The sequence below is a fragment of the Elaeis guineensis genome, chromosome 7 (genome assembly GCF_000442705.2).
Source record: "Elaeis guineensis isolate ETL-2024a chromosome 7, EG11, whole genome shotgun sequence".
Classification (NCBI taxonomy): Eukaryota; Viridiplantae; Streptophyta; class Magnoliopsida; order Arecales; family Arecaceae; genus Elaeis; species Elaeis guineensis.
The window spans coordinates 88,336,985-88,408,531 of NC_025999.2; the positions used below are offsets into that span (position 1 = coordinate 88,336,985).

Sequence of the window (71,547 nt, forward strand, 5' to 3'; positions counted from 1 at the left end):
AAGTCAATGTTTCGCCGGTCTCAATCTCTACCATCTAATCATCCTAAACATGGTTCATAAACGCATACATTTAAATAACCTTCATGTACCTTGCAAAGTATCTAATTTAATCCATTTTTAACTCATTCAATTCCCTTTCTCCTCAGAATTTACAAGTGTGTGAAGAAAAATATTAGGAAAGAATTTGAATTCATTTTATTTTTGTGCCTGAATTTTTTGTGGGCATGAAGAAAAATATGAGGAAGGAATATTTTTTTTTTACATGACTAATTAAAAGATAAAATTATTATGAAGAGTATGTGGAGAAAAATATCAGTAACCCATTTTTTTTTTTTAATTCAAAAGTTTAGAAAATTATGAGTGATCTAGGATTTTCTTTTTTCATGGAATTTAATTTTTTTTGTGAGTTATACATTTTTCCTTTCATATGTGTTGCGGCCTGTTTTTGATTGACGCCGGAAGACAAGGAAATAAGGTATTGGAGCAACCTGCAAAAAAATTTGAACCGAAAGATTATGCTTCGATGAGGATCTTCTGACACTCAAGTCAGAATGCGCAAACAGAAAAGCAAAATTTTAGCTCTCTGAGATGGATTACTTATCTGGATCTTCGAAGTTTGAATATTTATAGAGGAGACGACTGTGTAACCATTCTTAGAAGACAGGCTGGCCGAATCTGGTGTGGTTATTTGATTGTGATTCTCAAGATCAAATACTTACACCTGAAAGATTCTCCGAATCAGACGGTTACACCTAGATAGTATTGACAGCTATGGCCAGTTGGCGCCTGCCTTTTGAATCTCAGCTTGATCAATCTACTTTCGAAGAAAGATCAGAGAGTGTAGCATGTCGACTAGGAGTTGGGACTGATAGTTTTTCGATTAAAGCTTGGTTAGATGGATTGATCCGGAAGACTAACCAACTCGCAGTTGTTATGCTAACCAGAGATTGTTCCAATATACAAGCTGTGTAGGGATCGAATGCGACTGGAGATCGATCAAAAAATTCTTTGACCAAGGTCGGATCAAACCTTTTCCATCCATAATTGGATAAAGAACTATCTGACTAGGGATCGAATCAAAGACTGACCGATCATGGATCAGACCAGGCACACGCCGACTAAGGATCGGACGAGTCATAATCAATCATGTGACTGCACTGCTTAAGATGTGCAATCCAACTAGCTCTTTTAGATTAGAAGTTAGATCAAGAACATGCTGATGAGAGGTCAGACAGAATAGCCTCCGATCAGAGGTCGGGACAGATATTTGTGAATCAGGGGTCGGGCAAACCACAACAATTAGATCGCTTGAGAGGTGCCAATATGGACCCAAGGGGTCATAATGGGCTTGAATCTTCACATCATCGGTCTATTCCAAATTACCCCCAATAGATACCCCCTACTTCTTAGTCCGAGCTCTGGTCCGGCTATGGGAGTATTTATCTTGACATTCTGAATGACCAAAAATGTAAAGAGCTCTTTTAAAACCAAATATCCGCGTGCGATTTTTCAGATGAAAAAATTATTAAACTAATGATGAAATTTTTAAAATTTGCACAGACGCCACTCTTCTCTGCTGAGACACATTAAATGTGGCTTGTTTCAATATAAGTCGATCAAAAATTTTTAACACCTCAAGACCGATTAAAGGTCGAGTTTCAATATAAACCGATCAAAGACTTTTAATAACTCAAGATCGATCAAAGATCGAGTTCAAATATAAACCGATCAAAAGCTTTTAATATCTTAAGGCCGATCAAAAGTAAAGTTTAAATATAAGCCGATCAAAAGATTTTAACATCTCAAGACCGATCAAAAATCGAGTTTCAATATAAACCGATCAAAAATTTTTAATATCTCCAGACCGATCAAAGATCGAGTTCAAATATAATCCGATCAAAGGCTTTTAACATCTCAAGATCGATCAAAGATCGAGTTTCAATATAAGTTGATCAAAGGCTTTTAATATTTCAAGGTCAATCAAAGGTCGAGTTTCAATATAAGCCAATCAAAGACTTTTAATATCTCCAGGCCGATCAAAAGTCAAGTTCAAATATAAACCGATCAAAGATTTTTAACATCTCAAAATCGATCAAAGATCGAGCTTAAATATATGCCGATCAAAGACTTTTAATATCTCAAAACTGATCAAAGATCGAGTTTAAATATAAGCCGATCAAAGACTTTTGATATCTCAAGAGCGATCAAAGATCGAGTTTAAATATAAACCGATCAAAGACTTTTAATATCTCAAGATTGATCAAAGACTGAGTTTTAATATAAGCCGATCAAAGACTTTTAATATCTTTAGGCCAATCAAAGATCGAGTTTAAATATAAGTCGATCAAAGATTTTTAATATTTCAAGACCGATCAAAGGTCGAGTTTCAATATAAACCAATCAAAGGCTATTAATATCTCCAGATCGATCAAAAATCGAGTTCAAATATAAGCCGATCAAAGATCTTTAATATCTTCAGGTCAATCAAAGACCTTTAACATCTTAAGGCCGATCAAAGGTCGAGTTTCATATTCGCCTTTGACTTATCTAGTCACCAGTTTCATATTTGGCTCTCACATCCTTCGCAAGTCTGAGTCCGACAATTAAAGCCTCATACTCTACTTCGTTGTTGATGACTGAAAATTCAAACCGCAGAACGTACTCCGTCACATTACCTTCCATTCGGGTTAAGATGATCCCAGCTCTTGATCTCGATGAATTGAAAAATCCATCCACATGAAGAATCCATTGATCTTCAGGGTCAGGTTTCATATTTATTTATTTCTCTAGCACTATTAAGCTACTCTCTGCAACCACCGAACCCTCCTCATCAGGGATGGTGCACTCAAAGATGAAGTCCACCAAGACCTGAACTTTAATTGAAGGTCTTGGGCTAAACTTAATGTCGAACTCGAAGAGCTGTAAGGCCCATTTTGCAACCCGTCCCGACATATCCGGACGGTGGAGGATTGCTTTGATTGGCTGATCCGTAAGCAACACTATTGTATGAGTTTGAAAATAAGACTGAAGCTTTTTCGCTGTGACAACTAGATTGAATATTAATTTTATTAACTCGGTACCTGATCTCTGCATCCTGAAGGACCTTACTTGAGTAATACACTGATTTTTGGATTCATCTTTCTTTTCGGATGAGAACCGAACTAATTGCTGCTGAAGATTCGGCAAGATAGAGTAGTAATTTTTTTTTCAAGTTGGAATTTTGTAAACAAGGATGCCGAGCTAAGGTACTACTTTAACTCTTCAAATATTTTATGACACTCAATCGTCATTGGAAGTCCCTCGACTGCTTGAGAATTTGGAAGAAAGGCAAACATCTCTCAGCTGATCTGGAGACGAAATGATTGAGTGAGACGATCCTTTTGATGAGACGCTAACTTTCTTTACATTTTTTGGTGGGGACATCTCCAGAATCATCTTAATCTTCTCCAGATTCGCCTCAATTCCTCGTCGGGAGATCATAAATCCAAAAAAATTTTCAGAGCTAACTTTGAAGGCATATTTTGTGGGATTCAACCACATCTGAAATCGACACAGGGTGCTGAAGATTTCTTGGAGATCGGCTATGTGATCTGGGGTGGCTCGATTTTTTACCAACATATCATCCACATAAACCTCTATGTTGTGATCAATTTGATCTTTGAATACCTTATTCACTAGTCGCTGGTATGTTATCCCAACATTCTTGAGCCCAAAGGACATTATCCTGTAACAATAGAGCCCAGAGTCAGTAATAAAGATCGTTTTCTCCTCGTCCTTAGGTGCTCTCCGGATTTGGTTATAACCAAAGAAGACATTCATGAAGGTGAGGAGCTCATACCTAGAAGTGGCATCCACCAATTGATCTATCCGAGGAAGAGGATAGCTGTCATTAGGACAGGCTTTATTCAGATCAGTGAAGTCGATGCACATGTGCCATTTTTCGTTCGTCTTTTTGACTAGCACCATATTAGCGAGCCAGTTAGGATACATTGCTTCTCAAATGAAGCCGACCTTGACCAACTTGTCCACTTCCTCAGCAATTACTTTCTGGTGCTCTGAGACAAAGCTTCTCTTCTTCTGCTTTATAGGACGGAAGGTCAGATTCACTCCTAAGTGATGGGTCATCACCTCCGAATCTATGCCAGATATATCCACTGCTATCCAAGCGAATAGATCTGTATTTTTCTGCAAAAGAGCAGTTAGCCGATCTTTAGTTATCGGATCCATGGATGACCTAATTTTCACAGTTTGATAGAGATTTTTTTCCTCAAAGGGACCTCCGCTAGATCTTCGGACGGTCGAGCATGCTCCACAATTAGATCATCATGGACGTTCAAACCTATTGGAAATTCAGGTTGGGACGTTGTCAGTTGTTCCTCCATCCGTAGCTTAGCAGTAAATATTATCGGGCCATGACTTGATTACCTCGGACCTATCTCACTCCAGCTTCCATCAGAAACTTCATCATCAAGTGGTAGCTCAACACCACTGCCATTCAGCGCCCCTAGACTTGGTCGGCCAAGTATTGCATTATAGGTTGACAGTAAGTTAAGCACAAAAAAATCAACATGGATGGTCACTTGCCTGGATTTGGTTCCCACCATAAGAGACAGTCTGATAGTTCCCTCCAAAATAATCTAACTCCTGGAGAAATCTTGGATCGGAGTATTGAATTTATTTAACTGTTCTGGAACAAAGTCTATTGCAGTGAAAACAGTAAAGTATAAAACATCAACAGAACTTTCATTATCGATGAAAATACGGTGTACATTATAGTCAGCGATATTAGTAGTAATAACCATCGTATTGTTGTTCGATGGAGATCATTGGCTCCTCGAGCCTAGAACTCTTCACCGCATGTGGCTCTATCGATCCAAACGACCCTTCAGTTATCATATGAGTTTCACCCTACAGAGGTTGATCTTCTACTATTGCCTGCCCCTTCACCTGCAGTTGCGTTGGTGCCAATTGAGATTAAGGCTGAGGGGGTTGGCGCTGTCACTGTTGAAGTGCAGGATGTCTCCGCTGCTGCTATTCGGCCCTTGGAGGATATCGGCACTGAGGATCTTATCGTCGGATGAACCGATACAACCTCTCTTCTCGGATCAAATGCTCAATTTTCTCTTTGAGCTGGTAACAATCTTCGATATCGTGACCGTGGTCACGATGATAAAGGCAATACTTGTCTGGATCATGATGCCCTAGGCTTGTCTGCATCTTTGGAGGTAGAGGCAGCTCAGGTTGCACCTCCATCAAAATCTCTCTCCTAGAAGTATTCAAAGGAGTAAGATCGTCGAATCACCTAGAAGGTGAATGATTCTTTCTTGGCGAAATATTTCTTCTCCTCGGTGGGGATCTTGAACGATGGTGATTTTCACCATTTCACTTGGACGAGCGAGCCCTGCTCTGCTCTTGATTCTCCACAGTTGGGGTTATTTGGGCGGTTTCTTCCACCAGAGAATCTTTCAATTGGGCATATTTCTCTGCTTGAGCTAATATTTTCAAAAAATCTCAAAGAAAGATCTCTAACAATAATTTTTTGAAGTCATCCATCAACAATCCACCCTTCAGGGTGGATATTGTGATCGAGTGATCTAGATCGCGGACTTCCAACATAGCTCTGTTGAATCAAGCTACATAAGATCGAATGGACTCACCCTCTTTCTGTTTGATAGTTTGGAGATAGTCCGAGTACTTTTGTTGTCATCGATTGATGATGAAATGAAAAGTAAAGGTTTGGCTCAGCTATCAAAAAGAGTGAATAGAAGCCAACTTCAGACTGAAATATCAATGTCGGGCTGTCTCCTTCAAAATGGAGGAAAAGGCTCAGCACAGGATAACATCGGAGACTTTCTGAAGGAGCATGACTTCTCGAAAGCTATTGATATGATCGACGAGGTCTGTGGTCCCATCATAGCTCTCCAGCTGAGGAACCTTAAAGTTTGGTGGGATAGGTTTCTGAAGGATGCTCACCACAAAAGATGGTTCAAAATCGAACCCATTGGATGGTGCTAATGGGTTGTTACAGATCTATTGGATCTTTTGATCCATTTCTTGAAGTCTTCACTCAACTTTTACATTTCGGTTGGTATGTGCTTCAGAGCACGGAGGAGATCGTTGATCGAGGGTTGAATTATGCCCTAACTGAGGACTCGAAAACCACCGTCTCCTTGATTCTTGGATTTGATCCACCGTCAGTCACTGGCGTGGAGTGATTTGGATTTGATTCACTGGCTGTGGTACTGGTGGAGGCTGGATTGCTGCCTGAACGACAGCCATGAGTTGTTGCACCTACTGAAAAAGCAGGTTGAATTACTCCATAGTCACCACCGTGAGTTACTATACTGGCGTAGGAACTTTCTCTATCACTGGATGTGTAGGAGCAGAGTGATTTATTTCATTCTACACCTGTCAGAAGGTGGAGGTGTTGGTTCGCTAGAAGGAAGTCCTGTGTGGAGTCGTCTTTGAGAGTTTCTAACTTGTCTACTCCTTTTTATAGGACCTGAGATTCAACCCTTTCTCTATCTGTTGTGGCTTATTTTTGATTGACGTTGAAAGACAAGAAAATAAGGCACTGGAGCAATCTGCAAAAAAATTTGGGCTGGTGGATTGTGCTCCGGTGAGTACCCTCCGATGCTCAAATCAGAATGCACAAATAGAGAAGTAGAGTTTTAATTCTCTGAGATAGATTACTTATCTTGATCCTCGGAGTTTAAGTATTTATAGAGGAGACGGCTGTATAACCATTCTTAGAAGACAGGTTGGCCGAATCTGTTATGGTTATTTGATTGTGATTCTCAAAATCAGGCGGTTATACTTGAAAAATTCTCTGAATTAGATGATTACACCCAGATAGTATTGACAGCTATGGCTAGTTGGTGCCTGTCTTTTGAATCTGAACCTGATCAATCTACTTCTGAGGAGAGATCAGAGAGTATGACGTGCCGACTAGGAGTTAGGACTGATAGTTTTTCAACCAAAGCTCGATTAGATGGATTGATCCGAAAGATTAACCGACTCGTAGTTATTATGCTGAGCAGAGATTATTCTAATATGCAAGCCGTGTAGGGATCCGATGTGACTGAAGATTGACCAGCAAACTCTCTGACCAAGGGTCGGACCAAACTTTTTCCATCCAAGATTCGGATAAAGAACTATCCGATTAGAGGTTGAATCAAAAATTGACCGACCATGGGTCGGAGCAGGCACATGCCGACTAAGGATCGGACGAGTCATAATCAATCATGCGACTGCACTGCTTAAGATATGCAATCTGACTAGCTTTTTTAGATCAGAAGTCAGATCAAGAACATACTGATAAGAGGTCGGACAGAATAGCCTCCGATCAGGAGTCGGAACAGATATTTGCCGACCAGGGGTCGAACAAACCACAATAATTAGACCACTTGAGAGGTGCTGATATAGATCCGATAGATCATAATAGGCTGAAATCTTCACATCATCAGGCCATTCCAAATTATCCCTAACAATATGGATAAAAATATCATAAAGAATTTTATCATTAAGAGCCATAGGAGGAAAGTATTAGCGACCTATGATTTTTCTTTTTGTAGAATTTTTTTTTTTTTGTGAGTGATAATTTTTGCTTTGGCATGGAGAAAAATAGTAGGGAGGAATTTTATTATGAAGAATTCAAGAGAAAAATATTAGCAACCTAGAATTTTTTTTTTTGATGGAATTTGAAATTTTTAAAAAATATTAGCGACTTAAGATTTTCTATTTTTATGATATTCAAAATTTTTTGCATAACTTAGGGTCTTCCTTTTCTTGTGCATGAGAAGGAAAATATTAAGGACTTCAACTTCATTTCTTTTATGTGATTTTTTTTTTTTTTATAGACATGGAGAAAAATACTAAAAAAGGACTTCTTATTTTTTTATATGTCTAATTAAGAAGCAAAATTTGGATTAACTTATTATGAAGAATCCCAAGAGAAAAATATCGGTAATCTAAGATGTTCAATATTTTAAGAAAATAAAATGAGGAGCCTAAGATTTTTTTTTTGGTAGAATTCAAAATTTTTTGTGAGTAATAATTTTCATGCATATGGTTTTTTCTTCTTGAATGATTTTTTTTAATTTTTTTAACTAAAATTTGAATATTTTTATATGAAAAATTAATAAGTTGTGCAGATTTTCTTCATCACCTACTCTTTTCTATAATTTTTTTTTCAATTTTTTTTTAAAATTTTGAAGAGGGCTCTAACTTTGTCTCTTCTTTTGGTTTAATAGATATAAAAATAGAGATTTGCTACTTACAAAGAAAATGTTATATGGAGAATGAGTTTATTACCATAGGATGTATCATGGACCGATTGCCAAAAGTATCTCAAGACATCTCCTTGAAAAAACTACTTAAAACATGCTACAATTTTAATTTTCATACTTTATTTTCTTTCACTTGAGTTTCACCATGTTAATTTGTTCAAGACACAGAATTTATCAATAAAAAACATTATTCATTGCTTGGAAAATCAAGATGCGTGCGGATTACGTTCCAAGAAATCGGCTTCCTACTGACCTCCATCTTGACTTGTGCCCACTTTATTGTGGACCAGCCCACAAGAACCGTGATATATCTTTTATTATGTCACGTGTTAGCAGAGGACCATTCCCGGAATATACGCAAATAAACGCATCAAACCCTCAACCAGATTGGTCCGCGGCAACGGCCGCCACCCTTTTTCATATACAACAACAAAGCCATCGGCAGCCGAACCGGACCGCCGACATCTTTTACGGAACAAACCCTACCACCACCTCCCCTTTATATACCCCTTAACCAACCCAACTCCCTTTCCAACTCTAATTCCGTCTCCGGCTCTCCGCTCCGGTTCCGTTCCTCTGACTCTCCTCCTCCTCTTTCTCTCTCTTTGCCCTGGCTTTCGGAACTCGTGAATGGTGAGAGATTACTTGAGGTCTTCCCCCTTCTCGTCGTCGTCGAAGAAGAGGGCGACCACCGCGCGTGTTCCCCGAACCTCCTCGGCTTCCTCTTTCTTCTTCGGTTCCTGCATGCAGGGCTGGCACCACCGCTGTCTCGGCCTCGATCCCTCCTTCCACGCATCTCCCACCACCGACTGATCGCCTCGATCCGTCTTTCCTCTCAATAATTAATTGCAACCGAACAAAAAAGTTTGAAAAGAAAAAAGGGAAAATCCATCTGGTTTTTGATCTTCGCCACTGCCGACGATGGCGCTCGTCGCTCCGTCCTTGCAGATCAAGCTCAAGAAAAACCGGCAGCTTCTCCCAAGAGGAGGGGGTGGCAATCGGGGTGGTGCCAGCAACCGATTCCTCATCACCGTCACCGTTTTGGGCAGCGCCGGCCCCATTCGCTTTCTGGTGAACGAAGGGGAGGTGGTCACCACCGTCATATCCACCGCCCTCAAGTCCTACGCCCGGGAGGGCCGCCTTCCCGTCCTCGGCTCCGATTTCAATAACTTCCTTCTCTATTCTGGATCTGATGGTATGTTATCGTCATTCTTCTTTCTTAATACTTTCGGCCTCTCTGTTATTGAACGTCGAACTGATGTTGTTTTGGTTCGTGGATTGGCAGCTTTGAGCCCTTGGGAATCGATCGATTCTCGCGGTAAGAGGAACTTTGTGCTGTGCAAGAAGGAAGGGGTGGTGGATGAGCCTGCTTCCCAGATGCTTGGGAGGAAAGGGAGCGGGAGCTGGAGGACCTGGCTTAACAAGTCCCTCAGTTTCCGGATCTCTTCTCACTGAAAGATGAAGATTTATTCCTGCGTCTGTCATCCTCCTGCCTCTCTTTCTCCTATTGGAGATCATGCTTTGCTAGATGGAAGCATGAGAGCAGAAGGAGCAGGGGGGAATTCTTTCTATCTATGTGCTAAGTTTTCTTGGGTCTGTTACGCTCTTTATTCCTTTATTTCGAGTCTCGGTTGGGGTCTTTTTGTTTGCGATGATAATAATGTCCATAGTGATTTGGAAAACTTGAGTCTTTGATTCTTTGTTTTCTTTGAAGATGAAAAAGACCGTTTAAGTACTTGGAAATTTAATAAAGTTGGCAGTTGTTTCAGGCATTATTCTTTTGTCATCTATGGTTTGGTATCTCATTCCTTGCTCTTTCAAAGATGAAATTTTTGTGCATTGTTTTATGTGGTTATATGATGTTACGTAGAATGTGGCAGTGGAGGTCTAAAATTTGTTTGTTTTGATGCTACATTGATGATGGAGATATGTTTTTGACAGGCCATTGATATTTGTTCTATGTGCTGCAGCCACATGTGTTGAAGCCTACATTCTTTTGTTCATGCTAATATTTTTGTTCATCTTTTGGATTCTTGTTAAGTATCCAGAAGTTATCTAAGTGTGCTGATTCATCAGTTGTTCTTGAGAAACATATAGTAAGCTGCTATCTTGCTGTACTTTTTGGCATGATATGAACATTGATGTAAATGTTCTACCAGGATTAGTCCATTATGGACAAGTGCTCTTTAATTTTGTCTGGTTTTCTACCATTATCATGCTGCTATCAGTGTTTTAAAAAAAAAAAAAAAAAAAACACAAAAGAGGAGTAATTGTTATTGGATGAATCCTCTTTTTTTTCCATCGATTATAGCTTTGTGAAACAAGCCTCGATCTTCTTGATTTATGTGGTTAAGTTTAACCCTTGTTGATTTGGGAAGCCTTTTGAGACTGTAACTTCCATAAGTTTGCTGTTGCTTATTCCTTTCTATTCCATGCGTTTGCTGACTACTCTTAAGTCTCATATTTGTCATTATGCAAACTGTTGCAGGTTCATATATGAATGCCACATTATGTTCAAGGATTGCAATACATTTCATGCCTTAATTTGTTGAATTTTTAAAGCCAACAATCCTTTTAGTCCTTGAGATGGTTAGAACTGTCACAATAAATTATGTTTTCCCTCTGTTCCAAATTTTTGACTTAAACAAAGCATTTTAATGAAAAAGATAGAATTAAAAAGTTCCAAAATGAGATCAATTGTAAATTAGGCATGTGAAAGCAAGGCCATTTTTTATGCTTCAAATATTATTGGCTTTGAAGCAAAAAAACTACCAAGAAATAGGAAGTCAGATGTTTGGGGGTTATTTGTTTTAAGGCAAAACAGAACTTTTCTTGCCTAAAAAGAAAACCTAGTCTTAGGAAACAACAGTTTACAAAAAGCAGGCATTAATATTCATCATTGTAAATCTTTGATGGTGGACACATGGCACACTATTATTTTTTTGGGTGAGATCTTTCATGGAACCATCTTTCGTAATTGTTGGACATTACTGCAGCTCATTTGATCAAAGTGACATGACTACTCTGGTCACTCTAAATGAAACTCAGCAACTGAAAAGTTGATCAAATAGAAATACTGGAAATATATGTATAGTTTAAACGAAATATGATAAATTTCACAGATATGTTGCTTTCGCTGCCTTGAAACTTTTATATAAGAGGTGGAGGGATATGGGGATGCCTAATGTATGGTGACAATAAAATGCTTGAAGTGGGTATGGACCTTTTAAGAGTTCTCCTTATTTGGAAATACCATTAAGATTCAAAAGAAATTTTTTGAGATTGGACAAAGATAATTATTTAGATTAGAATGTTGCAGGCTCAAGAGAGAACATTAGCACAATATGGGCTATAGGATAAGATGGGGTTACAAAAGATGTGAATATTGTATTTGATAGTTAAAAGTGAGTATAATAAAGAATAGATTCCTTTGGATTAGCTCCTGTATACAATAATGCAGGGTCGAACATCTAAGATAATTTAATCTTTTGCCCGTTGATCGCACCAAACTTGAGAGAGCTGCAGTTGTTTGAATCAGGGCATGAATGGTTTTAATATCCTTATATTTTATTTAAGATGGAATATTCCTAAAACTGGCATATATATTCTAGTAGTTATTTGATTCTTCTGCCATGGAAAGTGGTGGGCCGGGAATGGAGTTGATAGGGGTAGGGGCACGTTGGTGGGGGGAATTGCCATCCTGAGATATTCCCAAAGTAGAGATTAACTATGATTGTCAGTAGACCGTAGTGAATATTTCCTGTTGGGGAAGTTGATAATATGATGAATTCAAATACAATTTGGAAACTTATTTCATAATACAGAGAGCGTATTCAGTCAAATATGTCATAACAAATCAGATATGCCAATGTTCCGAAGAAAAATCAACAGTGGCCAATGAGCAACAAGAGTTGCGAATGTAGTGAATATTTCCTGTTTGGGAAGCTAATAACATGATGAATTCAAATACAATTTGGAAACTTATTTCATAATACACAGAGGGTATTCAGTCAAATATATAATAGCAAATCAGATATGCCAATCTACCGAAGAAAAATCAGATAAGCCAAAGTGATATTTGCATGTCTTGTAAAACAGGAAGTTCATGGAATAAAGAACGTTGGAACTGATAATAATATAATATACTTCTGCAACGATGTTGGTCATTTATTTATCACATGAAAAGGATCACCTAAGGGCTTTTCCAACTAACTAAAATGATTTTCCAAATCATGGTAAGCATATGATGTAACCGCTGTTAATCGTTGAAACTTTGATGTTAAGCTGTGCCAAAGAAAAGGAATGTTGATATGACTTGTGAATGCTTACCTGCATCGACGTTAGGATGATATCTGTGATGTTTGTAATCAGGCTGGTTGTTTTCTTATTTGGATATGTTCGTATTGAACCTTACTGGGAAAATATAAAACTAAGGGTTCATTCTTTTGAGGATAAAAAATTTATCCAAAAAATATTTTTTTTAGATAAATATTTTTTATATAATATTTATATAATAAAATAATTTATTCATATTCTTTTATGTATTGAAAAATAACTCAAAAATATGTTATATATATTTTTTGACATTACTAATTTCCTAGATATATAAGTTGCTAAGATTTATACATATTTTTCATAATATATTTTATTATATAAATATTATTATATATAATAATATAATATATATATTATATTATATTGTTATATTGTTATTATAATATACTATAGTATATTATAATATATTATGTTAATATCTTATATTAATATAATATAATATCATATATATTATTATATATAATAATATATTATATTATTAGTATAGTATTATATTATTATAATTTATTATAATAATATAATATAATATAATATATTAATATATTATAATATCATAGCGGGTGATGATGGTATTATCTTTTCAGAAAAATTGAAGAGTTTATTAGAACTTTGATTTTATTCGAGAAATTTTAATAACCAAACAAAACTTGCTAATCCCACCTGGTCTAATTTTCCATATTCCGCTCACCAAATTCCGTCAAAGTTTTTTTTTTTTTTTTTTTTTTTTTTTCTGTTTTCTTACATAAAAAAGTGAGCGTCTACAATTCAAAGCTGATGGCAAATGGGAATGGCACAATAGTCTGGCAGGCCCGAGAAATTTCGTCCAGACATCAAATTTCCCCAGGATGTTAAAACATCAATGACGCTACTTGCCAAAGAACTAGATTAGAAAAAATTAGGAAGGTGATAATGGAATGGTCATCCGTTGCCATTGGTACTAGGGAGTTGATTTGGTATTATCCTCTAGTGGAGTGCAGGCTGGGAGCATTGCTTGTTTCCAGTTTCCACTCAGGTGGTTCAAGTAAAATTTCAAACACTAGTATGAAGCAGCCACCCAATGACACGAGGACTGACACTGTAGCTATTGGGCTGCAATTAACGCACACTACAGGAGGGCATTTCGTACGTGGGAAAATTCTTCGTGCACCGCGGCGGTGCAGGACGGCGCGTCCGCGATGATTGGCTCATACATAGAGCTTTAAATTTTTTTTTCTCACCATGCTCCACCTCATGTGTGAGCTAATCACCGTGGTTGGTGTGCGGCCTGCACCGCCCGCGGTGCACAAAGAATTTCTCTTCGTATGTGTAGTGTTGCTGGGCCTTGTTCAAGTTGCATGGTTAATTAGGCTCGGCTTGTGGGTTGATCACGGCCTCCCAGTGCTCGCCCTTGTGGTTGCGTCTGCGCTGGGCTAGCAGGGCTCAATTATTGCATTCTCTCGCACCTTTTGCATGGTCTAACATACAGCATCTTCTCTTTGCCAGAAAAAGACAGACAGCATACTTAACCAAAAAAAAGACACAGCATCTTCATGTCTTCTGTAAGGCCGTAAGGTCACAAATGGTTTTGCATAAAGAAAACTTTGAGAGAGAAAAAAACATGATATAATATATTACAATGTACAATATATAATATATAATACTTTAAATATATTATATAAATAATAGTAATATATATTATTGTCATTATCTTATTATATATTGTTGTATATTATATATTACATATATGTTATGTATCATATTATATATTACATATGTTAGAATACAAATTATGTTAAAATAAATAATACTAAGAAATACTAACCAAATAATGTTATACAATAATTATGATACATAAGAATTATATGATTACCATATAATATAATAATAATATATAATATTATAATAATTATTAATACTATTTGTTGGGTATAAAATATCTCCCAGCCGAAGTTCGTGATAGGAGCGACCCTCCAGGGACTCTATTGGCGTCAGACCTCCGACGACACCTCGCCGAATCTCTCTAGCGGCCGAGCCTCCGCAACATTCCCAAGTTCTGTCGATGGATGGACCCCCATCAACGTCGACCTGACTCACCACGACGGGCGGATTCTACCCAAGTTCGGCGGTGGTCGACCGGCCGCAGGAAGACTTCGTCCGAACTCCTATGGGAGCCGGACTCCGTCCCCGACCTCAACTGCTGGAAGGCTTCGCCCGGACTTCTACGGGAGCCGGGCTCCGTCCCTGACCTCAACTGCTAGAAGGCTTCGTCCGGACTCCTACGGGAGTCGGGCTTCGTCCCCGACTTCAACTGCTGGTAAACTTCGTCCGGACTCCTACGGGAGCCGGGCTCCGCCCACGACTTCATTTACAGGTAAACTTCGTCCGGACTCCTATGGGAGCTGGACTTCACCCACAACTCCAATTGCAGGTAGACTTCGTCCGGACTCCTACGGGAGCCGGACTCCGCCCACGACTTCACCTGCAGACTTCGTCCGGACTCCTACGGGAGCCGGACTCCGCCCATGACTTCGCCTGCAGACTTCGTCCGGACTCCTACGAGAGCCGGGCTCCGCCCACGACTTCACTTACAGGTAAACTTTGTCCGGACTCCTACGGGAGCCGGACTTCACCCACAACTCCAATTGCAGGTAGACTTCGTCCGGACTCCTACGGGAGCCGGACTCCGCCCACGACTTCACCTACAGACTTCGTCCGGACTCCTACGGGAGCCGGACTCCGCCCATGACTTCACCTGCAGACTTCGTCCGAACTCCTACGGGAGCCGGGCTCTGCCCACGACTTCACTTACAGACAAACTTCGTCCGAACTCCTACGGGAGCCGGACTTCACCCACAACTCCAATTGCAGGTAGACTTCGTCCGGACTCCTACGGGAGCCGGACTCCGCCCACGACTTCACCTGCAGACTTCGTCCAGACTCCTACGGAAGCCGGACTCCGCCCATGACTTCACCTACAGACTTCGTCCGAACTCCTACGGGAGCCGGACTCCGCCCACGACTCCAATTGCAGGTAGATTTCGTCTGGACTCCTACGGGAGCCGGACTTCTCCCCAACTCTGGTTGCAGGAAGACTCTGCCCGGACTCCTACGGGAGCCAGACCTCGTCCCTGACTCCGGCTGCAGGCGAACTTCGTCCGGACTCCTACGGAAGTCGGACTTCGCCCACAATTTCAATTACAGGTAGACTCTGCCCGGACTCCTACGGGAGCCGGACCTCGTCCCCAACTCTGGCTGCAGGAAGACTTTGTCCGGACTCCCATGGGAGCCGGACCTCGTCCCCAACTCTGGCTGCAGGAAGACTCTGTCCGGACTCCCACGGGAGCCGGACCTCGTCCCCAACTCTGGTTGCAGGAAGACTCTGCCCGGACTCCTACGGGAGTCGGACCTCATCCCTGACTCCGGCTGCAGGCAGACTTCGTCCGGACTCCTACGGGAGCCAGACTTCGCCCACGACTCCAATTGCAGGTAGACTTCGTCCGGACTCCTACGGGAGTCGGACTTCGTCCCCAACTCTGGTTGCAGGAAGACTCTGCCCGGACTCCTACGGGAGCCGGACCTCGTCCCTGACTCCGGCTGCAGGCAGACTTCGTCCGGACTCCTACGGGAGCCGGACTTCGCCCACAATTTCAATTGCAGGTAGACTCTGTCGGACTCCTACGGAAGCCGGACCTCGTCCCCAACTCCGGCTGCAGGAAGACTCTGCCGGACTCCCACGGGAGCCGGACCTCGTCCCCAACTCTGGTTGCAGGAAGACTCTGCCCGGACTCCTACGGGAGCCAGACCTCGTCCCTGACTCCGGCTGCAGGCAGACTTCGTCCGGACTCCTACAGGAGCCGGACTTCGCCCACGACTCCAATTGCAGGTAGACTTCGTCCGGACTCTTACGGGAGCCGGACTTCGCCCACGACTCCAATTGCAGGCAGACTCTGCCCGGACTCCTATGGAAGCCGGACCTCATCCCCAACTCCGGCTGCAGGAAGACTCTGCCCGGACTCCTATGGGAGCCGGACCTCGTCCCCAACTCTAGTTGCAGGAAGACTCTGTCCGGACTCCCACGGGAGCTGGACCTCATCCCCAACTCTGGTTGCAGGAAGACTCTACCCGGACTCCTACGGGAGTCGGACCTCATCCCTGACTCCGGCTGCAGGCAGACTTCGTCCGGACTCCTACGGGAGCCAGACTTCGCCCACGACTCCAATTGTAGGTAGACTTCGTCCGGACTCCTACGGGAGCCGGACTTCGTCCCCAACTCTGGTTGCAGGAAGACTCTGCCCGGACTCCTACGGGAGTCGGACCTCATCCCTGACTCCGGCTGCAGGCAGACTTCGTCCGGACTCCTACGGGAACCAGACTTCGCCCACGACTCCAATTGCAGGTAGACTTCGTCCGGACTCCTACGAGAGCCGGACTTCATCCCCAACTCTGATTGCAGGAAGACTCTGTCCGGACTCCTACGGGAGCCGGACCTCGTCCCTGACTCCGGCTGCAGGCGGACTTTGTCTGGACTCCTACGGGAGCCGGACTTCGCCCACAATTTCAATTGCAGGTAGACTCTGCCCGGACTCCTACGGGAGCCGGACCTCGTCCCCAACTCCGACTGCAGGAAGACTCTGCCCGGACTCCCACAGGAGCCGGACCTCGTCCCCAACTCTGGTTGCAGGAAGACTCTGCCCGGACTCCTACGAGAGCCGGACCTCATCCCTGACTCCGGCTGCAGGCAGACTTCGTCCGGACTCCTACAGGAGCCGGACTTCGCCCACGACTCCAATTGCAGGCAGACTCTGCCCGGACTCCTACGGAAGCCGGACCTCGTCCCCAACTCCAGCTGCAGGAAGACTCTGCCCGGACTCCTATGGGAGCCGGACCTTGTCCCCAACTCTAGTTGCAGGAAGACTCTGTTCGGACTCCTACGGGAGCCGGACCTCGTCCCCAACTCCGGCTGCAGGAAGACTTCATCCGGACTCCTACGAGAGCCGGACTCCGAGCTCCTCTCAGATGGGTAACTAGCCACCTCTCTCCGCCAGACGCTCCAACCGGACTTTGGCCGACAGGCCTGGACCCTCTAGTAGGCCACAGCAACGGCCACGACTCTGCTCCACTTCCTGCGACGGATTCCGCGCGGCTCTATCACTCCCTGGCGGGCCACAGTAACGGCCACGACTCTGCTCCATTTCCTGCGACGGATCCCGCGCAGCTCCATCACTCCCTGGCAGGCCACAATAATGGCCACGATCCTGCTCCACTTCCTGTGACGGATACCGCGTGATTCCTCCATCCTCTGGCAAGTCGCGACAACGGACGCCACTCCACTCCCCGTGGCAGACTCCACGTGGCACGTCCCGATGATAGCCACGGTTTCACTCCACTACTCTTCGCAACAAACTCCTTCTGACCTTGGGCAGCCCACTGCCAGACGGTTACAAATATCGCTATCAGTCTGTTGCTCCCTCCGCCTATAAAAGGGGGACCCCAGATACGTTATTCTCTAAGCTCTATTTTCTATCCCAAAACTCTGCTAAAATTTTCGTTCGAGCACTCCATTCTTGTTGAGGCAGAGAACTGACTTGAGCGTCGGAGGGTCTTGCCGGAGTAACCCCACCTCCGGTTTAGACTTCTTTTGCAGGTCCCGGCGGCGATCGCGACTCCCTCGACTCCAGCTTCTCCAACGCAGGCGGATTTTTGCACCAACATTATTAAAAAAAATCATTATTTGGGTTACACACACATACACACATACATACATACATATATATATATATATTATATATATATATATATATATAATATATATATATGTATGTACGTACATATGTTTGTATGTATGTATGTATGTATTTATATATATATATATAGATACACACACATTTTTTGAGAGATCTATTATTTGGCATTATTAAGATAGAAGATCAGGCGTCTCGACCCACGAACCATGAAGTCTTCGTCTTTACCAAAAGGCCAAGGCAATTAAATCACATATAAAGTCATGTCATATTAGTTGTTGATTTCATTGATCCTCTTTAGTCTTCAGGAAAGTCTTTTGAGGGTTTTTTTTTTTTTTTTTTTTGCTTCCTCTAAAGTTTGCAAGGGAGTGTGGGGAAGGGTACTGTTGAAATTTTTGTATAGAAAGGAATATAATAGGGACTGACAGGCAACAGCTAAAACAATACTTGCCCTCTAGACTGGCAATTTATTTGCTGGTTAATCTTTTCTTTTTCGTTTTTTTTTTTTTTTTTTTTTTTTTTTTTTTTGGAGACAAGCCGCTTAATCTTTTCGTCACAGCAGAGCATTCGGAGGGATCGGCAGTTAAATTACTTTTTTTTTTTTTTTTTCAAATCTTTATATGCCCAACAGTACAAATGGATATGCTGATAAAGTTTTCTCGGATGGGTGGACCGGGAGCTCCTACTCACGGTGCCACCACGGTTCTAGTCTACATTAGTATCCAGCTTGTCGAACAGTTCATAATTATCAGGGAGTCCGGAATGCGGCTACCATTCCAGGTATTGTACTTAATCAAAAAATTATTAGTTGGACTATATTCATTATAAATCATTATTATTATTGGATGGAAGAAGAAAAAATAAATTAAATATATTATAGTATGTGTTGTTATTGCACCCAAAAAAAAAAAAAAATTATTAGTGATCCACTGCGACCTTCGCCCAACTAGTAAGTTCTCTGTTTGGCTGGATGCCTTTAGGGTCTTTTGTGGGTCTACCTCAATTTAACTACCTTGCTATCAAGCAAAGTAGGGGGAGTAAAAGAGGTATTGCAGGTCTGACTTTCTCTCTCTTTGGAACAATGGGTGAGAAAGAGAAAAGCAAAGAGCCGATTAGGATTTCCTTAGCTCCTTCCAATGGTGATTTTCCTGACATTAGTCAATCTAATCGGCCTTCTTTGGAGAGGGTTTCCTCCCCTGGAGGGCCGACGAGCGTCAATACAGCTCATCAAGGTAAAATAGGTGTATCTTCGGCTGCTGCATCGATTCAAAGTGATGCTCGTCCATCCGATCCTTCCAGAACCTCATCTCAGATGGCTCAAAGAGTACGCCGCTTCAGATGGGAGTCTTCCAAAGCCACGGTGGAGCAGATGGAAGCGTTGGAGTGATTTTCGCAAGTTGTTTTTTTTGCTGACGAAGAAATTGACAAAGCGTGTGCTCGGTGGAAATCTTTACTTGTGGGTAAGTTCTTAAGGAAGGGTTTTACTATGGACTTCATTGAAATGGAATTGAGAGCAAGATGAGGCATGGTGGGGCACTTTCAGGTCTCCACCCTCTCCGAAGGGGTTCTCCTCTTTGACTTATCCTCAAAGGAAGCTCAAAGTAAGATCTTAGCCAAGGGCCCTTGGTCCTTGGCAGGTCAATTGTTTGCTCTGGAAAGCTGATGTCCCAGCTTCAATCCTGCCCGTGATGAAGTGAGGCAAGTCAAGGTGTGGATTCACTTGCTGGATCTTTCTATGGAGTTGTGGGATAAGGATAAGATCTTTAAAATAGTGTCCACTGCTGGTTTCCCTCTCTTGATGATTGGACAGAATCCTCTTCATGGAAAAGTTTTGCAAGATTTGTGTCCTTATGGATTCCTTGAAGACCGTTTGTCCAAGCACTAAAATCAAGGTGAAATCGAATATCATCCGGCAACAATTCACTTATGAGGACCTACCAGAGCTCTACTATTCTTGTGGTCACCTTGGGAGGACCTTGGAATCCTGCAGCTGCTCTAAAAATGGGATGGCAAACAGGTGTATGGCCCATGGATTAGGATATCCAGGGTGCCGGTCTCCTCCCAGGTGCCCACTAACAGCAAGTTGCAATCTGATTCTGTGCCTACGGTGGACATCCTCGAGTGACTAGATCCAACCCCAAAAAACATCACGAAAATCCACCCCAAAGCTCTCCAATGATATAGTTTCATCTTCTGAGGCGAGTGAGGGCTCTAGATTTTCTCCTTTAATGTCTGAGTCTGAGGAAGCAAAGGGGTCTTCCAGTATGGAGATAGTGATTACTGACTCTGTCCTGAGAGCGGCTGCTCCTACAGAAAAATGAAAAAGATCTCCCACTAAAAACCCTGAGCTTCGTAAATCGTCAGGGTCTGAGTCTCCTCCAAATCAAAAGTCCTAGTCTGGGATGAATCAGCTCTTATTCAAGATTACTGACTCACCCATCCACTGCCATTGTTCTAAAGCAGCAAACCTCTTATAAGGAGGTTTGGTGGCCTGTAGCTGGTGGTGCTCATGGACTACAGCAAAATAAGGTGAAGCTCCTTTGGCCAAACCTGCTATATCTTTATCTGTAGAGGAGCCTTCACAAGTTGTGTCGGGTAATTTTTCTCAATCTCATCATACTCTTTTTATTAGCCTGCAGCACTCAATTGGCCATCCTACTGCCGAGTGCAGTGGTTGCTTCTCTTTGTCTCTTTTTGATGTGGCTGGAAGGATTCCAGCTGCATCATTCTCTGATCTTCCATGAACATCCTCTGTTAAATTGGCGGGTACTGCAAAAAAATCATTCAGAAATTATACTAAATCCTTGATTAGGAACATACTCCCGACATATGTTATTTTCTTGGAACAAGACTATCTGATCATGCTTCTCAGGGGTTCTTCGGCTTCTTGGCCTTATGTGGCATTCTTATATTATCCCCACTGAGAGCCTCTCTGGAGGCATTATAGTTATTGGAAAAAAATTTGGGTAGTAAAGCTTCACTCGCACTTAACAAAAAGGTTTTACGATAAAAATTTTTCATCGCTAATAATTTATTTTCATCGCTAATATTATTAGTGATAAAATATTCGTCCAATATTTCGTCATCAATATCGCATCGTTGATAATATTTTACAATGAAAATTTTTTTATCATAAATAATCGTTTATTTATGATGAAAAATTTTGCCATTAAAAAAATTATTTTTTAAAAATTATTTACAACAAAAAATTTTATTGTAAAAAAAATATTTACGATGAATTTAACATCGCTAATAAATAATAGATTAATAGCGATAAAATATTTTCATCATTATTAATTTAATTAAAAATTTTACGAAAATTAAATTTTTAAAAATTTTTAGCGATGAAAAATTTTCATTGTAAAAATTTTTAATTTAATTAAAAATATTTATAAAAATTAAATTTATAAAAATATTAGCGATGAAAATTTTTCATCGTAAATGTGCTTATTAGCGACTAAAATATTTTATCGCTATTAATTTGATATAAAATTTTAATATTTTTAAATTTATTAAAAATTTTATTTACAATCAATTTTTTGTCGTAGTAAAATTTTTTTGATGACCAAGATTTCGTCGAAAATAATTCCATTGTTAATAATTTATAAATATTTTTTTAAAAAATAATTTATAAATATATATTTTTAATTTATATTTATAATATTTTTTTATAAATTAAAAATAAAAAATTTACACAATAAATTTATAAATAAATTTTATTATTTTATTATATTAAATCAAAATTATAAAAATTTAAAATAAAAATAAAAAATTATATAAAGAGGCTGTCAAGTGTCGGCATCTACAGAAGGAGAACGAGGTTGGGAAGGAAAGCGTTCGGAAGAGCTCGAACCGGCCTGCTGCTGCCTCATCAGCTATATCGTCTGCTCCATCTGCGCCATCCGCTCCATCATCTAGATTTAGAGCCGCTGATGCTCGTCGACGCGTGCAGCTAACTCATTAGCTCATTGTTGATTCTCAGTAGCCTACCTCTGCACCTCCATCAGTCGAGCATCGCAGGCAATATGGATATTAGCCCTAGACGAGCGTGAGGATGAGGGAGCAGTGATCCCATACCCTAGACTCCTAACATAACAGGATCTCGTACCAAGTATTGATCACAGATCTCACCATTTTGGGTGTGGTCGAGCCTTTAGGGATAGGTTAGAATCTTATGTCTGTCGTAGGATTCTAAAAATTAAAGTTATAGCTATTTTAATTTTATAATAAAAATCAGACTGTGAATGAAAAAATAATTGAAAAAACTTACAAAGAGCTTCTGACTCTCTGTCATCCACTCCCCTGACCGTCATTGATGGATCCGCTGGTAGATATCGATCCTACCAGGAAGCTCATCACTTTCAGCATCTCTCCGCAATTTGAGAATAATTAATTAAATTTTTTTAAATAGTTAGAGAATTATATACTAATTAAAAATTACTTACCATCTGCTCCATGTGACGAGTGAACGATCTCAAACCCCCATAATGTGGTATGATCTGTCTCGTCTGATTCACGGCGTTCTGGACACATCTTCTTTGTGCAGTTATCAATCAAATTAATAGCTAATAAATTTAATTTAAGAATAAATGATTTAATAATTAAATTTTAAAAAAAATTAGATGTGTAACCTGATATGTCGGATCCTCGTAATGTCGGCATATGACAGTCCAATCATCGATAGTGATACTGTCATAGAGCAGCTGCCGCACTGCCTCCTCCCCACGATCCTGCATCATATGGTACCAATGTTGATGGATGTGGTGGTGATAATCCTTGAAACGCAAAGATAAATAAGCATCCATGGCTCGCCGCACACGATCCTCCTCAAAATCAATAATATCAAAAATATCCTGCCAATAATAAATATTAGAAGAATACCATACTAATTAAATATTCACAGTATAATTTATTTTATCTGTAAGTGGGTGTAGAAAATTTTTCTCTGAGCCGGTACAATGTGGCGCCAATCAAAAGCATCACGGAGGTATAGCTGCGGCATATGATGCCCAGCTCGGTCTGCCACGGCTCGCACCATCCCTAATGGGCCTGGTGTAGTCGGATGGTATCTCGATATGCAGATGCTGTCCCGGGTGATCGCGTCTCTAACACTCTAGAGCGAAGTTCTTCGATGGACCTTGTCCTCCCTCACTACCAATGGAGACTGACCTGAAATAATAATAAATAAATCATTAATATGATAGCTATCCAAATAAAAAAATTAAATTTTATTTATAAAAAATAATAATACCACTCGGATCCACCTCACTCGAATCCGTTTCACTGGGACCTGCTAGTGCAGGACCTTCTGATGACAGAACTGGTGCAGCAATAGAAATCGGTGAAGACGCCTCAGCCTTCGAGGTAGACAGCGAACACGAACGTCGTCGTCTGTCTCCTGATGCCATACCTGTAATTTTGATATATAAATAAATATAATATTAAATAATAATAATAAAACTATAATAGTTGAGCATGTAATAAATATAAAATAAATTTAACCAATAAATATAAAATAAACTATAAGTAGTTGAGTATGCAAAATAATATTAACAAAAAATAATAACATGAAACCTAATCCCGAGGACTCAAAGTTTTTTATTTTTTTCTAAAATATTTTTTACCTAAATTTTATTTTATAATTTTTTATTTTTTTAAAAAATATTTTTTTCTAAATAATTTTTTTCCTAAACGAGCTTCGGACTCGACCTCTCATGGCCCCTACTCCCACGATGCCGACATCGTCACACACCTCGTACCCCTCAGACTGGACCCTCGCAACCCCCGCTCTCACGATGCCGGCGTTGGTGCCGTCATACACCCGTGCCGCCCGAACTTGGCCTCCCACGGCCTCCGCTCCTATGGTGCTAGCACTGTCACAGACCCTGCACCGTCTGGATCAGACCCCGATCTAGATCCCAATCCGAATCAAGATCTCGATTCGGATCCCGACTCGATCCAATTCAGATCGTGATTCATATTTTATTTTTATAAATCAAATAATAAAATATTTAATTAATATTTTTTTTTATTTTTTTTCCTCCTTTCTCTCTTCGCTTCCTCCCTCTCTACTGTGCAAACCCCTCCCCGCCATCGCCCCATCCCTGGCCCCGTCTCCATCACCACCGACCGCCCCTCTCCAGCCCCATCCCCCGCCCATCTCGCCCCCACCCCATCCCGCGTGCCTACGCCCCAGACTCCCTCCCTGCCGGTCGACAACCTCCCCATCGACCGACCCCTCCCCGTCCCGATCTCCGTCGCTGCTGGCCGCCCCTCTCTGGCCCCATCCCGCCCCGCCCCTGTTTGGATCCCGCCCCCTCTCCACTGGCCGACCCACCCCGGCCCCATGGCACCACCGGCGGTCCACGACACCCCCCACCCCCGTGGACAGCTCCGCCCTTCAGTGACTTAATCAACACAAAAAAAAAGGTTTAAAATCTTAGCTCCGGCGTACGGCGGATGGCGAGCAGTGCGGTCAGCGGACGACGACGGTGGAGAGGGGCTCACCAACAGGAAGAGACGGAGGGGAGAGCACGGAGAGAGGAGAGCTTAAGGACAGGAAGAGAGATCAGGGAAAGAAGAGAGGGGGGGATAAGGGTTTCGTGCAAAGAGATGTCGATTTGACGTTGATTGAAAGCAGAAGTATTAGCGACGTAATTCTTCGTTGCTAATAACGTTATTAGCGATGAAAATTAATTTTTATCACTAATAATTCAAAAAAAATTCTTCGATAAAAAAATTTTTCATAAAAAAAATATTTACGATAAAAAAAAATTTCATCATTAACAATGTTATTAGCGACGGAAAAATAATTTTCGTTGTTAATAATTCCTGCAAAAAAATTCTCCATTAAAAAATTTTTTCACCAAAAAAATTATTTGTGATAAAAAAAAAATTTCATCGTTAACTATGTTATTAAAGACGAAAAAATAATTTTCGTCACTAATAATTCTCGTCAAAAAAAAATTACCCACACTTTTTAAAAAATTATTTGCGATGAAAATGAAATATTTCATTGTTAATTATCTTATTAGCAATGAAAAATAATTTTCATTGCTAATAATTTCTATCAAAAAATAAAAAATTATTGATGATGAAAAAGATTGGTCGTCAATAATGTTATTAGCAATGAAAACTAAAATTTGGTCGCTAGTTAGAGAATACCTGCTCAAGAGTATGTCAATCTTAGGATAAATCTTGAATTGGATAACAATAATAAGAGTCAGCTGGTTAGAGAATATCTGTGATAAACAATTATCGCATACCAATGAAGACCATGAATGTACTCTTAAAAAATAATACTGAAGAATCCAGCAAAGACCTTCCGCATACAGTTTAGAAGTAAATTACACATTTTAGTCTATCGAACAGTTGATAAAGTTTTGTTCTTTGTACAGTTGGAAGCTGATATTTTTTCTAAATCAAGTTTCTTGTATTTAATTTTTTGAGATGGTTTGCTCCTGAATCTTATAGACGGTTGATTCGGTTATGGGTGAAGAATTTTGTTGTATCATCCAACAAAGTCTAGATACTAAGAGAATAATTCTTTTTCAGTATCAGAAGTTATTTTTTTTAATTTATAATTTTTTAATTATAAATGATGAAATTATTTAATTGTAAATAATGAAGTATTAGCAATGAAAATTTTTATTATAAATAATTGAGATCTAGTATCGTGTTTTAACGTATAAAAATCAAGTACCATATGAATAGCCTTTTGTAAATCATGTTTTAATGTATAAAGATCCAGTATCATCTCTTTTTTATGTTTTTGGACAGATACAAGGTCTTTGTATCTTGTGACTTCTGGTCAGTCCATAAAACCAACAACCTATGCAAAATTGAGCAATAAGACAGATTCAGAAAAATTTAGAGATGAAAATATTGTCGCAAATAATGATCAATTTTTGATTTTTTCATCGTAAATAATAGACTATTTATGATGAAAAATATGTTTTCATCGTAAACACTGAGTTATTTATCACGTAATATTTTCATCGTAAATAATCTGTAATTTTTATATTTTTTAAATTTTTTTTAAATTTGATTCTGAAAATATTTTCATCATAAATAATTGACTATTTACGATAGAAAAAAATTTTGTCACTAAAATCTATAATTTTAAATTTTTTATTTTTTTAATATATTAACGACGAAATTTTTCATCATAAATAGATGAGTATTTGTGACGAAAAGTCACTTTTCATCGTAAATACTCAATTATTTATCATGTAAAAATTTTATTATAAATGATTTATAATTTTTAAATTCTTAAATTTTTTTATTTTTTTAAATATTAGCGATGTAAATTTTTCATCGTAAATAGTAGTGTATTGGTGACGAAAGGACTTTTCGTTGTAAATAGTAGAAGAGTATTGGTGACGGAAAGGGCTTTTCATCGTAAATACTCTACTATTTACAATAAAAATTTTTGTCATTAATAATATATAATTTTTGAATTTTTTATTTTTTTCATGTATTAGCGATAAAAAATTTTCATCCTAAATAGTAGAGTATTTGTGACAAAACGTCAATTTCTATCGCAAATACTCAATTATTTATGACATAATATTTTCATCGCTAATAATCTAAAATTTTTAAATTTTTAAAATTTTTTATTTTTTACAAATATTAGTGATAAAATTTTTTTATCATAAATAATTCATATTTATGATGAAAATTAATTTTTCATCATAAATACTCAATTATTTACGATGTAATATTTTCATCGTAAATAAATATGTAATTTTTAAACTTTTAAATTTTTTACTTTTTACATATATTAGCGACGAAAAATTTTTATCATAAATAGTGAAGTATTTACGATGAAAATCAGCTTTTCATTGCAAATACTCTACTATTTACGATAAAAAATTTTCGTCACTAATAATACATAATTTTTAAATTTATAAATTTTTTTATTTTTTTGATGTATTAGCGATGAAAATTTTTATTGTAAATAATAGACTATTTGCAATGAAAAGCTAATTTCATCATAAATATTCTACTATTTATGATGAAAATTTTTATTGCTAATAATCTATAATTTTTAAATTTTTTAAATTTTTTATTTTTTTATATATTAGCGACAAAATATTTTCATCATAAATAGTAGAGTATTTACGATGAAAAATTAATTTTTATCATAAATACTCGACTATTTATGATGAAAATTTTTCATCGCTAATAATATATAATTTTTAAATTTTTAAAATTTTTTATTTTTTTAATATTAGCGATGAAAATTTTTCATCCTAAATAGTAGAGTATTTGTGACAGAAAGTGACTTTTCATCGCAAATACTCTACTATTTATGATGAAAATTTTTCATCGTTAATAATCTATAAGTTTTAAAATTTTAAAATTTTTTATTTTTTATATATTAACGATGAAAATTTTATGTCATAAATAATTTGTATTTGCAATGAAAATTTACTTTCTGTCGCAAATACTCTATTATTTACAATGAAAATATTTTCAGCCTTAATATTTAAAAATTTAAAATTAAAATAAATATTTTATTATTTATGATGAAAATAATCATCGTAAATAATTAGTATTTACGATGAAATTTTTTTTCCATCGCTAATATGATACTATTTGCGAAGAAAAAAAATTTTATCGTAAATAATTTATTATTGATGATGAATTTATTTTTCATCGTAAATACTTTTATTGCTGATGAAAAAATTTTCATCACAAATAATTTCTTCGTAAAAACTCTCTTTTCTTATAGTGTCACTCGGATCGTCAAGTCATATTCGGCATTATTTCTTGTGATCAAACACCAAATTGGATCCTCGTAATTGTCTATGCTAGCACTCAGTCTTCAAAGAAGGAGATTTTGGGATCAAGCTGAATCTGTTCTTTCTCTAGATCTTTCTCTGCTGTTAATAGGGGATTTCAACTGCATTACTAGTGCTGCTGATAAGAAAGGGGGAAAAGTCTTCACCCTTCATTGTGACATTAAAGAGTTTAAATCTTTTCTCATGAGAACCAGTCTTGTTGGTATGGGTTTTATTGGGCCTAAATATATTTGGTGTAATAACATGTTGGGCTTGGTTCATATCTGGGAGCGTATTGACCAGGGGTTTGCTTTGGATGGTTGGCTTAATATTTATCCTGAAGCTAAAATTTCTCATCTTCCTAGGTTCACTTTCGATCACTGTTTGATTTTGACCAAGTTCTCTGATTCTCAAGAGAAAACAAATATCCCTTTCCAATTTGAGAAGATCTAGATGTATATCGATGGCTTCTATGAAACTATCCATGAAGCTTGGATGTATGCTAGTAATCATTCACCAGGTCTTAGGCTTTCTATGCTTCTTCAAAATACTCGAAGAGCTATCATTAGATGGAAGCATAATGTGGGCAACATCTTTGTCAAAGGATAGCGTCTGTATAAAAATATCACCGGTCTCCAACTTCTTGAATCTCAACAAAATGGCCTCACTGATCAACAACATTTCCAACTTTTCTACTCTTTTAGTGAATATAATAAAAACCTACATATGCAAGAAGCCTTTTGGAGGCAAAAATCTAGAGCAATTTGGTTGAAAGAAGAGGATGCCAATACTACTTTTTTTCATAGATCTACTATCTTGAGGAGAAGAAAAAATAAAATCTATATTCTGCTAAGAGATAATGGTGATAGGGTTGACCAGCCTACTGACATTCATGATTTGCTCCTCTCTCATTTTCAGCTTAGATGGATTGTACAGTCTAATATTGAGGCCATGGACTTTCCTATCTTGTCCTCTTCCGTCATTGATGAACAAAACCTCAATCTTATAAAAGATGTTTCTATTGTTGAGATTGAGAATGCCTATGGAGTATGAACCCGGACAAAGCCCGGGGTCAGATGGCTTCCCTACACTCTTCTTCCAAACTTTCTGGCAGATCATTAAGGATGATGTGGTTTCTGCTATTCAGTATTTCTTTGCTCATGCTGTGATGGCTAATTAGTGGAGGAATACTTACATTACTTTGATTCTTAAGAATTCAAACCTGACGAGGGCTACTAATTATCAGGCTATTAGCTTGTGCAACTCAATTTATAAAATTGTGGCAAAAATTCTTGCTGAAAGGCTTAAGCCTCTTCTTCCATCTTTAATTTCTATTAAGCAAGGGGCTTTTATTTTTTATCGTAATATCTCTAATAATTTTCTTTTAGCTAAGAAGATTATGCACTCTTTGAACAGGGTGGTACCTTCAAAGAGTTTGGTTTTGATGAAAGTTGACATGAAAAAAATTTTTTGATCGGATTCATTGGCCCTTTCTCTTTGCTATGCTGGCCAGTTTGGAATCAGTCCTACTTTTATAAGTTGGATTCGAGCCTTTATTGCCAACCCAAATTTTGCCTCGTTGATTAATGGTTCTCTTTTCTATGATTTTCTGTTTTACATAGACTGCGTCAGGGCTGCTCCTGTCATCTTACTTGTTTGTTATGAGTACGGAAGACCTATCCTCTCTCATTTAATGTGCCATATCTAATCATCTGAGAGTGTATAAGTTTCTTAGAGGAGGACTAATGGTCTCCCATATTTTTTTTGCTGATGACTGTTTGTTCGTTATTGAAGCAACTACTAGGGATGTGGGGTGCCTAAAAGCTATAATTGACGCGTAATGTTCCCCCTCTGGCCAAACAATTAATTTGACTAAATCTCGTATCACCTACAGCCCAAAGACCCCCAACTCTATCAAAGCTCATATTCGGCATATTCTTTCAGTTAGACTGGTCCATGGTACCTGGATATATTTGGGGCTTTCTTTCTCCCCCAGCTGCTGAGTGCCGGCGATTTTGCTTTTCTTCAGGGGAACATGACCCAGAAAATATCTTCTTGGAAATGGAAAGCCCTTTCTTTAGCTGGAAGGGTGACTTTATTGCAATCAGTGCTTTCTTCAATTCCTCTTTATACGCTCTCGTCTTCCGGTTCCTAAGAGTATTCTCCATAGACTGGAAAAGGAATAGCGGGCTTTTCTCTGGGACGATCCCTGTTGATTGTAGAGGAACGCATCTAGTTGCTTGGAGCAAAGTTTGTATTTCTAAGCAAAATGGAGGGCTGGGCATTGTCTCTCTTGATATTAGACAGGAATCCTTCTTCTGCAAACTTGCTGCTCCGATTGCCCTCAATCCCACTTCTCTTTAGGCCATGGTGGTTAAAGCCAAACATCCATTTTCTGGTTCCTGGTACTCTTACACTAAGCCGAGACACACTTCCTTAATCTGGGCCAAAATTTGTGGTGCAGCTGCTCTTATTAAATATAGTTTCATTTGGCAAATCGGAAATGGCCGATCTATCAGTATACTTGAGGATCCATGGCTTACTAGCATTCCTCTTAATGCTTGGCCAACTTTTATTAATGTTGCTTCACCTTTGGCTCAGCTCTCGGTTGCTGATCTAATCGCCCCGAGTCGGATGTGGGATGAACCAAAAATCGATGAGTTCTTTCCTCCTGACATGATAAGCCATATTTTTAAAATCCCAATCGCTATTAATACAGGCTCTGATCAGATTACACTGGGTTCTACCAACTCTATAATTACTTCTCTTAAGGATCTTTACCCACTGGTTGCTCCATCTCATCACTTGGGTGTGGACACTTCCTTTAACTGGATTTGGCTCCTTCATATGCCTATGAGAATTAAGTATTTTTGGAGGAAGGTGATTTGGCAAGCCTTACCCTGACAAAGTTTTTGAAACCTCACGAGGCATCCTAGATGTTTCCCATTCTTACTGTGATCTCTGTGAAGATACTATGGAGGACATTGCCCATGCTTTGTTTGACTGCCCTTTTGCTGTAAGCTGTTGGGAGCAATTCAATATAACTGTTGCTGATAACACTAGTCCTGTTTCTTTTTGCCATTTGATCACTCTTATGCATTCTTCGGCTTCAAATAAACTCAAAGCTCTATGGGCTATTCTAACATGGCAGATCTGGAATGCAAGAAATTACCGTATTTTCAATGGTTCTGTTGCTACCCCTGCCCAGATTGTTCGCAGCATTTACTCTTTATCTTATTCCCGATATCTCTGCTTGCTCTGCTTCCACCGGTCAGGTTCAGTGGAGGTATTGGTGTAGCTCACAACTATCCAGTTCTACTGGCAGTAAGTCGATCACCCATAGTCCCTGGCTACGCCCTCCCTCAAGATGCCTTCAGGTGAATTTTGATGCAGCGGTAAATGATGGTAAGGTTGCCTGTGCCTGTATTATCAGGGATGTTGGGGGTTTTCTACTTGTCCTGGGGACCAGAGCCTTACATTCTTCTTCTGTTTTTTATGCCGAATTAATGGCTGCATGGATCGGTATGTTGGTTGCTGTTACTTATCTTAAAGCTTCTAATATTTGGTTAGACGGTGATTCAAAGCAGGTTGTTTCTTTCATTAAAAACTCTTCACTGAGTGCTGCAAATAATCTACCAATTTTAAATGATATTCTCATCTGGGCAGCTTCTTGTTCTAACTTTACAGTTGCACCCCCAGAGGAGCAAACCAGGCCTGATTTCATTGCCAAGGCAGCCCTTAATGACCTACAGGCTGACATTTCTCACATAGTTTCAAACCCCTCTTTCCAATCTATTCTACAGGCTGATATCTCAGGAAACAATGCATTGAGGAAGGAACAGCATGTTTTGGGGAAAGTATTTAGCAGTGTTTTTTAGCGTCAATTTTCTTCCCAATTGCCTTCTGCAATCTGCCCCTTTACAAGGAATGGGCTTAATAGGGAATGTTTTCATCAAGAAATGGCCTTTTCATCCTTCGCTTTTCAGCATCATATGGTTTGGCATTCGTCTTCTGCTGTCATCTCCCCAACAAGGAATGTTTTTTGCTGGGCACCATCTTCATCGAGAGCCCCTCTCTGATGCCTCCTGTATTGAGTTCTCAATTTTGTTGCTGTTTATTATATTTTACTTTACGGATATTTATATCGCTCTGCTGCTACTATGTTGAACTATTATATTTCCTCTATTATGTTTAATGCAAGCTGTGCTCCTTCAATTTACCAAAAAACTACCTTGCTCGGACGACGACCATCGTGGGACGGAGACGGTATCTTGCGTGCGAACGAATGGCACATTTTTTTTGTTTTCCTGCACGTACGTGCCATTTACTTCACGATCTGTGCAGCGGGTGATTCAAAGCGTTCGGATTGCTCTGAGAGCTGTGCGGAGCGCCATCCAACGGTCCAACAGAAGATAATTCATTGTTCCACGCCAAAGACACTACCCGAGCCCCATTAGAAGTCAACAGAAGTGGAGGGGTAAACGCCTCGTCTCCGTCTACGGCTTACCTTCCTAAGACGGCAGTGTTGAGAAGTGTCTCGTCTCGGCCTCGTATCGCTAATCTTCTTCGCCCTTCTATATAAACAAATAAAATTAACCACAGAGACCGGGAAATTTCTCGACTATCGAAAGTGAGGAAGCAATGGGGGAGCACTTGCTTGGGCTTCTAAAAGTGCGGGTGCTGAGAGGGGCGAACCTCGCCTTCCGGGACGTCCGGAGCAGCGACCCCTTTGTCGTCCTCCTGATGGGCAACCAGGTTGCTCCCTCAACCAATTCCTTTCCCCGCGATATCTCTCTCCTCTTTTTGTGTTTTTCCTGATCTTCAGTATGTTTCTCGTAAATTTCTCAGTTTTTCGTCTTGTGATTTTGCGATCGCTTTTCTTTTAAGAGACGACCAGAAATGGCGAATTAACCAAATAGATTGGCTCAACTTGAGAGTCATGGTTCTATATTTTAACCAAAACACTCTTGTCCCCCTTGATTTTGTCTCTCATTAACTCCTTCCGATTCGTTAAGATAGCTAGTTAGGATGAATAATCTGGGGATATGAAGTTGGGAAGAAAGATAAATTTGGGGTTTCACTTGATTTCCATGTGGACTATACAGTGCAACGGATATAGAAGTTGCAAAAATAGTTTTTGAGTTTCTTATTGTTTTAGTGCATGTAATATTGCAGAGTGATTTCATGATCTCTATAATTGTGAGTTGGGGTTTTTATTAAAAAAGGTGCGGTGTAGGAAAATGAGAAAATGTGACTAATGTTTTCCATAATTGCTTTCTGTAATGGAATATGCTTCATTATTCTCAGAGAAGTGTTTCATCAAGCTCTTCACTTAGGAAGTAAAGGACACATATAAGCAAAGGTGGTTAGGTATTTGCAAGATTCCTGAAACTATGGTATCAAGATACAACTCCTGCACCGAGAAAACTAGAACAAAGTGATTTGAAATTCATCTCTCCAATTAGAAGAGGAGAAAGAAGCAGACACTAAATACATGGTGGATCACATGCACATGGGGATCCTGGAGAAGGAAAGGGTAAATTGCTTGTGTTTGTCAGCTTTTTTGACTGTTGGATCCTAATCATTAAGTAAGAATAGGATCTTGCTTGCATATCAAAATTCCCTTACTAAGTTGCAAAATCCACTGGTTAAGGACATGATGCCTATTCCCTTAAATCATCTCTGCAACTAGAACTTCCAGTGCATAATGTAAACCATTTGGATTTGCATAGTTGCTATTAAAACAGGTAGCGTTGCAATAGAAAATGATGTTTTGGTAGACATATCGTACTCTGTTAATATATCATAAAGTTTTTTTCATGTTCAAACATCAGGTCCCCATTAGTAGATGAGGTTAATTGAAAATCAATATAGCAAAAATCAATACATATAGCAGGCCTTCTATGAATGTTCAGCTTTGAGAGTAGTAGATGCTAGATAATCAAAGAGATGCCAATCATTTCCAATTTAAGATGCCATCTTTGTTATAATTTGATAATTGTTATTTAATTTGAAGACAAGCTGTAAAACATAATGCAGTCTTATTTCCACTAAAGGGGAATCTTATTCATGATTAATGGCAGATCAATTTGGTGAAAAAGTTCTGCTTATCCAAAGAATATTCATCCTTTTCTCCCTTCTTCTTTTGTTGAGATCTACACTGGAAATATACTTTACAAAATTGCTGGTGAACATTTCAAACAATCAAGTAATTTAAGAACATCTGTGGTCAAGAGCAAGAGCACTTGTCTAGAGAAGGTAATCATGGAAGACAATGACTGAGATCTTAATAAATGCAGGTGGTGCTTGTTCATAGAGAAAATTTATGTAGTAGTAACTATGAAGGGAGAATAATAATTGTACCTTCTTTCCAAATCAATGTTTTGAGTTTTTTAAAATCTATTACCTGATTGATGGAGATAGGAAGAGGTTTGAATGGTATCAGGAGTTTACTTCTGGATTTGAAATCTAGAAGAAGAAATGGAAAGGAAGAACATAGAAGGAAAATTTGATAGCCGTAACAAGTGAAAGGACACATTTAAGACAAAACACTTAAAAAAGGGTTTGGTTGTACTTTTTTGTGCGAAAGAATGATTGATCTTCTTTTGCAACATCAACTATTGGATGGTGCTCCACATAGATCTCAAAGCACTCTGAACAACTTCAATCATCTGTTTGCACAGATCTCAAAGTGAGCATAGCACAATCCAATGTTGGATGTGCATGAAAAAAAAAGGTGAATCATTCTTTCGTGCGAAAGATACAACCCCTGCCGCTTAAAAATATCTTATATTGTTATATAGCCTATCTTTTTTCTATTTTTCTTTTTTTTACAATGATGCTCCTCTTGCAAGATTTTTAACTAATGGTGCTAATAAATAACCATTTTACATGTAAAAAAATACTATTGCCATTTTATATTAATATCCCAAAAAAATTAACATTCTGTTTATGTTATAAGAAGCTATATTTTTGCACAAATTTTTTAGAGATATTAATGTGAAAGAATAATAAAATCACTTTAACAATTATGCAGTAATACCATCAGCTATGAACCTAACTAAAGGGATATCGTGGCAAAAACAGGATGATTTGAAAGGTATATAAAACAGGATGATTTGAAAGGTATATATGCAAGCGGTAATTTTTGAAGAATAAATATGCTATAAGTTATATTTGCAAAGGATATTTGCAAAAACTGCTAAATTTATTAATAAGTGACTCAAGAAAAATATACAAAAAAGGATCAAGACAAAAATGACAGATTCTGTTAAGGATCAAAGATATCTTTGAGGACATGAAGTTGTGACCAATTTGGAGGAAGCGAGAAAAGAAAAGTTAGTCGATAACAAGTCAAAAGTATATGAAATTGGAACAAGATACACAAACTAAACAAGATAATCTGGACCATGAAGTTCCTTACAATTCTTGTTATGAATGAAAATGAAAGAGATAATGTGGACGGTAGAACTTCATGTCAACTCCTTCTATGGATGGTACACTGTATAACTATTGTCTATATGTTACAAAAAAGTCATCATATTCAAAATAAAGCACTCTTAGTATTTCTGGTATGCTTTACTCCTGCAACCCCCCTTCCTTCTCCCTTCACTCAGTCTAGATGCTTTTATCATGAAATCTGACATATGAATTCCATACAGTTTTCTTCCCATTTAACTTCAGTTTCTTGGGACTCATATTTGATTTAGATCGAAATCCGCCAGGAGATGGCTCTCTTGCCTTGTCAGGCAACTGTGTTAGAAATTCAAATATTCTTTTTTCTAGGAAATATTTGATTTGTATCTAATAGCTCTTGTTGCATGTCAGTGTCCGTTGTTGTGAGTTGTATGCAGGAATAGTGCCTCAAATAATCAATGCTATTCATGACATGGGAGGCAGTTGTTAGTTATTTTTAAGAGTATTGGATTAACATCAAGTTTTTGCTTCTAGAAAGTCGTACTCATTGTTCTTACACAGACACAAATATGCTTGTAAGAAGAATGCCCTAAGTCATCAACGCTATACATATCATGCAAGGTGATTCTTTGTCATTTTTAAGAAATCTGGGAAAGTGATATTTTTGATAAAGATCAAGCTTTCACTTTTAAAAAGTGGTAGTCTTTGTTCTTGCATGCACTCATTCAGGTATTGTCTTATTAAGCATTCATTACCAATATAAAATGTTGTAATATATCAGACTTCATAGAGATTTATTTCCACTTGTTTTCTACTTTTATCAAGACTATAACAGTTTTTATATTTTTGTTCACAGTTATCAAAACATAATTCTTTAATCAGTTCTGACTTTTTACTGGTAGCTGTATTTCTACTTATAGTTTTATTTTTCCCTTGTCTTCTACAGAAACTGAAGACCCCTGTGATAAAAAATTGTGTCAATCCAGTGTGGAATGAACAGTTAACTCTTTCTGTTGAAGATCCTACTCTTCCAGTCAGGCTTGTATGTACTTTTCCTATCTAATACTGCTAGTCACTGTTTATATTGTGAGGAGGATAGTTTGTGAATGATGCGGGCATGAAAGTGTTGGAATACTTTCATTGTCATGTGATTGTGACATCAGAAGTTATTTTTTGATGAAGATCTTCATATTTTAGATATATGGAATGAATTATTATGTACTTGGTTTTTGAGGAAGTATGTCATCGTGACTGAAGTGGATCTTGGTTGTGTAGATAGTGGTTCTCATATCTAAGATTGGGTGGTTGCACACAAATCCAGCAGTCACCAGTCCAACAATATTTGATATATCTTTGGCCTGTGGCAAGAGTAATATCAATTGTATGATATGGCAATGGCATCCATTTCTAGTTGCCAACTTTTGGATCTGCTTATTCATAATAGTGAAGATGATTTGACTTCTATTTTTCTCTCTGCTAACTCAGGAGTGTAGCCTTTATTTATTAGATCATGGATTAGATATTCTTACCTCAAACATTATTGTTGAGCATTCAGTAGGTTATAAACTACACCTTGTGAAACAGAGGTACAAATCGTTGGTAGTCACTTAGAATACTGTGTTGAAGTTGTGATATTTTGATCCAAAAAATAAAGAATTATATCGACTTATGTATTATATCAACTTATGTAGGTTAATATACATAAATATCCGGAAGAAGTGAACGGATTAAAGTTTGGCATTTTCCATTGGTTTTACATATTGTATTTGCTATTTGGATGATCAGTGTCTGTTAAAAGCTTTGATTCTTCACTCCCTTATAGTCTAGAATTTCTTGCAAGCAAATAAATGCTGATTTTTTCATCAAGGCCTTTTAGACTTGAAGTATTCTCATTTAAGGAGCTTTTTTCTGTTTTTGATTTGGTTGGAGCTCGGAAGTTTCAACAACTACGAGGATTCATGTAGGTCCCTGCTGCTTGTTGCAACTTGTTTGTGTCTCTAGCATTTTATAAATGATTTCTTCCATTTACAGGGGTATAATGCTGTTTTGACTATGCCTTATTTTGCATTTTTGCAGATATTTGAGGTTTTTATGACTGGCTGATATGGGAAGCACGGTATCATGCACTATTATTAACAAAGGGTATCAAATGGTATGCTTTGGCATGGCTGACATACCTTGGTGTGGCCATTCTGGTGTACATTCGATACCTTTGTGGCTACAATGTGCCATACAGCACATCCCATAAGAGGCAGCTTGTCGTAAAAACCTTAAACATTTAAAACAAGGTCTAGTGGAAATAGTTTAGCACCTAGGTAAATGGAAGAAATCATTTATAAAATGCCAGGGTCAAACAAGTTGCAAAATGTAGTAGGGGTTGACACGAATATTTGTGGCTGTTTACACGTAAAAATCTTCATATTCAAGCATCGACAAAAATCTAGGCAAATACATAATATTTAATGAGAAATCTTGTTAATGGTGATATCGATAACAATTTGCTATTGGTGATGCTTAATATCGCTGTTAAAATGCATTCTCTCTCCAATATTTCCTACTTTAAATTTATGCCCAAGTCCTGATCCTTGCATCATATGAATAAATCTTCATTGCTTCTTTATCATTCTCTTGGCAGAGATTTTTCCACATTCCTTGAGTAGAAAACTGTTATTGACACCAGTTGCTTGAATATAGAATTACATGCTGTTAGATAAAATAGCTAATTTAATTTCCAGAAGAAAAAAATTTAATTTCTGATCCATATTTTCCTTAATTCATCCAAGTAAGATTAAGTGTTGCCATCCAGTTTATTTGGCGGTACGTGTTGGGAGTTGGACCAAGCCATATACCATTTCAATTTGATTGTCCTCTGGTTTTGCCGGTATTAATTCAATAAGGCAGAAGACAAAATATTTCTCTAATCTCATTAGGGAGGTGAAATTGAAACTTATTTGCTGGCTGGATCTCTTAGCTTAAAAAAGGCCGAAGTGGGATGTCATTGATCTCTCTCTCTCTCTCTCTCTCTCTCTCTCTCTCTTTCTCTCTCTCTCTCTCTCTCTGTGTTTTAATTCTCAAAACAGCAAATCAGATCAGGGCATGCATAATGTTTTATGGTGATACTCCTGTGTGTTTGCCCAATATATGTGTCCTTATTTTTATGTTATTTTCCTACTGTTATAACGAATGTGATCATTGCTTTCATGATATGAATTATTAAAAGTTATCATCCCTCATATTCTTCTGGTGTGATCCAGGAAGTGTATGATAAGGACACATTCACCCTTGATGATCCCATGGGGAATGCAGAGTTTGACATCCAACCAATAATAGAGGCCGGAAAGATGAATCCAGAAGGTCTTCCAAATGGCACCATTATAACTCAGGTGGTACCGAATAGGCAAAATTGCATCGCTAAAGAGAGTCCCATCTACTGGTCTGATGGAGAGGTTGTTCAAGATCTGGTCCTCAGACTCAGAGATGTAGAATGTGGTGAAGTTGAGTTGCAGCTGGAATGGAACAGTGTTCCAGGTGCCGGGGGCATATAAATTTCTATCAGATACTGGGAGAAAATGTAATGTTATGAATGGCCTTAGCCTTAACTTCTTTAGAACATCTTGAACAAACTTATATATGGGATGTCTTTTCTGTGTATATATGATAGCAGCATTAGATGCACTAGTAGGTGACATCTGACTCGTATATATCTAGTCATGGGTACTGAAATTCTGTGTATGTAAGCTCTGGTGGAATCCAACTCGTTTTGTATAGCCCTTTTTCTTTTGCCCCCTCATTTTCTCCTCAACTTGCATTAAACTCTCTTTTAATTTGAAACACGGTGTTGACTATTGGGCAGGGTGTTTTTAGTTATCAGTGGCATGTCATATGCTGAGAAAGTAGATCATCTACAAAGTATCATCATATACAGCAAAGAGCTAAGGTTTATAACTCAGCTTTCCAAATTTCATCGCACAGGCCACTCAAGCATGTGAGAATTGAGACAAGCAGATTCAAATGTGATTAAAGGCTGCAACGCACGTAAAAAAAAAAAAAAAAATTCCTACACATCATCAAACTCCCTGGCCTATTTTGTTGAGGTAACCATTGTGTTATTTCCCATCTACTTGGATTTTTGACTCGTGTTTGACTGAATATCATAAAGATTTCATGTCTAAACATTATGATTTTTGCATGGTAAATCCACCTTGCATGTCTTTAAGAAGGTAAAAGTTGCAAGGGACTTGCGTAGGGTGCGAGTGGGTCTGATTCATAAGACAAAAAGCCATCAGCCTCCCCTCCTACCCCACCAACTCCCGCTTCTCTCCCCTCCCTTCACCCTCCATTCCCTTCCCTACTCTCTCTCTCTCTCTCTCTCTCTCTCCAACCATGGACCAGTTCCAGCCCCAAGAGAAAGCCCTGCTCGACCCAAAGACTCAGCCCCTTCCCTCGGGCTACTTCTGCTTTGGTCTCTGAGACAACGAGCCTCATCAGGCTCAGCATGGAATCGAAGACCTTCGTTGAATCTACAATTTATCTAGTAGTGTTACAATAACATGATAGTAGGATGTAGTAATGTTACATGGCAGTCATGCAGTTCTCATGTACGATCTGTGTTGCCAGGACCTTAAACAACATATATTGTGATGGTTAGAAATCCACCAAGATAGTTATCCATTGTACAATGTATATTAGCTTTGAGATTTTTATCTCACCGTAGATGGTGTCCTTTTTATATGAAAAATCTTCGGAACCAATCACGGTATCCCCGGTTACACGACATAGAATAGAATATTGGTCGATATTGAAGGCAAAGCCACTATAGAAGACTATCCCCATTCCTTGTGTGGGTCTCACATATTCATCACCAGTCCGATTGGGTCCATCCTCCACCGCGTCTCTTCCTTTTTGTGTGGTCCGAACAAGCCACTCTTCCCTGGACCATCATAACTGGAACCCATCACATCCATAAGTCCACCCAATAAGACAAAGACCCAATGGGGCGAGGAAAGGCTTGGTCAGGTAAAACTTTCACATGGACACGTATCTATCTTTTGTTTCCAACGAAACAAGGCATGAAGTTTTTATCTGGAGAAGGAATTTTGGGAACAAAAAAAGCCTCTTCGAGTGGATGGAGAAAGTTTGAAAAGCGGATATACCGGCGAAATTTAAACTTTCTCGCAGATGCATATCTATCATAGAGGCACGAGAGGTCCATCTATTTAGAAAGAATATTGAAAATAAACCTTTACTGGATGGAGAATAAAAGGTCATATGCGTACGCTAGGTGTTCACGGGCACAATTCTCAATTGCAAGATATGAAACTTATCTTGGATTTGAGAATCTTGTATCTATGTAGGATTGCTTGCAAGCAAATGTATTGATTAAAAAAAAAATTCGAGACATCTAGCACGGGAGGGGTCTTATTCCTGCTCAAGTATATTGCATATATATATATATATATATATATATATATATATATATATATATATATATAGGGAAAGAATTACAGTCAAACATATTCCATTCAGATGTGTTCCATCCAGCATAATGTAAATGCCTATGGCTACGGACCCCCTACTTGGCTTAAGTGCTTTTCCCTCGAGCGCAAGAATAAAGTAGTGCTCTTTATTTTATATTTGCAGTTTATATCATGCTTGTTGGACACCAAACATGATCTCATGGCACTCAAGGGTGAAGCACTGAAACTATCTTTCTTTTTCAAATTCATGGTAAACTTTCACCATCCTTTTATGAAGTATGAAAACATTGACAAAATTGCTCTTTCAAATAAAGCATTTCGGCATTAATAGGCTATTTTCTTTAGTATAATTTGTGACATGGGCTCTACTTGAGTATTTACGTGTTGCTTGATATCATATTAAAACAAGAATTTGAAAGAGATTGTAAGTTTAAATTTTAAAGAGTACACACCTGGTTATCTAATAACAATATCCCCAAGTATCAAGTGACTGGAACAAGCCTGATGTTATCAGCAGCTTTAATACAATTAGGGATGATAATAGGTAGGATTTGAATCGAGTATTGTACCATCTATCTTCAAATCTGAACTTAATATTCTATATCCAAACCCTACTCGATACTTGTCGGATAAAAAAAAAAAAAAATCCATTCCCATACCCAATGAATTCGGGGATACTCATGGATAATCCATTTCTCCATACCTAATCCATACCCGTTCCATGCCTATCCTATATCCAAAAAGAAATAAATAATCAAAATAATTTTATGTATATTATTAATCAAAACAAAATTATCAATTCAATATAGAACATAATTTATGAGTCCAAATTTATAGAAATCAAACATAGAAATAAAATTTAATTCAATATTGTACATATAAATAACCAAAATAATTTTATGCATATTATCAACTAAAATAGAATTATCAAAATAGAATTATAAATATAGATATTCGGGTATGGGTTCAGGTATTACCCATATCCATATATTCGGGTCGGATTCGGATTCGGATTTGGATAGAAAATAGTATTACCCATATCCTACCCATACTCATGCTACAGTTTTCAGGTTTTTCCCAAACCCGAACCCAAACCTAGTCAAACCTTATTTTTCGAGTTTGATCAGGTTTGGATAGGATGCATACGCATCGGGTCAGATTGATTTTGCCATCCCTAAGTACAATTCAAGATTTTCAGAACTGTCTCGAACCGGATGATTCAAAACGTGCCAAATTGGACTAATAGGAAACCGAGATGATTCTGGCTTGGAAACTGGCACTGCCAGCACTAAGGGAGAAAGAGAAGGAAAGAGAAGAAGAGAGAGAGAGGAGGAGAGGAAGAGATAGGAGGATGCGTCAGAGGTCGGCGGTGGCCCACAACGGCTGTCGGAGGGTTACAAAAGCCTTTGTGGCTCAATTTGTCCAATAGAATGGTTAAATGAGAGAAAAAGAGAGCAAGAGAGAAGGGAGCGACTTATCGAAGGGAGGACAGGACGGTGGAGTGGCTAGGGCTAAGCAAATAACCGAAATTCAAAAAAACCCACCCAATTTGACCCAATAAACATCAATTTTGGTCGGTTGAAAGACATAAATCGGATGGATTTAAATTGAGGTTTGTAAAAAATCAATTATTTATGGTCAGATTTGATTTTTACACTTTTAAACCGTATGAAATCGAATCCAATCGATATAGTATTTCATAAACTCACTTTCATTTTGGGATGGCGTTATTTAGACTACAATTCGAAAGTGAAAATTTTCAAATGTAATTACTTTCAGATGAGTAAATTTTTTTTTTCTATTTTATTTTGTACAGGTCCAAAAATAAGCCAAAAATTTATAACTTATATGGTTTAGATTTTTTTTACATTAAATTGATAAAAAAATATAAATAAGCTTAAGTGGGTCAATATTGACTTTATAATCAACATTAGATCAACATTGAAGCTCAAACCGATACAACCCATATAAACTTGCTACAAATCATTCACTTCGATTTCAAACGATTTATATATGATAAACGGTCGATAGCGGGTTAAATTTTCTTCAACCTGATTGGGTTCAATTGAATGAAAATTTTCTCTCTATCTGATCGAACCCGACCATGCTTAGCCCTAGGAGGGGTTGTCAAAAATTTTCGGATGGCCACTATGGCCAGCGAGCGACGGAAACCGTGCAGGTAGAGTCGCGATCGTGGAATATGGCTCTTTTTTAAAAACGGATACGAACAGTGAAGCCGGCAAACCATTTACTGACTTTATTTTTTAAGAGATTTTTAAAAAAATTTAAAAATAATAAAATCGGCAATCGAATTACCAGCTTTATTTTTAAATTTTTTTTTTAAAAGCAAAAATAATGAAGCCAGCAAATGGTTTGCCAGCTTCACTTAAGTTTCAGTTTTCTAAAAAAAATCTTGTGAAATAGGACGTCGCCTCTATTTCACGCCTGCGGCACCGTGCGCATAGATTGCACAATCCGACGAACACGACGGCCAGTTGGAGGCCATTCAGTGGCTTCTCCGACTCTTTTCCCTCTCTCTCTTTTCTTTCTCCCGATTTTTTTTTTTTCTACGTGTCGGTTCGCACCAATCTGATATAGAATGGATCTATACCGATTTGTACCACCAACTAGCATGGGATCCGATACCGAATTCATGAATCTCGATAACGATGGATAATTTTTTTTCTTAGCAATTGTCATGAGAAGTAAACTAAATTATCTTTAGCATAAACATTGAAGTCGTGCCAGTAGAATGCCATGCTAATTTCTATCAGTAAGTGTTCCACCAAAAACAAAAGAAACCAGTCAAGCTTGAGGTGGCACTTAATCTTTAGTAGCATACTCGAGAAATACTAGAGAATAATGGCAGACATCATGAACATTACTAACAACAACATACTTACATAATTGCAACGAATAAGTGAATTTGAGAGGGAACTTAGTCTTAGCAAAAAAAAAAAAAAAAAAAAAACAGGGAGACCGAATACATATCCTCTCTACAAAATAATTTCTAAGTTTACCAAAAAAAATGGAGATGTTTTAAAACGGAAAATGCTACATGGTCCACTGGAGCTGGTTGCTAGCATAAATGGTATGATGTAGCAGCATTTTTTTTTTCCTTTTGAGCTTGCACATGCCAAATATATGTTATGGTATTTTTTATTTTTCTTTTTAAACCTTTACATGCCAAACAGCATTAATGGAGACAGTGAACACTGATAAATTCTTCCGCCCAAAACCACCGAACGTTTCATGCTTCGCATTCTCCATTTGTCCGGGCGCTCCAACCCAGCTGTTTGCCAACTAACCCCACAAGCCGCTCCCCCGGCGCCAATCCGCGTTATTTTCCGGCTAGAGTCAAGAGAAACGCACCTCACGCGGCGGCAATTGGGGCCACCTTTCCCCACGGTAACGCGTTTAGTTGGAACAAAATTCATGTAGGGCGGACACCATAAAATATCATATGAATGAGCTTCGTACTATATTTTTTATTTAAAAAATAAGTCTAAAGCCAGAAATTTTTTTTACTAATAAAATTATTAATTTCATGATTAAGATATTTTGTTTCTCCTTTATTTTCAATATATATTTTTTAACCAGACATAACTATATAATACACATTAAATATATAGACATGTGATATATATTATAAAATTTTTTGATATATACTCAGCAACGTTAAATACATATTTATAACTAAATTGATATATAATTTATCGAGCTTAGTATTTATCAGTATATAGTATATAGCTAATTGATACATACCTGACAAAATATTCATCGAACATCTCAATACACATCTTTAGATAAAGTAATATACAGTCAAAACATAGTATTCATCAGTACACAGCACATAACTAAATAATATATAGTTTATTGATATATACTATAAGTTTTTTTAATATATATCCAATAATGACCTAATACACATTTATAGATAAATTGATACATAGTGTACCGAATTTAATATCCATTAGTAAATAATATATAGTCAGTTGATACATACATAGCAAAATATTTATCTGATGTCTCAATATACATCTCTACATAAAATAATATATGATTTTCATAAATTTTTAAATATAAAGATCTTAAAAAAAAAGAGAGATTTTCAAAACCTTAATTCTACCACTAAATCTCAACCACACCTCTTCTTGGGTTCCAATAATGCCCATGCCACCACCAATATGCTGTCAAATTAGAGATGTGAGAAGTATACATCTTTCCAAGTTGTCTTACCTCCGGTCAAGACAGATATCTCATCAATATTGAAAAGGAAGGGATAGCAGGTCAATCAACAAAATCAGTTGGGCAAAAAGTCTTGAGGCCAACATTGAGTAAGATAGCAACCACTAGCATTGAGTTCTCAAAGGCACTCTCATTTGCAGCATTTGCTTCATTGCTAGTGGAGATGGTAGCAAGGCTGGAGCTCGTTATTAAGGAGGTGAAAGGACTCGAAAGTGCTGCAAATTTAAGGAGTTCTCAAAGAAATTTGGAAGAGAAGAAAAGGCCTTGAAAAAGATCTCATGGATAAGTGAGATGGTGCATGGGGTTTGGAAGAGGAGAAAGAGACTCGGAAAGAAGATTTTGTGGATGAGAGAAATAACTTGATGAAGAAGATAATGAATGGTGAAAATTTGACGAAAAAGAAAGAAAATATAGACGATCATAATTTTTTTTTTTAATATAAATTTTATTTTTTTATTATTTTAATTATAAAATTAATCGACTTCGTTAATAAGAGAAATTCAATCTTTATTTTTGACTTTTAAATTTTTTTTTAAAATATATTAAAAAAATATATTATAGGACTAAGCCCATCCAATATGATGGTGCATCCGTGCTAAGCCCTTATGATTTTTGTTTATTTGGTTGGGTGTCATTAGACTCCCTGATGGATCGACCTCAATTTGCCTACCTGCGACTGGTTTGAATTGTACCTTTTGCACAAAAAAACGATTGATCTCCTTTCGCGACTTGACCGTTGGATTGTACCATGCACAGATCGAGAAGTGAATATTTCGAGATCCAACGGTAAAATGGCGCGAAGGAAGGAGAATCATTCTTTCTCGCGAAGGATGCAACCCCTATTAACCTGCGACAATCGTCGGCTTCGAAGTTTAGAGAGGGTAACAGGTAATTCGCGTCGCCGCTCCCCACGGCCTACGTACCTGAGACGGCAGTATCGCAGAGGACTCGTGACTGGGCCTCGTCTCTGGATTCTTCTCACCCTTCTACATAAACAAATTAAATTAGCCACACAGTCGGTGGAATCTCTCGACAAACGAGGCAGACAGGAAGCAATGGTGGAGCGCTTGCTTGGGCTTCTAAGAGTGCGGGTGCTGAGAGGTGTGAACCTCGCCGTCCGGGACACCTGGAGCAGCGATCCCTATGTGGTCCTCCGGATGGGCAAACAGGTTGCTTCCTTATCCAATTCTTTTTGTTTTTCCTTAAGATCTTTAGTATTTTTCTAGTAAATTTCAACGTTTTTCGTCTTGTGATTTGGGATCTCTTTTCTTTTGAGATAAGACCTGGAAATGATGGATCAAGAAGTCTAACGAAATAGATCAGCTCAATTTAATGGTCATGGTTATCCATTTAACTAAAGTACTCTTTTTCGTTTTCCTTTCCTCTTTTTTTTTTTTTTGAGAAGCAAAATGGTGGTCATTAATTCCTTCCGATTCGTTAAGATCACTAAGATGAAATTTGGCGAGAAAGGTAAATTTGGGATTTCACTTGATTTCTAGTTCCTGTGGTCCATCTAATGTCATACAGTGCATGGTCTATACCTGTTTATGTGAGAAAACAGGTAGAAGGGTTGCAAAAATAGTTTTAGAGATGCTTATTGTTTTATTGCATGTAATATTGAAAAGTGATCTCATCATCTAGTGATCTACATACTTGCGCATGTCGTGATTTTGTTAAAAAAAAGGGCGTGGGCGCAGGAAAATGGGAAAATGTGACTATTGTTTGCAATAATATCTTTCTATAATGGAATATGTTTCATAATTTTCTGAAAAGGGTTTCATCAAGGTCTCCAGTTAGGAAGTTAAGGACACATGTAAGCAAAGGTGGTTGGGGATTTGCAAGATTTCTGAAACTATGGTATCAAGACAGTACTCCTGCACCCCTTCGATGGCCCCGAAAAAACTAGAACAGAAGCTGGGAATGATTTGAAATTCATCTCTCCAGTTAAAAGAGGAAAAAGAAGCAAACACTAAGCACATGGTGGATTACATGCATATGAGGATCCTGGAGGAGGAGGAGGAGGAAAGGCTAATTGCTTGTCTTTTTCGGATTTTTTGACTGTTGGAACCTAATGATTAAGAATAGGATCTTGCATGCATATCAAAATTCCCTTATTAAGTCACAGAATCCACAGGTTAAGGACATGGTGCCTGTTCCCTCAAACCATCTCTGCAACTAAGAAGTCAATAAAATCCTTCAGTGCATAATGTAAACCACTTGGACTTGCATAATTGGTATTAAAACGGGCAGCATTGCAATAGTGAAGGATGTTTTAGTAGGTGTATTGAACTCTGTTAAGATATCATAAAGTTTTTTCATGTTCAAACATCAGCTCCACCTTAGCAGATGAGGTTTATTGAAAATCATTATAGCTAAAATCAATACATTTAGCATGCTTTCTATGAATGTTCAACTTTGTGATTAGTAGATACTAGTTAGTCAAACGGATGCCAGATATTTTCAATTCAAGATGCTATCTTTTTTGCAATTTGATAATTGTTATTTCATTCAAAGGCGAGCTGTAAAACATAGCACAATCTCCCACTAATTGGGAAATCTTATTCGTGACTGCTGGCAGAACATCTGGTGAAAAAGTTTTGCTTATCCAAAGAATATTCATCCTTTTCCCTTTCCTTTTCCGGCTGAGATCTACATCGGGGATATATTTTATTGATTCTTGTTTCTTCGTTAACTGGAGAAATTGAAGGTGAACAGTTCAAAGAATCAAGGAGTTTAAGAACATATTTGGTCACAAGGAAGCACTTGTTCAAATAAGATAATTGTGGAAAACAGTGACTAAGATCTTAAGAAATGCAGGTGGTGCTTGTTCATAGAGAAAGTTTATGAATAGTGACTAAGAAGGAGAAAAATAATCGTATGTTGTTTCCAAATCAAATGGTTTTGAGTTTTTAAAACTTGTTACCTCATTGATGGACATTGGAGGAGGTTTGAATGGTATCAGGAGTTTATTTTTGTATTTGAAGTCTAGAAGAGAAAAGTGAAAAGGAAGAACATGGATGGAAAATTTGATCGGAGTGAGAAGTAAAGGAATACATGCAAGACCAATCACTTAAAATTGTTCTTTTATTGAAGATGCTAATGTGCATCAAATTCTTTAATTTTTTTTTTTTTTAAGCGAACTATTGCATAAAGTTATGAGATTATACTCTAAAAATGGCTTATCGCTATTTAAATATACACCCCTCAATCATCTTTTTTTTTATTTTTTTTAATTTTTTACATCAATTTTCTTCTTGTTAGATTTATGATTAACTATGCTAATAAGTAACCAATTAAGTGTAAAATAACTTTATTACCATTTTATATTAATGCAAAAGCATAATAAAGTAACTTCACACTTATAATAATTATTTATTAATACCATCAGCTATGAATCTAATGGAAGGGATATCATTGCAAAAACAGGATCATTTAGGGGTATATATGCAAACAGTAATTTTTGAAGAATAAATATGCTATAAGTTATATTTGTGAGGCATATATGCAAAAACCCCTAAAATTATTAATATATTGATGCAGGAAAATATAAAAGAAGGATCAAGACAAAAAGGACAACAATTCTGTTAAGGATCAAAGAGAATTTTTAGGAGGACATTAAGTTTTGACCAATTCAAAGGAAGTGAAAAAAGAAAAGTTAGTTGATAACAAGTGAGAAGTATATGAAATTGGAACAGAATATGCAAACTAAACAAGATAATCTAGACCATGAACCTTCCTTAATTCTTGTTATGTATCAAATGGAAAGAGATAATGTGAACTGTATAAGTTCACGTCAAATGTAGAACTATTGTCTATGTGTTACAACTAAAGTGCTTATATTCAACACAAGGGACTCATTATTTCTTGTATGCTTTACCCTGTCAATCTTGTTTGATAACTAGACATCTTATAGTATGATATAACAGAATTCTTAAAAGTTTAAAAACTAAAAGCACCTGATTTCATCTATTTATATCTTTCTCACTCTTTCTTGAGATGTAAGAGAGATTCTAGAGTAGAAGCCCAAGATCCTAGCTGTGTGGGTTCTTATGCAAGATCTGAATGATCTTATGCAAGATTCTGATGATAAATATGAATCATAAACACACTAGATCTACATGATTAATGAAACAGAAGGTTAAATGATATAAGACAGGCAAGTAAATTATTAGCTATATAAGATTTAGATGATCATTCCTCATCTAAAAGTTCCTTTAGACCAAAAGTCTGATATAGCTTATCATATAGATAAGATCTTGGCACTCTCTATGCCTAAAATCATAAACACTCATTAAAGCATAATTTTTTTTCTGTCACACAGAAGATTATTTTAGTTCATCTACAGGATATAGTGAAAATCAAATTTCTCACTTCTCATGTTTCTGTGGCTAACAGCATCAATTGGTTAGTGGTTGGAAATTTTCCATGATATTCTAGGATTTTTGCCTTTCTACAGAAAATATTAATATGTCATCATATTTTCTGGTCAAAATCTACATATCTCCCACAGTCCCACTTCCCTCCCTCTCTCTCAGTTTTGATGTTTTTACCATAAAATCTGATGTATGTTACTTATATTGTTTTCTTTCAATTTAACTTCAGTTGTTTGGGACTCATGTTTTGTTTAGAGTGAAATCCAGCAGGAGATGGCTCTCTTGCCTTGTTTGGCAACTGTGTTAGAAATTCAAATATTTTGTTTTCTGGGGATTTGTTTCTAATAACTCTTGTTGCATTTCAGTGTCTGCTGTTGTAAGTTGCATGCAAGACAAATGCCTCAACTAATCCATGCTATTCATGACATGTGAGGCAATTCTTATTTATTTTTAAGAGATCTGGGTAGTGATGTTTCGGATTAACATCAAGTTTTTGCTTCTAGAAGGTAGTACTCACTGTTCTTATACAGAGACACACATACTTGTAGGAAGAATGCCTAAAGTAATCAATGCTATGTATATTTTTATTTTTAAAAAGTGACGTATTCGATAAAGATCAATCTTTTGCTTTTAATAGTGGTCGGCTTTATTCTTCCATGCACTCATGCAGATATGTACTTTATTAAGCATTCATGAGCAATATAAAATTTTGTAAGATATCAGACTTCATTGAGATTTATTTTCACATGTTTTCTTATTTTATCAAGACTATAAGAGTGCGTATATTCTTATTCACAGTTATTCAAATGTAATTTTTTGCCATGTCTAGTCAGTTCCGACTTTTTACTCTTAGCTGCGTTTCTACTTGTGTAGTTTTATTTTTCCCTTTTCTTCTGAACCTTTTTTTTTTTTTCTTGCAGAAACTGAAGACTCGAGCAATAAAAAAATGTATCAATCCGGTGTGGAATGAAGACTTAACTCTTTCTGTTGAAGATCCTACTCTTCTGGTCAGGCTTGTATGTACTTTTCCTATCCGGTACTGCTAGCCACTTTTTATATTGTGAGGAGGATATTTTGTCAATGATCTGGGCACAAAAGTGTCGGACCACTTCATTGTCATGCAATTGTGATATCAGAAGTTATTTTTTGGGAAAAAAAAAATCTTCATATTTTAGACATGTGGAATGAGTTATCATGTACTCAGTTTTTGAGGAAGTATGTCCTCATAACCGAAATGTATCTTGATCGTGTAGATAGTGATATCTAAGATGAGGTGGTCACATGCCAATCCATCTGTCACCAATCTAACAATATCTAATCTATCCTTGGCCCATGGAAAGAGTGATATCATCAATTGTATAATATGGAAATGGCATCCATTACTAGTCACCAACTTGTTGATCTGCTTGTTCATAATAGCAAAGCTGATTTGACTTCTAATTTTGCTTTGCTAACTCAAATGTAGCCTTTATTGATTAGGACATGGATTAAGATATTCTTAGCTCAAATGTTACTTTTGAGCATTTCAATAGGTTACAAGGTAGACCTTGTGCAATAGAGGTACAAATTTTTGGTAGTCACTTAGAATACTGCATTTAAGTTGTGATATCTTGATCCAAAACTTAAGTGAAGAATTATATCACATATGTAGTTTAATATACAAAAATATCTGGAAGAAGCGAATGGACTAAAGATTGGCATATTCCATTGGTTTTCATATTGTATTTACCATGCAGATCAGTGTCTGTTAAAAGCTATGATACTTCACTATAATCTAGTACTTCTTGCAAGTAATTAAATGCTTTTTTTTTTTCCATCAAGCCTCTTTAGACTTGAAGTATTCTCATTTAAGGAGGTTTTTCCTATTTGTGGTTTCATTGGACCCTTGAAGTTTCAACAACTACAAGGATTCATTAAGTCCCTTGAAAAGTTTGCCTAACCAGTGCTGAAGGGGTACCGCCGTCCTGGCCAACTTTTTATAGTCTCTCTCTCTCTCTCTATCTCTGTTTGTGTGCGTGCGCGCACTACCAAGTCCTGATTCTTGAATTATATGAATAAACCTTCTCTGCTTCTGTAGCATTCTCTTTGCAGTGATTTATCCACATTCCAGGTAGAAAACTATTATTGGCATCATTTACTTGAACATAGAATTACGTGCTGTTTAAATAAAATTGCTAATTTAATTTCTAGAAAAAACTTATTTAATTTCTGATCCTTATTTTCCTTAAATCATCAAAATAAGAGTAATTGTTGCCATCCAGTTTATCTGGTAGTAGTGGTTTGGAGTTGGACGAAGCCTTTTACCTTTTCAATTTGATTGTCCTCTGGTTTTGCCAGCATTAATTGAATGAGACAGTAGACATCCTATTTTTTAAACCTCACTAGGGAGGTGAAAATTGAAACTTGGTCGCTGGATGTCTTAAAAAAGGCCAAAATGGGATGTCATTGCCCTTTCTCTTAATTTTAATTCTCAGAAAAGTAACTCAAATCAGGATCCTACATAGTGCCACATGATGATACTGCTGTATGTTTGCAATATATATGTGCTTATTGTTTTGTTGTTTTTCTATTATCACTGTTCTAATGAATGTGATCATTGCATTCATGATATGAATTGTTAAAGCTTATCATCCCTGATCTTCTTCTGATGTGATCCAGGAAGTGTATGATAAGGACACATTCAGCTTTGATGATCCCATGGGCAATGCGGAGTTTGACATCGAACGATTTCTGGAGGCTGTAAAGATGAATCCAGTAGGTGTTCCAAATGGCACCATTATAACTAAGGTGGTACCGAATAGGCAAAATTGCATCGCTGATGAGAGTCCCATCTATTGGTCTGATGGAAAGGTCGTTCAAGATCTTGTCCTCAGACTCAGAAATGTAGAATGTGGTGAAGTTGAGCTGCAGCTGCAATGGGTCAGCGTTCCAGGTTCCAGGGGCTGATAACTTTCCATCTGGTGTTAGGAGAACTTGAATGTTATGGATGGCCTTAGCCTTCATTGGAACATCTTGAACAACCTTATAAGTTATGTGGGATGTCCTTTCTGGGTACTCGAGTTTTTGTGTATGTAAGCACTCCTGGAATCCAACTCGTTTAGTATAGCCATTTTTTGTGCCCCCTCCTTTTTCTCCTTAACTTGCGTTGAACGCTCTTTTAATTTGAAACATCGTGTTGAGTGTCGGGCTGGGTGTTTTTGGTTATGACTGGCACTTTACGCAGTTATAAAGCATGTGGTCTTGTTATATGCTTGTTTTTGAATTGAAGGCAGGCTTAGAAAATAAAGCACCTGCCAAGTATCATCAACGCATGTCAATAGCAAAAAATGGTGATAAACTCCACATCAACACTAAAAGCGGAAAGTTATTGAAAAAACAAAAAAACGCTTTTCTGTTCTACAGACCTGTCTGAGTGGGCTCGATTGTGCACGCTAACAAACTCCCTGCCGCGAGCGTGGCCGGTTGGTATATTCAATGTCCAATTGGACCCGGCAAGACTTTCATGAAATTGGATCTAACCTAATTGAGCCCATAGTGTGGATCTAGTTTCGTCGAGGGATAAGTTGGATCAAAATCTCAGCCTGTATTACAGCTTCTGGCAGGCGGCAGCTGCTGTGGGTGGCCCGGAAATGTGAAGCGCGTGCGAACTCTGCCCAATCGCGGGAAGGTTAACCGATAGGAAACTCCCGAAAAAATGATGGTAGGAGCTGAACGCATCAGCCTCTCCCATGTCGCTCCACGCCATCAGCCTCCACTCGTTCCCCTCCTTCTACCCCCTTCAATCCCCGCTGCTCTCCCCTCCCTTCCACCTCCAATCCCTTCCCTACCCTCTCTCTACGCCCATCGGTCAGCTCCAGCACCAAGAGACAGCCCACCACCACCCGTAGACTCAGCCCCTCTCCTCGGGCCACTTCTGCCGTGGTCTCTGAGACAACGAGCCCCATCAGGCTCACCTATCTCGAGGTTCTCCCGTTCCCTTATTCTTTCGTTCTTTCATGTTTTCAATTAACGAAGACTTATGTCAACCGGATCCAATTCTCCATAGGTGAATAGCTGGCTCTGGGTTGTGGGTGGGGTGAGCATCTTAGTGGACCCCCTCCTCGTGGGTAACCTGGATTTCGGGCTGCCATGGCTCTTCGACGGGGCGAAGAAGGTGCTGAATAAGTTTCAGGTAATTTCCTGCTGTGATCTGAAGTTATTTCGAATGGTGATTACTTGCGACTGCTCATCGAGTGCGTTGCGAATTTATCATCGTCCGAGGTAGGTGGAGGATCTTCCAGAGATCGACTGCTTGGTAATTACGCAGAGCCTTGATGACCACTGCCATGTGAGGACTCTGACTCGGCTATCCAAGAAGCTCCCCGATCTGCCGGTGATTGCCACTCCAAATGCGGAGGGCATCTTGAGACCACTCTTCAACAATGTAAGTCTCTCGTCCCAAGCTTTTGCCCTGTCCCTTCTTTTCATTAAAAACAAATTATTTGGAGGTCATTTAAGTATGATTTCTAATTCATAATATGCTTGATGAGTTAATAAGAATATGATATGATATGCTGGATGAGTTATTCATAGCCGTTACCATGAGTGTTTTTGCGTATTATTGTTAATGGATTTCAATCCTGCTCTTAATTATCTTTTTTTAACATTTGCTTCCTAAGTCAATAATTCCACCAATCGGGCATCCTGAGATCACTATATAACAATGCAAATCTCTCAGCCAGGTTTTTGGACTCTTTCCTATCTTTTTTAAATTGTTTGGAGCTCTTTTAAGGATGTTTCCAAATTGATTGTTTGGGAGGGGATCGGTAAGGATGTGGTATAATTTGCTTGACTTAATGATCCATAGCCATTTCCATGATGATTTTCAAGATATTAGTAATGAATTACAGGCTTTCTCTTAATGATTTTTTTTTTTAAAAAAAAAAATCCTTTGCTTTGAAGATGCATAATTTCATCAAAATTTTATCCCTTATAGGTTTTGAATTTCCCAAATTTGATCCACAACAAAGTATTGTATCATCTGTCAAGATCACTACTGCTTAAGCTCTCTAATGCAGGTGCAACCCAGAAAGAATGCACATAAGGTAGCAAAAAACTTTGAGGTTATTAAGCAATTACAAAAATTTTTTTTTTTTGAATTGAAAGTCATTGTAATGTGCTTTCTAGAACATCCAGAATCAATCAGAGGTTGAATGTATAACATACAGCGAAATGCTAATATGGTGATACATAAAGATTTATACTGGAGACCTGACACAATTTAAATCAGAACATTAGGTGACAGGTCTTACTGTATCCTGATTGTATTATTGTTAGAGTCTCTTCTGGGATCTTGAATAGAAGCAAAAACCAACAATTATTTTAATTGTTAGTTCATGTTGAGGTGAAAATTTTCATTTTAATTTGGCGGCCTTTGTCAAAGAATAGGTTTTGATTTTGTACATTTTGCATAAAGAGCAAGAGAGCCTTAGGGCTTCTTTTTCACCTTTAGCTGTTCCTTCCTTATGCCAATGAAGGAATATGCCTTTTACAGTGAACTTGGAAGTTGGAACAAAAAGCTTTTGGATATGAAAAAGAGATCTCTTCAACATGCACTTATTTCCCCGACTTTAATGATTTTCAATTTGCTGTTCAGATGTTGACAATTTGCTTTATTCTTGCTATTTAATATTGTCTCTGATATTCTAAGTCACTATGTTGAATTTTATAGATCTCTAATGGCAACACTAGAACAGCTTAGATTCTTTGCAGGTTACATATTTAGAACCTGGCCAGAGCTCTGATGTGGATGGAAAACATGGTGCCAGAGTGAATGTCTGTGCTACTGCAGGCCCTATATTAGGGCCTCCTTGGCAGCGTCCAGAAAATGGGTAAACTGAGAATTTCTTAGATTTCAACAAATATCTTACTTCTATTCTCAACTTCACATACTCAGTACTTTTATGGTGTTTAGTATGTTTGCCTTTGGTCACTGTGGAGGAGTTCTTCCAGATTACACAACTTCTTATTTTCAATGCAGAAAAAAATTGATTCTTTAATGTGTAAGCAGGTACATAGTCAAATGTGGACAAAGTCATTTATCTTTATACTATGAACCACACTGCGTATACAACCATGCCTTTCTACAAAAATACAAGGCAGATGTAATCATCACTCCAGTTATAAAACAACTGCTTCCTTTCTTCACTTTGGTATCTGGACAAGAAGATGCAGTTCAGCTAGCAAAGTTGCTACGACCCAAGTATACAACTATCATTCTTATGGTTGTGAGCAATTTATCCTATTGATGGATAACTTGACATTATAGAAATTACCATTCCAGGTACATTGTTCCTATGAAAAATGGAGATATAGACAGCAAAGGAATTCTCTCAAGTATTCTTCATAGTGAGGGTACAATAGAATCATTCAAGGTCAGTTTCTTTTCTTTTTCAGTAAAAATACAAGCCTTGGAAGTTTAAGATAGTAGCTGAACATTTTCCATTTAATGTTCTTGCTACTGCTAGATTTAATATGTGGATAGCTTCTATACAGATGCTGTAATGGTACTCTGTGTTATGTTCTCTGACAAAATATAGCATATTTCATACTTACAATTGACCTGTATTTTTTTATTATAAGTTCACCATGAGGAGATTTTTCTAAGATCTGCACATGACATGTAATAGAAATTTGTCATTTGCTTCATATATAATAGAATCAATCACATATTCAGCAATGAATAAATGATAGATAGATATAGGGTATTTCAGAATGACATAAGGATGTGCTCACACATACACATTTACTAAATGGTAGCCTCTGAATCAAAAATGCATCATGTAGAATCTTAAATTATTCTTCTATCCTAATGCATTGATTTTTTTTTTTCTTTTTTCTGTTTTTACTACATGTTTATTAACATTTACCCTGTATACATTTATCTAAATGGCCGCTTGTGAATGAAAAAAGCATAACACTAGAAAACAATACTGAGATATAATCATTTTTAACATTGCGCAGAAAAAAGTTCAAACAAGATATGGGAATACCATCCTCCAGATGGGACACGACTTAGCCTAGGTAATGGGCTTGAAGCCCATGCGAGTGATTATTGTGGTATACAGAGATGTTAATGGCCCAGGCCAGCATGAGCAGCCCGAAGAACCTGGCATGGATAAATCAGGCCAGGGTTTGCATTTAGATCTTAAAGCCCAACAGGGCCCAAAAGATTGAAGCCAAAAATTCATGCTGGGCCTGGCTTCCAACTTTTGTTAAAATGAGTGGAGACATGATTTGGGCCTGGAAGGACCCAAGAAAATACTCCTTTTCGGCTTGGACTTGGTTTTGGTTGTGAGGTGTGCACCCGAGTTTGAACCACCAGTCTGACTCAAAAGCCCAGGTTAATCCTGTTCCATTGACACCCCTATTCCTGAACACCTGCTAGGTTGAGGCCAAGCCAGGTCGTCGGCCAAAGATCAACATGTCTCTGGGTGGATTATAATCTAATTCTGGTTTATATTGCATGCTGTTTATGTATAATGCCAACCAATAAGCAATTTATGAGTTTTATTGTTGTACCATCCATGATAGTCTGTGTTGCTGTTGGCTTAGAATTGTGCAAATGAGTTCAGACACATGATATAGGCTGCTATGTAACTGCATGGGCCCACTCTTTGCTTTCTATTTTTGAACCAATGTTTGACTGTACCTTGCTTCATTTGGCATGGTTTGAGGCTCATCCCTATCATTTTTTCCATTTTCTTTTCTTTCTTGACAGTTTTGAGATTTGAAGGTGTATGATTTTATGTAATAATGTCAAATCATTATATTATAGCTGATCAAAGGATAGAAATCTTGGAATTTTATCTTTTTGGGTTTGTTTAACATAATAAAACCATGTCTCTCGGGCATAAGTTGAAATGCAACAACTACTGGGAATGGAGAAACTATACCTTGAGGTCCATGACAAATACGTGTCCCTAATTGTCATCTCAGGACATAGATGCTATTGGGAAGGACCTTGAAATATTTGATGTAATGATTAGACAATAATATTTAGCCACAGTTCAGGAGTTCTCTCTGTTCACATATTGTTATTGCTTTAACTTGTAAGCATCAAACGGTCATTTCATATATGTTTCGTCATGTTATACTATAATGATCAGGGTTAGATTTAGCATCCCACTGTGATACATGCCCAGCATGGGTGAAAACTTTAGACCCTGTGCTCAGTGAATCCCAATAGGCATTCACAGCCATATTGTCATGGTTAATCCCTTCTTGAGTTCCACATAATAGATGTCTTGGCACATATGCTCACAGTGGTATCTATGACCATCATGATGTTGTGGACTACATGGAGCACATCAGATGGTACCGAAAGAGGTACTATCAGTATATGATGTTACTGTGATATTGACAATTCATTTGCAACAAGTATATTGTATATGTGTAGAGAATAGATATATCTTTGCATATAGTTTTTTAGCTTAATTTTCAGTTTTTGTGTTTTTAGTATACAAAAAGATTGTTAATTAATGTTTAGTTGGTGTAGCAAATTATGTGAAATATTTTAGGCTAGCAAAGTTGATATATGGTAGCTTCACACACACACACAAAAAAAAAAAAAAAAAAAAAAAATCAAGTGTATGCACTATGCACAGACACCTTACTATATGTCAAAAAGTTGATCACAGCATCAAGGTATGTAAGAAGCAATAAAACTTCAGCAGCCTGAAACATGATTCATATTTCCCAAAATTGGTGACTTATTGATGTTCACCTGCCGTTATCCTCTGAGCCAGCCACAACTTGCAAAAATCAAGCATCCAATGCTTTCTGAATGTCTTACCTTCCTCCTGATTGCTATGCATTTTGATTTGTGCTTTTTCATCAAGTGATAATTTTTATACGAAAATAAGAGCTCCAAATAGTTAACCTTTATCAACTTGTCCAACTGATTTATGCCTTATAACCCCGGCAAATATCATGATGCCTATCTGTAAACCCACACAAACAAAAGACTTCGCTTTCCCTTTTTTTTCCCCCAAAAAAGGGTTTGTTTGCAAGTCTTATAGATCATCTCCAACATTACATTTTCCCTTCATCTCTGGCTTGGAAGTAATCATCCATATGATGTTCCTTATTTTTTACATCATGAAAAGTGACTAAATTGCAATTTCCTTGACTTTCATATTTTCTCATAAATATATAAAATGTAGACGCTATAAAATGTACTACCAAGATGAAGCATGATAGTTGTGACTGAGCTGTAAATTGCAATTTCAGATACAGAAATTATAATGTCAACGGTAATCATGCAGGAACTGTTGTCAAGAGAGCTGCCTGATGCACGTGTTTTGGAGCCTACACCTGGTGTACCACTTGAAATTTCCATGTCTTCCACTGTCTCATAGTGTAGCTTGTAAAGCTGTAGAGTACATCCTCCCCTTGAAATGGGGTAAAAAAAGAGAGAGAGAGAGAGAGAGAGAGAGAGAGAAACCGTGATCATAACAGAAGCTTTATGATAAGGTTGGAAGGACTTCTCTTCCTTTTTTTTTCACTTCTCTGTTTATTTGCTCTTGATTCAGTGAACTTCCTACAGGAGCTCACTGGCTGAAGTTACTCATAAGATAAACTGCGCCATGTGACTTCATAATGTGTGGGCGTGTGCCCGTGTTTTGTGAGTTTTCTCTCTTTTTTTTTTTGGCTGGGAGGGAAGGAGGGGGAGGTTGAGGTGGTACTTTGTTTTGCCAGGAAGCACTTCCTTGTTTGAGTAGGTGTAATTTGATTGGGCCCCAAGTGTGGCAGTTCAGTTGATTTAAGCATGGTGTGGCCGAATGCAGCTCTACCAATGGAAGCAACTGATTGAGACGTACAAGACTTGCAGCCGATCTGGGAGCAGTTCGGTGGTGATGGAAGCAACTCCTCCCACAATCCGGCGTGAATATGTCTGGAGTCTGACCATGGCTATGTTCGAAGATGGTTTAGAGTTATTAGGGTTCTAAACTTCACCCATTCGGCAGGTCATTAACATGATTTGGTTGCGGCAGAAGAAAGGAGTTGTCCAGGGTTTGCCTGGTCGGTCAACTGATGGCTTCAACTTATTCCCGACTCTGAACATCAGCATATGCGATCATGTGAAGTCTACAGAGTCTTGTGGTAAAAGACCATCAAATTGTATTATGCTGGCACAACAACTCATGGTGCAAGCTTGGCATGCTGCTGCTGGTTTTTCCTCTTCCAAAATGAGAAAGAAGAAAACCAAGAAACGGAGAAGAACAAATTCATGGTACACGAGTCCTTTCTTGCAGAAAGATTCATTTACACTTAGTTTTTTGGTCTCCACAAACTTTAGTTTCCTCTCCCATCTTTGTGGGTTAAGAGCTGACAACATATTAGCACAAGAGACATCCCTCGCATTATTTAACAAGAACATGAAAAAAGGACATTACGGACTAATTGGTTTAAGGCATGTAAGCAGTCACATTCCCACAGGTTGGTTTGATATGGTGATTGCTTAACAATCCATCGAGGCCTCCAGCGACTGAAAGATACAAGCATGAGAGGCCTAGGCATTCAGCCCACAGCGCCACTTTAGGCACCAACTGTCATTCTAGGAAACAAACTAAACTAGTTAATTATATATGGTACTCAGATGGCCATGATTGGGTCTGGGAGACTAGGCCTCTCTGGTTGAACTAGAGAGAGAATTGCTACTAATAATTAAAGCACAATTGCATCCCAAAGTTAAAATGAAATTGAAAACAATGCATTCTTCAGAGGTGCAGACACAAACATCCATCCCACCATGTTTTAGCTCTTAGGAAATCTGCTCCATAAAAGCCTGTTCCTCCTACATCAGAAGACAAATGCTTGCACATCATATGAGCATTGTAATGATGCCTGAGACCTTCATCTTTCCAGATGGGTGCTCTAATATGTGATGCCCACGCACACCCGAAATTGATTAGAAATACTTACGACAAACTTTGTCCGATGAATTATATTTGTTGGACTATTAATACGTAAGTTCCCCTGTCATAAGCTCTGAGCTTTTTGGGGTGACAACTTCTGATGCTCTTCAGCTATGCTAAGCCAAGCCTAACTGAGACATTGTTGAAGATAATATATTCTTTCTTTCTGGTGGAAAATGGAAGAAAGGATATTGTAACAGTACTTTAAAAGGATATTTTGTTTTCATCTAAGTCAAACTGCCAAAGTTGGTGGTTCTCCGAGGAAGGATACAGGTTTCTGTTGCTTCATGGTAGAATAGAAATGAATAGAAATGATCCAAGTCTACAAGCAAATTATGTATGTAGTTATGTATGTATGTATAAGTTCAAGTTACATTGGATATAACTTTTACAGCATTAGATTTTTTCAATGATCCAAATTATTAGATATCATATATTATCTCTAAATTGCTAACACACCAAAATTATATGATCTGAAAATTTATAGTTAAGAACTCAATGATAAAAAAATGAGATAGTTTAAACAACATGAAACAATTGAACACCGACGAGCAAACGTAATATGAATGATATTCTGGTCATTCTCTTGCCCCTAAGTTATGTCAGATAAGAATAAATAATCAAAAGCTATGGCATGGATTGACGACAACCATATTCAACCTATTTTCTCTTTTTCTCTCACCCTCTTCCTTATCCAATATACCTTCTTTTGTTTCTTCATTCTTCAATTAACAACACACCTGACTTCATTATCCTTCTATGCGGGAAATGGAGGGACTTGAAGACATAACCTCAAACAAGCGGCCTACAAGTTGTGTGTGGACTGCGGGAAACATTTGCAAAGGATTTATTCCAACTCAAGCTAGCATTACACAACCTTTTTAAGTGTCAAGCATGGCCTCCACGAAGCTGAAACAGAAACCATCAACCAAGACTGAATTGTTCTCAGGTTTTTATTACAACATTTTTTGTTTCCTATTGATAGCTCTAATAAGCAAGGAACTCGTGACGCACCCACCACATGTTTGATACTAAGCCCGAAGGCCCAAAACATCGGTTCTGACTTCCGTTATTTCTTTGATGTGAACCAAAAAGAAGCCAAAAGCAAATGCTAAATACGACGCCTTACAAGAAGAAGTTACCTTAAGTTTTGGCTGCGCTAGATCCGGGAATCTCAGCAACCCTATGCAAAACCCAATATTAAGATTCACAGGAAAAACTAGGCCTACTTAAGTGTATAACTGAAGCAGGGAAATGTGGATATTGGAAGAGTTTTAAGAGTCTGGTAGGAGCTTGGACTGATCGTCTTGTTGTTGTTGGAGTTGTCCTCGCTTCTTCATTTCGTTCTCGTACTTGATCAATCTCTCCTTCATCTTCTCCTGGACCAGAACCCAGGATATATAAGAAGATAAGATAAAAATCTACTGAAGCCACCCCCACCCCACGAAAAAAAAAAAAAAAAAGCCACTATCATCTTGAGAAGGGCTGAAATTGAAAAAGAGAAAGGGAGGAGTTGCCTTGTAGCTGGTCTCGACGCGGTGCATGACGTAGAAGCCGAGGATTCCGCCGAGGATGGTGCCCGTCATTATCCGGAAGTAAGCCCACCGATACGACGCCATTCCTGCTCCCCTTCCACCCTTTCTGCCGCTGAATCTCTGAGCTACCAAGAAGGAACTTCCATTCTTAGAGTCCTCTGACCAAGTTGCGTTTGCACGTGATGTGCACGTGAAAAATACAGCAGCGAGCTGTGCGACGAGGGGGGCATGTCAATGCTTGGCTTCTTGATTCAAATCACAAAATTGTATCAATTGAATACGGTTTAGCGTGGTACGAAAGGAATTAATTGAATTAATTCGAAGATATTGTAAATTATACCATGTAACTTTTTCAAATTCATTATTCAACTGATATATTTAAGCGCAGTATTGTACATATCCGATGCGTTTCCGCAATAAGTGCCAATTTGTGTACCATACATATTGGTTAGGTAGTTTTTTTTTTTTTGTTTTGGTAGAAATCTTGGTTAGGTAGTTTTTTTTTTTTCTTGGGTAAATATCTTGGTTAGGTAGTTTATTGAAGGCTTTTATTCCTATTTTTGCTAAGAACCGCTTGGGTATTGGTAATTGTTTTGTCAGACCAATTAAAAAAATAATTAATCAATCAATGCTAGCAAACGTTGCTGATTGATCACTGGTTGCTGAGGGCCCATAATTGATCTGCTGTTGATTTAATTAATTTTTAATAGGTAACCATTATCAACAGTATGTTTGGTTTGCGATTAAAATTTGAAATATCATGGATCATAATAGAAATCGAAATAACTCTATCCGATAGAAATCAAAATGAGATTTAAATACTATCGAAAATTAGAGATTGAATTTTTAAAAATTAGGATACTCTCATATTTTTTTTTGGAAATCAAAATAGAAACCTTCCAATTAAACGGTTGGAATGGAACTCTCCTGACTGTTGATCAGATCATCATGGGTTAAATAATTGAGTCATCAATTAAAAATTATTAATCAAATAGAAACTCATCTAATAACTGGATCTACGATTAATCACATGGTGGTTTAGTGTTTGACATGTGGTTGGTACGTATGAATAAATGTATCCCATCAATATTGTTACAGTCTGACTAGGCCCAACCAAATCCAACATGAGCAGACCTTGCCATAGCTGATCCCATTGCCGGAGCATCCTGGATATAATCTATGCCAATGAGACCTAACGAGGCCTAGATGATCTGATTTGACCAGAGCTTAAATGACTTGTTTGTTGGAACTACGGAATGGGCAGCAGAGCCTGTTGGGCAAAGAATGGAATGGTAACTTGCATTGATTGTGAAACTGTCAGGTTATCAAACCAGAGATGCTCTCTTTAAGTCCAGTCTCCAAATGCTGAAACCACAATCAGATTTACCATGTCGTCTTGATCAATTTATTCAGAGACTTGAAAGGTTTTGCAAGCGGTTAAAATGCGGTGTTTCTTTCTGTACACCCTTTTACTTTCTGTTGTTGCCTAAGCAGCACAAAATGTAATTTTGGTTTGAAGGTATATATTTTAAACTGTGTGTCTGAATCAGCATTATTTCTATACTGCTCTGCTCTGGGCAATTCACAGTTGTCCAGGTGAACAGGACTAATTACCAAGGAATTTCAAATTTTCTTTTATCAAACTTATCCATCAATATGGAGCACAAAAATGTTGCGGTTAGTCTCTAACATCATTGAAAATGTCATCTTATACTAGGATGCTGATAAAAAGGGTTTATGGTAAAAGTGCTGTAAGTATCATATAATATTCCGATTGGCAAAAATTTCCAGTTGATGTTTTCAAGCACACAACAAGATGAACTTGAACATCCTTCTTTACGTAATCCAACGAACGAGCTGCCTTCTACCACCATTAAAAAAAGAAGAAGGAAAGAAAAAGAAGGAAAGAAACAGAAAATGTATAAGCTGCCAGGTCATACCACATACCACAACAAAAGACAGACACCATTTAAACCACAAATATATGATTGAATGAATCTTCAACACTAGATAATCAGCTAGTTCACTCGGTTGCACCGTCTCCTAACCTGGGCTTCATCTCCAGTTAGAACCACCGCAGGAGAAAGTTTAACAAAGGCTGAGGAGAAGACATGAAAGAAGTAGCATTAATTGGTCCTCCGCGAATAGCTTAACGTATGATGCTGTACGAGGATCAGCGGAGATGGCGGCGTCGATGGTGAATAGGCCCCGTCCACCTATTGCATCTCTGTAGTACTGGTTGTCAAAAAGCAAGGCGGTGAGGTCGTTTAGCATGACGGTATGGTTGGTTGATGGCACTTGGGTTGGACATTTTAGTCTTAGCTGTGCTTCAAATCTGGGGTCAATGTTCTCATGATCCAATTTGGAGTTGTAGAGTCTGTGCACTATGTTTAAGCAATGCCCGGCTCCAATTGTGTGAGCCCCTGCAAATAAACACGTACACCGAGGTGTGTGACATGCACAGCCATGTATAGGTCACGTAGGTATGTACGTGATGCGCCCACCATGCCTCACATGCATCATAATGTGTGCATCTCATGCATGATAATGTGCAAGACAACTAATGTAGTGTCTTTTACAGCTACATGCTGCATCAAAACAAGTCATGCCATGAATTTCTCAAGTCAGTCTCACCCAGATGTATAAATTATACTCAATTGACATGGCAATTCCTTGTTACTTGTCTCTTTAGATAAATGTGATGTGTGCGGTAATTAATAGTGCAGGACTATTTTCTCTTCATTTTTCCGCTTCATATTTTTTTGTTCAAAAAAAAAGATGTCTTCAATTTTGTTCAATCAGTTGTAGCTGCATGTACTAATGGTTTAATTTGTATTATCGCTAAGATAATAAGTTGTATGAGCAGCGTTTGATGAAGAGTTCCAAAGGGAAATGTGTTAGGTTTTGATGCTTGTTGAGTAATTAATCAATCAACAAGATCTGATGTCTCTCAGTGCGTGAATCAAATATCACGCTCTTAGAAATTGCCGGGATGTTTGTTGAGTCTCGAACTAATCATAAGGAGCTAATGCCGTGCATCAAAAACATATCCCATATATTCTGAGGATGCCACATGCAGCACATGCCATGTGGGACAATTAGACTATCCAACAAGCATTAGATATAACTCATAAATGAAGGATGGTAAAGAGATAATAATATGAAAAAACATGAAAAACAAATAACAATTAATGACAGATCTGCAATGTACAACTTAAAAATATTCCTTCTGGAACCACATTAACCCTAAAGTATAATTAAGTTCTAAGTTGGGAGCCAAGGGCTTCAATTAATTCCAAAGTTTAAGAGCCTAGTCTGGCAGCAGTCAGGCATATATATATCTATTTATTTACCTAAGATAGCAACCGACTCCTCCACGCTCATGCCTTTAGACATGAACATCTGGAGCGCCCCATCAACTCCTATGCTGGATGAAGGGAGGAACTCGTCTGCCCTTCTATTGCTCGCCGTGGTGGAGTCCTTCCTTCCCAATGGAACAGCAATCCAGGGCCCGCCCGAACGCACCACCGCCTCCCTCGCTGCCAAGACTATGATATCGGCACACGAGACCTGGCCAGGGCACACTGCTTCCACTATGGACTTCACCACCCCAATGTACTCCCGGTTTCTTATGCCAAAGTTCCTAGTTGACTCCATCTCCGAAGCAATGCCTCTGCTGTCGTCTGAGTCCAATAGAATGGAAGCATCACAACCCTGCAATGATTTCAGTATTAGTGCCCAACACCATAGTATACGTCTAGCATTAATTCCTCTCTCTACTGATTTATGGACGTAAACAAGTTCCTTGAGTCCTTAAAGCTGAATAAAATAATATTATTAATATAGAAAGTTGCCAAGATTACATGTACCTAGTTATTTTGGAAGGAGCTACATGCACAGAATTTCATAGACAAGGAATTCTACTATGGGAACGCGAATGTAAGTTGCACGCTTTTCGTATGTTGTGAACGTATAATCACCTGGACTTGGCAGTCATGGAAGAAGAGCCGGAGAAAGGCTGCAGGGGACCGAGGATCAGCAATGAAGATGGGCAGAATTGCTTTTCTAACAGTTGTTTCTAGATCCGGGCATGATTGCCTATAGTAATCGGAGGAGAGGCCGCCATCACCTCCAGGGGCTCCAATAACTAGAAGAATCACTGCAACGCATTGCAGCAATCGTAGTTTTAGTGCTTTAATCGTACAATCCGCCATTTCCTCTCTCTCTCTCTGCGTGTTCTCTTCTAACCATCCCAACCATGAACACTTAGCACAGAGTGTGGCAGAAGAGAATATGGGTGTCACGCCCCCGACCGGAGATTTGAATCGAGGGTCATGACAACCGCCGCATACTTATAGAATACTTTTTCCATAAGCATGCAAGGCATCTCATCATGATATCTTCACAAACAGTTAAATAAATTTTTTTTCATTCAATAATCAAATCTTGGTTCAAATAACAAATCAAAACTAAGTGTTCAAAAGAAAGTAATTGTCTGACAAAGTCAACACTAAAACAAAACTAAAAGTCTTGAATCAATTCTGAGAAAAATCCTAAATCAATGAGTTAACTCCATCTCTAATCGCTCTCCCAACCGAAATCCTACATCATGCTAATTTTCTGGATCTGTAAGAAAAACATAAAACTTATCATGAACTAAATAGCCCAGTAAGCAGTGTATACCTTTAACTGAATAATCAGGCAAATAATACTATACATAACAAATCAATATGTAATTTCATGAAATCATATTCATACTGTCAATCATATATAAAAGTCAATTCATCATAATTTCTAATTATACTTTTCTTCTTAAATTCATCAATTTCTTAAATTCTTCTTACCAACCATGATTATGACCACATTATCCCTGTGGCAGGGTCATAATACCGCGTATCTGCTTGCGGTGGGCTGCGAATCATCTGGCAGCCAAGTCCTTTGGAACCGCTGGTCTAACGGGCGGTTTTGTCGCTGGTCTATCTGGCGACATGTCGCTGGTCTTACTGGCGACGTAAACCCTCAGGACAATCAATTGCCAACGTATATGCCTCCATTGGCGGGGTCCTCAACACAGTCAGGTTGTCAATTTCATATTGTCTTCCAATTCATATATTATTTTCAAGAATAATAAAATTAATTGATATTCGAAACAAATCAATTATAACATTCTTTGAGATCATATATCATCAAAATAATTATTCCACAAATAACTTCAATCATAAATAATTTTCTACAATTAACTTTCATCATAAATAATTTTCAACAATTATTTCAATAAATAATTACAATCGCAAGCATGCATAAATTTATTTAATTCATAATTTACCAGATAAATTCAGTAAAAGTAAACACTACTTACCTCAAACGTATTCCAATAAATCCACATAATTCTATAAATTTTCTTTCAAAAATTCTGTTCGTAGATCATATCGCGATATCCCATGATCAAACATCCACAATCCTATACAGAATCAATTTCAATAATTAGAAAGAATACGAATACCATATTTCAACGGTTTAGATTGGGTCCGATCATCTAATTTTATCTAATCGAAATCTAATTAGGACCTAAATGATCCAAAGTTTGACTATCAGATCAAATCAGATTCGAAGTGATAGGATCGAGGTTTCTTCATCGATTTCATAAAATCAAGTGGAGAGAGAAAATCAGAGGAGAGAGAATTCAAGAGGTACAATTCGAATTGATCAAGTGACACAATCCAACATTACGATTGGTCCAATATCTCAATTGGTGAAATCAATCATGATCAAATCAAGTCATGGCTAGATCAAAATCATGGATAATAAAATCTAAAGATTCATGGTCTGATTAAGGTGGGTGCCAGTACGCTGTCTGACAATCATGGATCAGGATTCTTCATTAGAATCAGATCAGACTTATTAAAAGAAATTTTTCATTCACTAACCTTTTTTAGAGAGAGAATCAATCAAGAGAGAGAATATTTTAGAGAGAGAAAATTCTAGAGAGAGAAAATTTTAGAGAGAGAAAACTCATCTTGAATTCTTCAGACAATATGATTTAACAAATTCTGATCGATCAGATCAAATCATGCTAAAATTATCATGTGGATAATTAAATAAGATCATGAGAAATAAAATCTAAAAATATCTGATCTGATCAAAGTGGATGTCGGTGTATCGTCCGACGATCACAGATCAAAAATCCATTACGAGAATCATTTAAATTCATCATCATTCTTCTCAAAATTTAAAAATCTTAGGAGAGAGAAATAATCTAGAGAGAGGATTCTAAAGAGAGAAAACTCATCTTGAATTCTTCAGACAATATGATTTAACAAATTCTGATCGATCAGATCAAATCATGCTAAAATTATCATATGGATAATTAAATAAGATCATGAGAAATAAAATCTAAAAATATCTGATCTGATCAAAGTGGATGTCGGTGTATCGTCCGACGATCACAGATCAAAAATCCATTACGAGGATCATTTAAATTCATCGTCATTCTTCTCAAAATTCTAAAAATCTTAGGAGAGAGAAATAATCTAGAGAGAGAAAATAGAGAGAGAAAGTCTAATTCTAGAGAGAGAAAGTTAGGGTTCAGACTGAGGTGAAGAGAGAGAAGAGAGAGAAACTCTCTCTCTCATCAATTTCAATTTTTTTTTTCCTTTTCCCTTTTCTTTTTCTTTTCTTTTTCCTTCTTTCTCTTTTCTTTTTCTTCTTTTTCTTTTTCTTCTTTTTCTTCTTTTCTTCTTCTTTTTTTTTTCCTGGTTCTTCCCACGCCGGAACAGAGGACCGGCGTGGCCCATGTTTTGCCAGACCGTTCAGGCCACGGCCGCCGCAGTGGAGGCCGGCAGCCGACGGGGGCCACTCCCCTGGTTACGGAGGGGCGTGGCCGGCGATCAATTCCGATCGCCGGCGCCGGAAAATCTAAAGAAAAAAACTCAAAAATAGGGTCTCTTTTCCGTTCGGAAATCGACGACTCTCGTCGCCGGCAGCCACGCACAGAAGCATGGAGAAAGGGGAAGAAGGAAGGGAAGAAGAAGGAGACTTATCTCAGCCTCCGGAGACCTCACCGGCGAGCAATTACGGCGAGAATCGAACGGTGTCCGCGGCTCTAATTCGAAAAATCGGAGAGAAAGAGAGAGGGAGGAAGCCAATGATCGGTCTCAAGAGGGAGAGGATCTTCTTATAGAGGACCCTAGGACTCCGAGGGGTCCTAGGAGTCCTAATTTGCCGGGAATCGCCGGAGAAGAAGACTCCTACCGGGAGTCTTCTTCCCGGTTGCTCTGTTTTTTTTCTGTTTTTTTTTTTTTTTGGGCTTTGATCGACTGGCTGGGCTGGGCTTGGTTGGGCTATCACATTCTTCACCCCTAAAAAGAAATTTCATCCTCAAAATTTTTCCTTGCTTGAGTCTTCATAGTTTCTTATTTGAATCTCATCCACAAATATTTTAATTCTTGATATAAATTCATTCTTAAATCATTTCATAAGAAAAAAATCGGTACATCAAATATCGATCTGAACGGAACCATCCATTTTCTTATTTATCAAGATCAACATCTCAAAGATTTTCAATATTTCAAGATTTTAAAATTATGATCTCATTTTCTGTAAAATAATGTTCAATATCTCATGACTCAAATCAAATCTATCTCTTGTGAATAGAAGAAGGTCAATGTCTCTATTCTTGCATAAGAACTTCATTCATCATCATTCATTTATTTATTTATTTATTTCAAAATATTAACCACTCTTAATTCCAACCCATCATAAGATAGAAAAAACATACTTCTATGAATCATATGATGACATCCCAATTAATCAAAATTCAAAAATATTTTCTCTTATTCATACTTTCAAAGATTGAAAATTTATCATTTCAATCTCATTTCCGAACTTTTGATATTTAATTCTCGATGCAGCTTCATCATTAAGTCATTTCATAAAGATCAGTATCACCATTGTTGATTGAATCAATATCACTATTTTCTAGTCATCAAAATTTTCTTACTCAAACCCTCAAACTCTTAAATATTCTAATTCTTGAAGCAAATTTTATCATTAAGTCATTCCATAATAAAAATCACTAACTCAAAATTTGATCTAAATCAAAACTATATTTTTCAATATCTCTATTCTAAGTAAGTATATCAATTTTCTTTATCTAAACATTAACAACTCTTAATTAATCGATTCATTATCAAATTAAATTATAAATAACTCCAATCCATCTTTTGTAGAACAATCGTCAATATCAATAGATAACCTCAATCTTTTCCATTCAGTCAGAGAAATAATAATGATCAAAAGAATTCTAACTTCAAATTTCATTATATCCTGGAGATAAATATTTGAGTATAATAATCTAAGATCAAAATCATCATTCGATAAACAATCTCAAGTTCTTCCTAGTAATTAAAAAATTATAAAATTTAATTCTAGGATAGAAAAAATTTATCTCTAAATATTCTAAATCTAAAATCAAAGGTCCACTCATCCTAGAATTAGGATGCTAATTATTTTTTGTAGCATAGTAGGTGGAAGCACTACTTTTAAAAAGTCACATTAGGATATCTAAAATAATTCAAAATTTTAAAATATTATTCTTTCTAATATCAATAATTTTTTGTATCAAACCATATCATTTATCATAATTCTTTAACTCAAAGGGTCAACATTCCTGACTTACTCAAAGTAGTCCAGATTACCATGCTTCCGCTGCGTACTCTGATCTAACAATCAAAATTTCTTAGCTTCACCAAAAAATTTTTTTTTTTTTATCAAATTTTTTTTTTATCTTATCAATAGAAAAGATCTAAAATTTTAAATTTCAATTGAAGTCAAAGATTAACTTTCGATTCTCATTCATACTTTTACTGGTGTACAATAATCTTGATTAACCCTTGAGTCCAATATCATATTTAAACCATCATATAGATTTACTATAATCAATATGAATCAAATCTTAATTCTCATATCACTTCAATTCGATAATTTTCAAACTAAAAATCTTTATAAGTCAAATCAACGAGAAAAATCCTTCGATGCTCCACCAAATTTGGACATAATCTGAATATATATGAATTTCAAATCATTAATATTTTTTTTTCTAAAATTTTTATCATCAGGATCTTCAATATCTATTAAATATCCTTTCATAACAATCATACAAGCTTCAAAAAAATCAAATCTCCATTTAATAGTAGATTCAAATAGGGACCTCATTAACAAAAGAAAGGAACTCCATATCAATTCCTAAATCAAAAATTTTTAAATTATAAATTCACATGGATCTCTTAATCTGAGATAAATATAAATCAGATCTTTTATCTTAATCTGAAGATATCAATTTTTCATTAACAACCTTAACAATAATATCAGAAAATCTCTTGATCAACTTAGATACGAAGTCTTTAAATTAAAA

The 71,547-nt window shown here is 37.6% G+C and overlaps 7 protein-coding genes across 7 annotated transcripts; 5 read left to right on the plus strand and 2 right to left on the minus strand.

Moving 5' to 3' along the window:
• Positions 1–8,807: 8,807 nt before the first annotated feature.
• On the plus strand, positions 8,808–10,060 carry LOC105048744 (uncharacterized). Its single transcript, XM_010928180.4, has 2 exons — positions 8,808–9,483; positions 9,574–10,060. Exons 1-2 carry the CDS (start codon positions 9,210–9,212, stop codon positions 9,741–9,743), a joined length of 444 nt encoding a protein of 147 aa, XP_010926482.1. The 5' UTR covers positions 8,808–9,209; the 3' UTR covers positions 9,744–10,060.
• A 21,042-nt stretch (positions 10,061–31,102) lies between these two features.
• On the plus strand, positions 31,103–32,006 carry LOC140859352 (uncharacterized). Its single transcript, XM_073261003.1, has 2 exons — positions 31,103–31,414; positions 31,506–32,006. The coding sequence occupies exons 1-2, from the start codon at positions 31,103–31,105 to the stop codon at positions 32,004–32,006; spliced, it is 813 nt and encodes a 270-aa protein (XP_073117104.1).
• A 567-nt stretch (positions 32,007–32,573) lies between these two features.
• LOC105048745 (GTPase activating protein 1) lies at positions 32,574–39,311 on the plus strand. The gene is made up of 3 exons (XM_010928181.4): positions 32,574–32,883; positions 36,491–36,586; positions 38,799–39,311. The coding sequence occupies exons 1-3, from the start codon at positions 32,770–32,772 to the stop codon at positions 39,087–39,089; spliced, it is 501 nt and encodes a 166-aa protein (XP_010926483.1). The 5' UTR covers positions 32,574–32,769; the 3' UTR covers positions 39,090–39,311.
• Positions 39,312–46,045: 6,734 nt separating this feature from the next.
• On the plus strand, positions 46,046–52,825 carry LOC105048746 (GTPase activating protein 1). Its single transcript, XM_010928182.4, has 3 exons — positions 46,046–46,438; positions 50,563–50,658; positions 52,301–52,825. Exons 1-3 carry the CDS (start codon positions 46,061–46,063, stop codon positions 52,586–52,588), a joined length of 762 nt encoding a protein of 253 aa, XP_010926484.3. The 5' UTR covers positions 46,046–46,060; the 3' UTR covers positions 52,589–52,825.
• A 530-nt stretch (positions 52,826–53,355) lies between these two features.
• LOC105048747 (uncharacterized) lies at positions 53,356–59,282 on the plus strand. The gene is given in 8 exon segments (XM_010928183.4): positions 53,356–53,427; positions 53,429–53,605; positions 53,688–53,813; positions 53,907–54,065; positions 55,394–55,512; positions 55,692–55,883; positions 55,965–56,055; positions 58,948–59,282. Coding segments are annotated over 8 exon segments (1,014 nt in total). The 5' UTR covers positions 53,356–53,370; the 3' UTR covers positions 59,041–59,282.
• Positions 59,283–61,510: 2,228 nt separating this feature from the next.
• Positions 61,511–62,329, minus strand: LOC109506092 (uncharacterized). Its single transcript, XM_019851744.2, has 2 exons — positions 62,118–62,329; positions 61,511–61,979 (listed from the first exon to the last, which is right to left on the minus strand). Exons 1-2 carry the CDS (start codon positions 62,217–62,219, stop codon positions 61,875–61,877), a joined length of 207 nt encoding a protein of 68 aa, XP_019707303.1. The 5' UTR covers positions 62,220–62,329; the 3' UTR covers positions 61,511–61,874.
• A 1,894-nt stretch (positions 62,330–64,223) lies between these two features.
• On the minus strand, positions 64,224–66,349 carry LOC140859353 (peroxidase 29-like). The gene is made up of 3 exons (XM_073261004.1): positions 66,116–66,349; positions 65,489–65,849; positions 64,224–64,558 (listed from the first exon to the last, which is right to left on the minus strand). The coding sequence occupies exons 1-3, from the start codon at positions 66,347–66,349 to the stop codon at positions 64,224–64,226; spliced, it is 930 nt and encodes a 309-aa protein (XP_073117105.1).
• Between the last annotated feature and the right edge of the window lie 5,198 nt (positions 66,350–71,547).

What these genes read in the sequence shown, in the direction of transcription:
- LOC105048744 (XM_010928180.4), top strand. Translation starts at nt 9,210, where the DNA reads ATGGCGCTCGTCGCTCCGTCCTTGCAGATCAAGCTCAAGAAAAACCGG. An exon ending in TCTCTATTCTGGATCTGATG is followed by an intron (nt 9,484 to 9,573) that starts GTATGTTATCGT and finishes GTGGATTGGCAG; the next exon opens with CTTTGAGCCCTTGGGAATCG.
- LOC140859352 (XM_073261003.1), top strand. Translation starts at nt 31,103, where the DNA reads ATGGAGGACATTGCCCATGCTTTGTTTGACTGCCCTTTTGCTGTAAGC. An exon ending in ACCGGTCAGGTTCAGTGGAG is followed by an intron (nt 31,415 to 31,505) that starts GTATTGGTGTAG and finishes AGATGCCTTCAG; the next exon opens with GTGAATTTTGATGCAGCGGT.
- LOC105048745 (XM_010928181.4), top strand. Translation starts at nt 32,770, where the DNA reads ATGGGGGAGCACTTGCTTGGGCTTCTAAAAGTGCGGGTGCTGAGAGGG. An exon ending in TCCTCCTGATGGGCAACCAG is followed by an intron (nt 32,884 to 36,490) that starts GTTGCTCCCTCA and finishes TGTCTTCTACAG; the next exon opens with AAACTGAAGACCCCTGTGAT. An exon ending in CTACTCTTCCAGTCAGGCTT is followed by an intron (nt 36,587 to 38,798) that starts GTATGTACTTTT and finishes GGTGTGATCCAG; the next exon opens with GAAGTGTATGATAAGGACAC.
- LOC105048746 (XM_010928182.4), top strand. Translation starts at nt 46,061, where the DNA reads ATGGCGCGAAGGAAGGAGAATCATTCTTTCTCGCGAAGGATGCAACCC. An exon ending in TCCTCCGGATGGGCAAACAG is followed by an intron (nt 46,439 to 50,562) that starts GTTGCTTCCTTA and finishes TTTTTCTTGCAG; the next exon opens with AAACTGAAGACTCGAGCAAT. An exon ending in CTACTCTTCTGGTCAGGCTT is followed by an intron (nt 50,659 to 52,300) that starts GTATGTACTTTT and finishes GATGTGATCCAG; the next exon opens with GAAGTGTATGATAAGGACAC.
- LOC109506092 (XM_019851744.2), bottom strand. Translation starts at nt 62,219, where the DNA reads ATGGCGTCGTATCGGTGGGCTTACTTCCGGATAATGACGGGCACCATC. An exon ending in GCGTCGAGACCAGCTACAAG is followed by an intron (nt 61,980 to 62,117) that starts GCAACTCCTCCC and finishes GTTCTGGTCCAG; the next exon opens with GAGAAGATGAAGGAGAGATT.
- LOC140859353 (XM_073261004.1), bottom strand. Translation starts at nt 66,349, where the DNA reads ATGGCGGATTGTACGATTAAAGCACTAAAACTACGATTGCTGCAATGC. An exon ending in TCCATGACTGCCAAGTCCAG is followed by an intron (nt 65,850 to 66,115) that starts GTGATTATACGT and finishes AAATCATTGCAG; the next exon opens with GGTTGTGATGCTTCCATTCT. An exon ending in GGAGTCGGTTGCTATCTTAG is followed by an intron (nt 64,559 to 65,488) that starts GTAAATAAATAG and finishes GTTTATTTGCAG; the next exon opens with GGGCTCACACAATTGGAGCC.